Below are 72,089 nucleotides of genomic sequence, written 5' to 3' on the forward strand. Positions count from 1 at the left end.
CAAAAGCGGGTTGAACCCTCACACAGACTTGACTCATTAACGTGTACAGACAACCATAGCAAGCAAATACAGTGCAGACCAAAAGCCACAGAAAAGGGTGGAATAGAAACAGAGCTACCCGGAGGATAGGCGGTCGAATCCCCTGCAAGGCCACGGAACCAGTTACCTGCAACCACCGTGACATATATTGTTAGGGTCGCGGATGTAATTAAACTCATGCAACAGCAAATAGCTCAATGAAAGACGAATAGAAAGAACAGAGGGAGGAAAGACCCGTATAGAGCCACGGTGTGGAACCTTACCAGTTGTAACCAGGCCCATAAGTCGCAGAAGCTCAGTGACAACCTAACCACAGAGGAGCTGTGAAGGGTTAGGCGAAATTCGAGTTGAGGACAAGAGCATACAGCATGAAACGAAACCCTTACCTGAGCAAACGAAGTTGAATGAAGGGTTGAAACCAGAGACGGAGTTGCAACCTTGAGCTTCCCACCGAGACGGAGCCGAACCTCTGAACAAAACCCATAGACAGAGCCGAATACCAGAGCAGAACCACAGAGAGCGGAACGTTGCAGAGAGTAACAAAACCCATATACAGAGCCGAATACCAGAGCAGAGCCACAGAGAGCAAACATAACAGTGAAAATGACCAAATGAGCGCGAACTAGCCGGGAAAAGGGCCAAGTGAGAATTAGGGTTTTGCCAAATCCCGAGACGGACAGGTGGAGCGTGGAGAGGCGGAGAAGTACAGGCGGGTGATTAAATATCACCTAATTCATAAAAGCACAATCAAACAAATATCCAATTACGAAATAATCACACAAGTCCACGTAAGGTTTGGGAGTGAGGGACACGTGGGCTGGGTCCCCATCAATTGGTATCAGAGCAGTTTTCTTTAGTTAAGAGAAGATGGCAGAAGGACAAGTGCCAAGACGAGGACGTGGAAGAGGTGCACGTAGAGGAGCAGATGAAGGATTGCGAGAACAAATTAGAGTTCTTACAGCTCGCTTGGAAGCAGTAGAAGCGGGTAGACGAAGAGACCCAGAACTGGGAGACACCAGTGAAGAGGAGGTGATGACTGCTGCAGAAGGGGCTGATGAGGAAGCTCCAGAATTGAGGTTGCTGCGACAGGTTTTGATGGCCAGCAGCAAACCAAAAACAGAAATCTCAAATTATGATGGCAGTCTGTCTGCGGAAGTCCTGTTGGACTGGATAAGCGAACTGGATAAATATTTTGAAAATGAAGAAGTCAGTGAGGATAAGAGGGTTAAGTTCGCTGCCACTAAGTTGAAGGGACACGCACTATTATGGTGGGACAGTGTCCAAGCAGACAGAAAGAAAATGAACAAGTCGCCGATACGACTATGGTCCAGAATGATAGCGAAGTTGAAGGGCAGATTTCTGCCGAAAGATTACCAGGTGGAATTATATCGGCGAGTGCAGAGCCTAAGACAAAAAGGGATGACAGTTAGGGAGTATACAGAAGAATTTTACAGGGTAAATTTACGTGCTGGTTATACTGATGATAACCCAGAAAAGACAGCAAGGTACGTAAATGGATTGAGGATGGAGATACTAGATGAAATTAGTATTCTTTCTCCCCGGAATATTGAAGAAGCCTTTCAGAGCGCTGTTAAGGCTGAGGAAAAGATTAACAGAAAACAGAACAGCAGAAGAGGGAGAGGAAGTAGCAGAGGACGAGGACAGTCCTACGGAAGAGGTAAGAGTGCTGCAAACAGCGAAGAAAGCAGCAGTCCAAAAGCTTCAGGGACAGCCGAAAAAGGAGATAGCACCAGAGGAGGTCGGTCATACCAGAGAGGACGAGGGAATGGCCGCAGAAGAGGGGCGAATGTCCAGTGCTACAGGTGCCACAAATGGGGGCACAGAGCCTTTGAGTGTCCAGAAGCTGAACAAGCTGGTCAAAGGGGAACGCTGATGGCACAGCCTGAAGAAGCTGAAGCACAACCCCGGGAAGTGGAAGACATGGCAGAAACGGGGGAAGCTTTAATTTTGAATAAAGTACTGATAAAGCCAACCAAGGAAGTGGCTGAAACAACCCAGAGGAAAGCACTATTCCGGACAGTCTGTAAATCACATGGAAAGTGCTGTAAGGTAATTATCGACAGCGGGAGTACTGACAACTTGGTAGCCACGGAGATGGTGGAAAAGTTGGGGTTGAAGCGGCTGAAGCACCCCACACCTTACAAGGTGTCGTGGCTGCAGAAAGGCCACTAGTTGTTGGTCGATGAACAATGTGAGGTGGAGTTCCGCATTGGCAAGTACCACGATACAGTGGTCTATGATGTCATGCCAATGGACGTGTGTCACATACTGCTCGGAAGGCCATGGCAGTATGACAGGAAGGTGACACACGATGGCAAAACAAATTGTTATAAATTTACGAAGGATGGGGTCAAACATACACTTGTACCCATCAAGGAGGAAGATACAGCTGAATCCAGCGGGACAAAAGCATTATTACTTGGAGGAAAGCAGTATATAAAACAGATTGAAGAAAATGAGATTAATTTTGCAGTGGTAAGGAGGATGAAGCCAGTATTACTGAGCGTGGAAAGGTCAGAATTGCCCAAGGAGATCCAGGAGCTGTTAGAAGAATTCCAGGATATTGCGGCTGAGGAGTTACCTGATAAGTTACCTCCCAAGAGGAGCATCAGCCACCATATTGACTTTATACCCGGATCAAGTTTACCGAACAAGGCAGCGTACAGAATGAGCCCCAAGGACAACGAGGAGGTACGCAAACAAGTGCAGGAATTGTTAGACAAGGGACTGATCAGAGAGAGTTTAAGCCCCTGTGCGGTACCTACAGTCCTTGCACCCAAGAAGGGGGGAGAATGGCGAATGTGCACAGATTCGCGGGCCATAAACAAGATCACCATTCGATACAGGTTTCCCTTGCCTAGAATGGATGATATGATGGACTGTCTTAGTGGGGCAGCGTATTTTACTAAGATAGATCTGAAAAGTGGGTACCATCAGATCAGGATTAGAGAGGGAGATGAGTGGAAGACAGCCTTCAAGACCAACGAAGGACTGTACGAATGGCTGGTCATGCCATTTGGATTGAGTAATGCTCCAAGCACTTTTATGAGATTAATGAATGAGATGTTAAAAGAGTTTATAGGAAAATTTGTAATAGTCTATCTGGATGATATTTTGATTTTCAGCAGGACGAAAAGAGAACACCTTCAGCATATCCGAAGGGTGTTCGAAAAGCTGCAGCAAAACAAACTGCTGGTAAATTTAAAAAAATGCACTTTCTTGCAGAAGGAGTTGATTTATCTGGGATTCGTGGTAGCAGAGAATGAGTTGAAGATGGACCCAGAGAAGATTGAAGCGATCATGAGTTGGCCGTCACCCAAAAGTTTATTCGAGGTACGTAGTTTTCACGGTTTAGCAAGTTTTTACCGGAAGTTTATCAGGAATTTTAGTGAAATCTGCGCACCCATGTTGGACACCATCAAGAAGGCCAGCCAACCTTTTTGCTGGACTAAGGCGGCAGAAAACAGTTTCCAACTCCTGAAGCGTAAGATAACAGAGAGGCCAATCTTGAGACTGCCCGATTTCAGCAAACCTTTTCAGGTTCGATGTGATGCCAGCGGGACAGCTATTGGCGCTGTACTCAGTCAAGAGGACAGACCAGTGGCATTCTTTAGTGAGAAGCTGAATGAGAGTCGGCAGAAGTATTCGTCATATGATAAGGAATTTTATGCAGTGGTTCAAGCCTTGAAACATTGGAGGCACTACTTACTGGGAAATGAGTTCGTTTTGTTCTCTGATAATTCTGCTTTGCAGTACATAACTCAGCAGCACAAACTGAACCATAAACATGCCAAGTGGGTGGAGTACCTACAAAGTTTCACCTTTGTGTTGAAACACATAAGTGGGCAAGCCAACAAAGTGGCGGACGCTTTGAGTAGAAGAGCCCTGCTCTTACAGGAAAGTGGCATACAGGTGATGGGATTTGAATACTTGAAAGATTTATACCAGATGGACGCGGATTTCAAGGAAGCTTTTGAAGCATGCCAGAATCCCGTATTGAGGAATACAAGCCCATGGCTAGATTACAATCTACAGGAAGGATTGTTGTTTCGAGGGGGACAGCTGTGTGTTCCAGATTGTTCGATGAGGGAAAATCTGGTGAGAGAGAAACACAGTGGCGGACTAGCGGGACATTTTGGCGTCAATAAGACAGTGGAGCAGCTCGCGCATTTTTATTACTGGCCAAGGATGAATCGAGACGTGCAGCGGTATATAACCAGGTGTAAAATCTGCCAACTAGCGAAGGGACACAGCCAGAACACGGGGCTGTATACACCCCTACCTGTTCCAAGCAGGCCGTGGGATTCAGTCAGCATTGATTTTGTCCTAGGATTGCCTAGAACACAGAGGGGGTATGATTCAGTGATGGTGGTGGTGGATAGGTTTTCAAAGATGGCTCATTTCATTCCTTGCCGGAAGACAAGCGACGCCACGAACGTGGCACATCTTTTTTTTACGGAAGTAGTTCGACTACATGGCTTACCAAAAACTATTGTTTCAGACAGGGATGTGAAATTTACAGGACATTTTTGGCGCACCCTGTGGAAAAAGCTGGGCACACAATTAAACTTCAGCTCTGCGTATCACCCGCAGACTGATGGACAGACAGAGGTGGTAAACAGGAGTTTGGGCAACTTATTACGCAGCTTGACGGGGGAGAACTCACGATTGTGGGACCGAGCTCTTGCCCAGGCAGAATTCGCTTATAACGATTCGCCAAATAGGAGCACCGGTCTTAGCCCATTTCAAATCTTGTATGGTATGCATCCGCGAGGAGTACATGAATTACGAGATTTGGGACAGCTAGAAAGAAGGAGTGCAGACGGGGAAGATTTTGCAGAAGCAATGAGTGAGCTGCATGAAAAGGTCAAGACGAGACTACAGGACAGCACGCAGAAATATAAGCAACATGCAGACACAAGGCGGCGAGAGGTAAACTTTGAAATTGGGGACGAAGTCCTTGCACATTTGCGCCGAGAGCGGTTTCCTAAGGGTACGTATAACAAACTGAAGTTCAAAAAATCGGCCCATGCAAAATTCTGCGAAAATTCTCAGCGAATGCATATGAAATTCAGCTGCCACCTGATATAGGCATATCACCCATATTTAATGTGGCAGACCTGTTTCCATATCATGCCTAGGCAGAGGAAGAACGAGTGGTACAGCCACAACGGGACACCCAGTTCGAGGACAATCTTTGGAAGAAACAGTTACCATCGGTCAAGACCCATGAGATAGAAGGAATCATCAGCACGCAGGTGGCCAAAAAGACACGCAGAAAGGAATATCTGCGTTATCTCGTTAAATGGAAGGACCGTCCAATGGAGGACAGTTCTTGGCTTGACGAGATGCAGATCCGAAAGGCAGGTTACTCGGTGGAAGAACTCATGGAACGGAGCCATGAGAACTCTCTTTTACCCCGGCAGCCTGATGCAGGAGCATCTGGTCGACAGGGCACAGACCGAGAAGAGGCAGACCAGGTTTCTGAAGAAGATTGGGAGAAGTGAATATTTCAACAGTTGGACAGCAAGACTGTCATAGTTTTTGTTTTTATATTATCATTTTGTTCTTTAAGGATTAAACTACAGCATTTAGTTTATTAGCTTAAGTGTCTTATTAACTTGTTTCTGTTGCAATTGTAATAACAGGTCCTAACTAAAATTGTTAAGGGCTTGTAGTTATAGGCTTTGAATTAAGATTATTAGAGAATTAGACAAAAAGACCATAAATCATTGTAAAGCATCAAACCTTTACGAGACAGAAGGAACAGACAAACTAACAATAGCCAAGTCACGTAACTGGAGTAACTGTCAAGTAAACTGTAATCTGGAACTAACTAACAGTTACCTAACTACTGAACTATTGTATAAGAAGACAGGAAAAATACATGTAAAAGGTTCTGGAGTGTGACATTGAAAAAAAGAGAAATAGCAGAATACAATTCTTTTCCTTCATATATTGTTCAGTGCATCCTAAATAAATTTACAGATTGTGATTTTATGTCCTCGAAGATATATCTTGCATATACAGTGAATTCTTTTCATTACATCTAATACAAATACAACCGTGACAGAGTTTCACACAGCGTCCACGCACATTCATCTATTTTCATTTACTGTTTATATTCACACATTGCAAAGTAGTATTGTAACCAAGTATCATTACTCCGAGAGGTAAACGCACACATACATCAAGTTCTGTTCATGAAAATACATTGCAGGTCGACACAGTAACAGGGTATTCCAATTACAAGCGTCTCACGACCAGCCGAAGCCGAGGTCAAGTGAAGAACGAAAAGAGTCGGGCTATCAAGCAAGAAAACCACGGTCCTCAAACCACAGGTAAGCAACGACACTGAAACCCCAAAATTATTACATTCGCTGTGTATAAATCTTGCCGGTCATAAAATTGCCAACGGCCAAGCAAGCGAGAACTCATAAGACTACCTAGCACTGCTATAGAATGACCGAGTGACGAGAGAGCCAAGGACCGGAGCATTAACCGAAAATTAGCACAGAAACCCTCTGAATCACAAAAGCGGGTTGAACCCTCACACAGACTTGACTCATTAACGTGTACAGACAACCATAGCAAGCAAATACAGTGCAGACCAAAAGCCACAGAAAAGGGTGGAATAGAAACAGAGCTGCCCGGAGGATAGGCGGTCGAATCCCCTGCAAGGCCACGGAACCAGTTACCTGCAACCACCGTGACATATATTGTTAGGGTCGCAGATGTAATTAAACTCATGCAACAGCAAATAGCTCAGTGAAAGACGAATAGAAAGAACAGAGGGAGGAAAGACCCGTATAGAGCCACGGTGTGGAACCTTACCAGTTGTAACCAGGCCCATAAGTCGCAGAAGCTCAGTGACAACCTAACCACAGAGGAGCTGTGAAGGGTTAGGCGAAATTCGAGTTGAGGACAAGAGCATACAGCATGAAACGAAACCCTTACCTGAGCAGACGAAGTTGAATGAAGGGTTGAAACCAGAGACGGAGTTGCAACCTTGAGCTTCCCACCGAGACGGAGCCGAACCTCTGAACAAAACCCATAGACAAAGCCGAATACCAGAGCAGAACCACAGAGAGCGGAACGTTGCAGAGAGTAACAAAACCCATATACAGAGCCGAATACCAGAGCAGAGCCACAGAGAGCAAACATAACAGTGAAAATGACCAAATGAGCGCGAACTAGCCGGGGAAAAGGGCCAAGTGAGAATTAGGGTTTTGCCAAATCCCGAGACGGACAGGTGGAGCGTGGAGAGGCGGAGAAGTACAGGCGGGTGATTAAATATCACCTAATTCATAAAAGCACAATCAAACAAATATCCAATTACGAAATAATCACACAAGTCCACGTAAGGTTTGGGAGTGAGGGACACGTGGGCTGGGTCCCCATCACATTTTCCTTTTGTCTTTGATGATGGGTGGTGAGTCCACTTGAAATGTTGGACAATCCAAAATTTATTGAACCAAGGCTCATTCCACAACCCAGTATGAACTGATGTGTAAGTTTGTTTCTATGTCCATCCATCAAGTTGACACGTGCCCCTTTTATGTCGATATCATATATCTATATATAGAAAAAAATTGTTAAAATAAATATCTTAATGTTGTATATAAAAAAATATTCAATGTAAAATGTCTAGATGCACATGTTATGTAAATTATTTTAACGTCAATTATGTATATGTTATATATCAATTTTAAAATGTATATATTATGAAAAAATAAGTTTTTATGTCTAAAACATTTATTTGGTCATATATATATTCCATATAGCATTCAAAAATACAATTTAAACAATGAAAAATAACACATCGTATTTTGCACTCTTAAAAAATTTGCACCTGAAAAATTTTGATTCCTCTCAACACATATTAGATCTATACTTAAAATAAATCTATATTATTATTTTTAAATTAAAAATATATCATATTTTGAAAGGTCCCACATTTCAAATTTACCCTCTACCTATTCATCATCACTACTTCATCATAACAAATTGAATGAGAGGGAAACTCTTTACGAAATCTACCCTATCAAAAACTTTGATCAGCAAAATTTGATTAAATCTAATAAAAAAATGGAACAAAGGATAAAGGTTTCTGTGACAAACCAGTCCTTTAAGGTCCAAAATGGTTAGGGATTGATTAATGGTCCTTCCAGCTTTCATGGAACACGGAGAACTTCCCATCAGTAAGAATTTCCCATTCTTTGACATGATATTGACACATACGATCCAATGTTGTACCCTTCAGCAGCTCCTCTAAATGCAGCTGACCCAGCCTTTCTATATACACAGGGCGACCAAACTTGTCTGTTTTGTGATGAAAGTGAGGATAAAGCTCCTTTACTCTCTCCCTTGGGATTTGAAGGTCTGCAAGAAACTAAAACTATTTTTGGATCCCAAAATCATTAAAACCATCCAAACAGAGAAAATACATATTTTAAAACACCAACCAGAACAAATCTCCCTAAAATGTAATCAGATGCGAACCTCTTTGATAGTTCGAACTTCCACATGAGCAGCAGAAGCTCCACCCATACCGTTCTCTTTCTCACTGTTTTCCTCAGGCTTCACGCTGCTGTCACCCCAGGAACCGAAGTGTGCAAAGTTGAAATGAATTGGTCATATTGAACAACAAAGTTTGCCATATAAGCATAATTTTCCAAGAAAACTACATGTTAATGGTTGTAATTATAAAACTGAATCATGAAGTTGTTAGAAACACGATTGCTGTTACACCAAAACCCGCAGATGTTAGTAAACAGACACATCACTAGATTTAAACACATGCCACAAGACACAAAACACATGGGGAGCATTGACATTCTACACCACCATTAACCAAGAGCAAACAAAAATTACCCTCTATCCTTCCCATCACATGATAGTTGTGTCATTCATGCTACTCTAAGCCAGCCATCTGCTTCATAATTGTGTCATTCATGCTACCCTCAGCCAGCCATCTGCTTCATGTCCACATCATTTTTTAGTCAACCTGGTTGTAACTTTCATTAAATCACAGTAAAATATTGATTCTTAGTTTTTAATATGCGAATTCAACTTTTATTTGATTTATGACTCTGTCGTACACATCATTTTCTAAGTCAGCCTTACTGTACCTTCCTTAGATCTTATCTTCATGAAATGTTGATCCTTAGTTTTTAATAGCGAATTCAACTTCTATTTGATTTATGAGTATGTTGTATATTGCACGAGAAACTTAGTGTATACCTCCTCTTTTTCACATAATCCACATGACATTCCCTCCCATGGATCCTTGTGCTGTTTTCATCTTTATGTTCCCCATCTAACCATCTGTGTGATAATTATTAATTGTATTATTACTTATTTTCACAACATTAGATGTTAAATGTTTCAAGAAATGTGCATCTTGACCTTTCATATCTATTGAAGTTGTTTATGTAGTATTGTTGTTTTTTTAGAGTGGTTCGAATTTTATAAACCACTTTTCACGCTAGCTAAGTTGCATTGTCAATTTAATGTTCAGATTTTCAAACTACTTTCCACACCATCTATGTTTTTTGCATTGTCAATTCAATGTTTTCTTCCTCATTTTTAGGACTTATACTCTAAGAGAAAGTGTTGTTTAGTTTCTACCTCACTTCCACATTTCAATGTCATTTTATTTGTTGGATGTGTTTACTCTTATATGTTTGAATTTATAAAAAAGTAGTATTTAAGTGCTACTTTTTGGAAAAATTTCTGGTTTATTTTTTGATTTAATTTGTCTAGAATCCTTGGGGGATTCATTGAAATCACAATTTTGACAGATGAACTATTCACAATAAAATTGCTCCAACGATTTTTAAGGGTGTTGAATCCATATATATAGTAAAAAACGAGCTTAAACAACACAAATCAAGATTTAACCACAAATTTAGAATCATCCAAAAATCCTCATGAAACTCTAGCATTTAAAGACTACTCCATTTATAAACCACTTTCCACACCATCTATATTTTTTGAGTTGTCAATTTAATGTTTTCTTCCTCATTTTTAAAACTTGCTCTAACAGAAATTGTTTAGTTTCTACCCCACTTCCATATAATCAACATAATTTTTCCTCTAGTAAATCATTGTATTGTTCCCATATTTCACCTTGTGTGGGTTAGCTCTTAGTTTTATTACTACTCATTTTTTCACATCATAGAATATTAAATTTCCAATAGTTTTAATTTTATCTACTTAAATTTATTTTAAAGTTGTTGGTATTATTTTTATTTGTTTTCATTTTCTTTTCTTATATGAATTTTTCAAATTATTGATTTTAATATTTTATTTTTCTTTTTTAACTTATCTGTGATTAATGTAAATAAAATTATATTAATATCTATAATAATAAATATTTATGTTAACTCATTGTCTTACTTTTTTTAATATATTTATTTTAATTAAAAATATTCATAATTAATAATGTTTTTTTTTAATTATTATTATTAAATATATTTTATAAATTTATAATTTAATTTGAATATACTTAACTTCTAAATTTAAAATTATATATTTTGTTGGAACTACTACACACCTACATGCAGACTCTTAGTTAGAGCATGGGACTGCATGCAAGATTCCTTTTGCATGTTGGAACTACTACACACCTACATGCGGACTCTTAGTTAGAGCATGGGATTGCATGCAAGATTCCTTTTGCATGATTTACTCCTTGATTTGCTCCTTCTTTAACTCCGCAACTGACTAGTTATCTCTGGAACTTGTTGTAGGTGTTGAGTCTTCTCATTGATCACCACTATAGTGTATTACCTTGGGATCTTCACCCAGTGATGCTATATCATGAGCATTGTAACATATTTTCAAATGAATCATTCTTTTCTTCTTTCGATTTTATTTTAGTGTTTTTGCTCTACAAAGCTGTGTTCAACCTTTACTAGCTAGATTCATCTGTGCAGGTTTTCTAACACATTTACATGGTATCAGAGCCCACAGGTTGCTAGATAAAAGGCGCACCAGTACTTTATTTTGCAAGTATTACAGCTTGGAAATCGAAGATTGACAGAAAAATGGAGTTTCCCAAAGCATCGATCCTAACACCGTACAACTATCATGAATGGAAGGACCAAATGGCTCGATACCTTCGTCATAAAGGGTTGTACAGGATTACCATGGCTACAGAAGTGGAACCCACTTCAGCCATAGAGAAATCCAAGTACCTCAACCGTATGGATGAGGCCCACGGATCCATATGCATGTGCATCTCTCCAGAGTTGCAGTTTCATCTATCTGCCTGCAATACTCTCAATGAGATTTGGAAAAAGGTTGAAGAGCTCTACAGGAAACAGGATGAGATGAAAGGACATCTGCTCGAAGTGGAGCTGCTATCATTGGATCCACGGAACTATGACAGAATTCAAGACTTCTTCACCAAATATAATGATCTATTGCTGCAACTCAAGGGTTGTGGAATTGACAAATCCAAGGAGGAGAGTCGCCAAGTTCTCTCTATTATGTCAAAGCTCGGACCAGAATACTCCGTCTTTGTGTCTACATTTCATTCAGTAAGGCTCGCAACAGGTAAATCCTACACTATGCCTTCTCTCAAAGAATTTATGGACTCCCTTATTTTTGAGCAAGATAAACTCATTGGCATGGGGAAAATCAAACCTCCAAAAGCACATGCACTTGCTGTGCATGATGGCAGCCACAATAAAAATCACAGATCTGATTCAAATCAGAAAAATCAGCAGCAAAAAGACAAAGGAAAAGCACATTCCCATCCAAAGAAGGAAGGGTGCACCAAGCCCTTCAATGACTCCTCTGGCTCGAGAAATGAGAAAGGGAAGAAAGGAAACAGATGCACCTACTGTCAAAGAGGATTCCATCCAGAATCCTCTTGCATGAAGAAACAAATTGACCAAATGGCAGAAATTCTTCAGAAGCACAACCTTGGGGACCACATCCCTCAGGGCGCCAAGAAGAAAACTGAGGATCCGCCACACGGGAAAGGTAACAATTTTCATGCTTTAGTTGCAATTAATTCTTCTCCCGATGCATGGATTATAGATTCTGGTGCATCACATCATATGGCTGCTGCAAAGGAAGTCTATTTCTCTTTGGATGCATGCAAAGGACCTCCCATCCTCATGGGAGATGACTCACCTATTGAGGTCACCGGAAAAGGTAGAGTGGAACTTTTACACGGAACAAATCTGAAGTTTTTGAGCACTTTGAAGATTTCAAAGCACTAGTTAAGACACAGTCAGAAGAAAGATCAAAGCCCTCCGTATAGACAATGGGGGGAATATGTTAACACAGCACTTCGGAACCTTTGCCTTCAGTCCGGCATACAGTTGTAGTACACAGTTCCATACACTCCGCAGCAGAACGGAGTTGCTGAGAGAAAGAACCGATCTCTCAAAGAGATGGCTTCCTGCATGTTGCATGCCAAGTCACTGCCTCATAAGCTTTGGGCCGAAGCACTTAATTGTGCTAACTACATCCAGAACAGATCTCCTCATAGGTCTGTCAAGGATCAGACCCCCTTTGAGGCTTGGAGCGGCACTAAACCAGAGGTCACTCACCTCCGTGTTTTCGGCTCTCGAGCATGGGCCCGGATCCCCTCTGAAAAGAGGAAAGCTCTTGATCCACAGAGCATTGAGTGCATCTTTGTTGGATACCCTGATGGTGTGAAGGGATATCAACTCCTGATTCCCTCTACGGACAAGCTCATCATTGAGCGAAGTGTCAAATTTGAGGAAAGTCTCTCGCATGCACCTCAAGCGCCGCATGCAGACACTTTTTATCTACCTCATGTCCGAGATGATGACTCAGTGCATTCAGATGCAGATACAGATCATGCAGATGCCGAGGAAGAGCATGCAGATGCAAAGACAGAGTCTTCAGATACAAATCTAGTGCATGCAAATGATGATCCACATCCAAGCCCAGATCGGGCTTCCAACAGTGAATCATATTCCCCTGTCATAAATCAGAGAACAAGGAGCTTATGAGAGATATATGCACAAGACCAACCAGCTGCTAGAAATGGTCTTGTGGGGGATAATTCTGATCTGCAGAGGATTAGCTCAGAGTTTATTGAGCCTCCACTTGTCCTCACTACCACTGAACCATCGCCCTCCTGGCATTGGCATTTAGTTCAGTCTTCTGATCCACAGTCTTATGCTAAGGCTGCTGGGGATCCATCTTGGGAGTCCGCCGTGGAGGACGAGTATAACTCCCTCCTCGAGAACCAGACTTGGGATCTGGTCCCCCTTCCTTCAGGAAGGAAACTTGTTCGATGCAAATGGGTCTACAGGACCAAGAGTGCTGCAGATGGGCAAATCACCAGACGGAAAGCAAGGCTAGTAGCCAAAGGCTTCCAACAAGTGCATGGCATTGATTATGACGAGACCTTTGCTCCAGTAGCAAAGATGGATTCCATACGCCTTACACTTGCCATTGCGGCTGCCTAGCGGTGGGAAGTACATCAGATGGATGTGAAGAATGCCTTTCTTCACAGAGACCTATCTGAGGAGATCTACATGGAGCAGCCACATGGTTTCATTCAGGATTCATCTTTGGTCTGCAGACTGAAGAAATCTCTCTACGGCCTTAAGCAGGCCCCGAGAGCTTGGTACGCGAAGATGGATTCTTTTCTCTTATCACAAAACTTTGAAAGATGTAAGTCTGATCCGAATGTTTACATGCTTAGGACACATGATTCTCTTCTTATCTTAGTTTTGTATGTAGATGATCTCCTAATCACTGGCAGCTCAGCTTCAGCCATTGCTATAGTCAAGAGGGCCTTGCATGATAGGTTCTTGATGACAGACATGGGTCCATTACACTTCTTTCTTGGTCTTGAGATCAGCCAGAATGCCACAGGCATCAAACTCTCTCAGGCTAAGTATGCACGGGATCTCCTCGAGAGATTTCGCATGACTGACTGCAAGCCAGCACCGACTCCTTTTCTGTCTGGGGTCCGCCTTGAGGATGGAGGTGACACTCCATTAGTTGACAGCACTCTCTACCGACAGCTAGTGGGGAGCTTATTGTACCTCACCCACTCCAGACCAGATCTCTCATATGCAGTAGGGGCAGTTTCTAGATACATGCAGGAGCCGCATGAGCTACACTGGAATGCTGCCAAGCGCATCCTCCGATATGTGCAGGGCACCATCACCTTCGGGATTCACTATGCAGCAGGCACTGCATTGAATCTCCTTGGCTTCACAGATTCTGATTGGGCGGGAGACAGCATTGATCGCAAGTCCACCTCCGGATATTCACTCAGTCTAGGATCTGGCCCTATCTGTTGGTCGAGCAAGAAGCAGGCTGCTATTGCTCTCTCTTCAGCTGAGGCTGAGTACCGAGGAGTAGTCAACATCACCATTCAGGCTCTGTGGCTACAACACTTCCTCACTGAGTTGGCCGTCCAGTTCCACCAGCCCATTGTCATCTGGTGTGACAACCAGAGCACTCTCAAATTTTGCAGGGATCCAGTACAGCGGCAGCGGACGAAGCACATAGAGATCCATATGCACTACATCAGAGACTTAGTACATGATCGGGTCATTGATTTGCAGTTCTGTCCTTCAGCAGAACAGACTGCAGACATCTTCACCAAGACATTCACTGAGCAGAAGTTTCGCTCTTTGCGTGATCGTCTTGGAGTGAAGGACATGATTGCTTAGCAACTGTATTTTTCTTCCTCTTTTCTTTTGATTACATTGTATTTTGAGGGGGGGGTTTTCCCACGAGGTTTTCCCTCTTTCCTCAATTTTAGTACAAGTTGCACTGTATTTTGGGTGACCTTTGGCCTTAGTTGCCAGGGCCCATTTTCTATTTTTCCCATAGTGGTGTTCAGGGGGGGTGTTGGAACTACTACACACCTACATGCAGACTCTTAGTTAGAGCATGGGACTGCATGCAAGATTCTTTTTGCATGTTGGAACTACTACACACCTACATGCGGACTCTTAGTTAGAGCATGGGATTGCATGCAAGATTCCTTTTGCATGATTTACTCCTTGATTTGCTCCTTCTTTAACTCTGCAACTGACTAGTTATCTCCGGAACTTGTTGTAGGTGTTGAGTCTTTTCATTGATCACCACTATAATGTATTACCTTGGGATCTTCACATAGTGATGCTATATCATAAGCATTGTAACATATTTTCGAATGAATCATTTTTTTCTTCTTTCGATTTTCTTTTAGTGTTTTTGCTCTGCAAAGCTGTGTGTTCAACCTTTACTAACTAGATTCATCTGTGCAAGTTTTCTAACACATTTATATATTTAACCAGCAATAAAAAAAATTATAAAAAGAGAAAGGCTTTTACATTTCACGCGTCTTTGTTAATTCACCATGAAGTAATCACTTTTTGCAAATCCAATAAAGGGGAGGCATTGAATGGAATGGTGGTATCAATCACAAGTCCACCCCGTAAAGACAACGGCCCACGAAACACATTGCGCGTTAAGATAATATGCACGCGTATTTGTAGCTGGGGAAGTCCAGCTGTCCATCAATTTTTTTATTATTTAATGGGTTGCCACGTATTTTAAATGGAAAATTAAATCCTCGCGTAATAGTGTATATATATATATATGATGTTGCTGCCTATTATATATATTTATTGATAATCAATAGTGTGTATATATATATACGATGATGATGCCTATTATATATATTTATTGATATCAAATTTAATTTATTAGATTATAATAAAAATAATGATTTAATTAGTTTGTTTTGAAATTGGGTTTAAATTGGAATTTATTTAAATAAATAATAATAATGGTATGTTTATTGATATGAAATTTGACTTATTAAATTACAATAAAAGTAATGGTTTAATTAGTTTGTTTTAGAATTTTATTTATGTAATTAGAAAATTATATATATATATATATATATATATATATTAAAATTATTATAAATTTTTTATAATAAAAAGTTAAAAGATTAGTATTATAATTAATTTTTTGAAATTATAATATAATGTGCGTGTGTAGGATATTGTAAAACAAAGTTATTTTTATTTCAATCTTTAATAAATTTGAATTTATATAAAACATTTTATGGCATATTATATTTTTGATAGATTTTAAGAGAATTTAAGTCATATTATAGCTGTGATAGATTTTAAAATAATTCTTTTAAGATTGTGTTTAAATTTAAATTTATTTACCTAAATAATGATGATGGTATGTTTATTGATATTAAATTTGATTTATTATTAGATTATAATAAAAGTAATGATTTAAATAGTTTGTTTTAAGATTGAGTTTAAATTTGAATTTATTTAAATAAAAAATGATGATGGTATGTTTATTGATATCAAATTTGATTTATTAGATTATAATAAAATTAACGATTTAATTAGTTTGTTTTAGAATTTTATTTGTGTAATTAGAAAGTTATATATATATATATATATATATATATATATATATAGCTAAAAGGTTAAGAGATTAGTATTATAATTAAATTTTTGAAATTATAATTTAATGTGAGTGTGTAGGATATTGTAAGAGAAAGTTATTTTTATTTCAATCTTCTTAGTGTAATAAATTTAAATTTATATAAAATATTTTATGGCATTTTATATTTTTGATGGATTTTAAGAGAATTTAAGTCATTATTATAACTGTGATAGATTTTTAAATTATTTTTTTAAGATTGTGTTTAAATTTGAATTCATTTAAATAAATAATGATGATGGCATGTTTATTGATATCAAATTTGATTTATTAGATTATAATAAAAGTAATGATTTAATTAGTTTGTTTTAAGATTGGGTTTAAATTTGAATTTATTTAAATAAATAATGATGATGGTATGTTTATTGATATCAAATTTGATTTATTAGATTATAATAAAATTAATGATTTAATTAGTTCGTTTTAGAATTTTATTTGTGTAGTTGGAAAGTTATAAAAAAAACATGTTTTTAAATTATTATATTTTTTATAAGTTAAAAGGTTAAGAGATTAGTATTATAATTAATTTTTTGAAATTATAATTTAATGTGAGTGTGTAGGATATTGTAAGAGAAAGTTATTTTTATTTCAATCTTCTTAGTGTGATAGATTTGACTAGTTCTTTTAATCATGAAGCTTTAGGAATTATTTAATGCACTGTTTTAATATGGAGTTTGTGAAAACTCATTTTTATTTTAGTAATATTATAAAATTTATGTTGGTCACCTCTTTATAATATCTTAATTTTCTTTTTATTCTAATTCTTGTTATGGAAATCACAAATTCTGTTTAAATTTAGATGAAATAGTATTTTTAATATTATCATTATTTTGTAAAGTGATCTCTTCCTTTATTCCCCAATGATTTAGTTAAGACTTTGCATCTTGAGTTGTAAGTGGTTTTGAATAGAGTTTGAAGCAATGTTAGGAAGCATCGTGTGCTCTGTGTTGTTTATATTGTTCTTGTATATTAATTACCTAGTCATTGTCATGCTATCAATGGGAGAAATACTTGCTTCAATGATGAGAATAGGATAGGGTGTATTACCTTTGACATTAAGATTATAAGTTATAAAACCTTTTTTTATGTGCCCTATCTTTCTCCACGATTCTCTAAGTACGCTACAGCCCCAAACTTCACAACCATATAAGATAACAATAAGAATAAGAGTCTCAATGAGAAGTTTATTCTTATTCCATAGCTAATAATCCACTAAGTACACTACGGCCCCAAACTTCACAACCATATAAGATAACAATAAGAATAAGAGTCTCAATGAGAAGTTTATTCTTATTCCATAGCTAATAATCCACTGGGATAAACTACTTCAAGTCCATAATAAACTTCCAACCCTTCATTTATCTTTTTGTCAATACTATAATTCCAATTAAACTTGTAATGAAAATTGGTTTCTAAATATTTCTATAAAATCACTCCCTCCAAATTATTGTCCTACTCAAAAAATTAATCTTAAACATTATGTTAAAAGTTTTTTCTAAAATAAATAATATAACACATGATATTAGTTTTATTATTGCTATACTCCCTTAAAATGATCTTGAGGCTAACAAGATTGTTTACGCTTAAAAATAACTCCTAAATATAATTTTGTCTTTAATTCTTTTTCCATAACTTTCTCATCATAATTCTTAACTAGCATTTGCACCTGATGTTGCAAAGGAAACGTCGTAAGGCATAGAGTGTGGAAGAATAGCGACATGTGAATGGGCATTGTTGAAAGCAAGGGTGGATGATAATGAGTTGCAATTGAAATTGTTAGTTATGTGTATGCTGAATATGGATATTTTGTAAATAATAGTGTGTAGAAGAATAGTGACATGTGAATGGACATTGTTGAAAGCAAGCGTGGATGATATTGAGTTACACTTGAAACTATTAGTTATGTGTGTTTTGAATAGGGATATTTTGTAAGTAATAGTAGTTTGTGGAAGAATAGCAACATGTGAATGGACATTCTTGAAAGCATGGGTGGATGATAATGAGTTATAGTTAATGCCAGGTAGAGGTTATCCATTATCCATGTAGTAATTGTTGTTTATGTGAACGTGTTTTTGTACATTATTTTAAGCTTTTTCAAATGGGCATCTTTGAAATTTTGGAAAAGAAATTGAATTGTTTGGCAAGTTTTGGCCTACTACTCATAAACATCAATCCGAAAAAGGGGTATGTGTTGTAGTATTTGTAAATGAGTAAACATTTAAAATTTGGTTTTATATGAAAAAAAGATTTAGTATGCATAATGAAACATTAAATCAAAACAATAATAATAAAACAATTTTGCATACCGTCATCTACAGATATTGTAAAGCAACTCTAGCCACATTTTGAATATTGCTATAGGGGCTTACGCTGTAAAGACTCCACATTCAAAACAAAATGGAAAGGTAGGATGAGAAACATATTGGATCATAAAGCAATAGAGAGTATAGTGGAAGCATGGGATCCTTATAATTATCGCTGGTCCTCCTTAAGCCTTACTAGGATTGGTGCCTTTTGGTGGCTTAGGCAAGAAGAGTGATTTTCTAGGTATCATTTTCATTTTGTTGCTCCTATGGGGCTTCTTAGATTCAGAATTTGAAGGGACCCAACATCGTAAAAGTGTTGTTTGGTGGCTTGGGCTTGTAACACATGAACTGGTACTTAGCCCCAAACAACTCGAGAGTGTACAAATTTCCGAGGACAAAGGATAAAAAGGAGTTACTATTAAAATTTAAAATTCCCGCTTAACAAACTCTACCTGGGATTCCTTGAAAATTTTAATTTACCAGCCTCCACATTTCATCAAAAGATAAGAGCCTTACTGTAAAATAAGGATTGAAACTGAAAAGTAATGAGCTGTTATCATTTTTTTCCATTCCACCAGTCACAAAACATTAAACATGTATGTACCAGTTCACTCTACATGATTCATGATTTATTGCAGAAATGGTAAAAAAACTCAATGCTTATTTCTTCTGATCTCAACAGAAATTTGCATTTTGAAATCTTATAAATCTATTAAAATAGTAACAATAGTACAAAATTATATCTTATTTTTGAGTGATCGGGAACTTTACGGCCCTAAAAGTTTTATTATGAGTAAAAGCTTATAATTTCATTGTCTTCTAACAGTTTTGTGTGAACGAACTCTAAATTTCTTGCACCATTCTGACTTGAAGTAAATGCACAGGTGGTATATTGTAGGGAGACAGAGTCAACCTGCAATTGTTTTGGAGAAACCTATAGAGCTTGTCAATCAGTAATCCTTCAAAAGGCCTAGCACTCTTATTAGTCTTCAATGTGATTTTTCCTAGAAGATACACAAACCTTGTATTCTTTGCCAATTCAATCTACTACAATTCCTCATCTAAGAGTAGTTACTTTCTTCCATTGTATTTCTGCTTGCATAACTTCTGTCATGTGAGGAGGAATGAGTTCCTCTAAGCTTGAGATAGTCTTTTATGCTTTCAAAAACCTGGTTGATAAATTCAGAGCCTTCAATGTTTGGGGCATCTTTGTAACCATATTGGGCTACACATTTATATTACACTGTACAAAACAATTATTCAAGTGACACCTTCCATTAATTCCATTTCAGCAAACAACAATCTCAGTTGTATACCATGAACCATGTCGTCAAAATTTTGAGGTTCAGGGTAAATAACCGAGATTGCTTTTGTTGAAACAGAACTGATGGGATGTGTCGCTCGAATAATTGTTTTGTACAGTTTAATTTCTTGATGTACATTTGGATTACGTGGTTCATGGTATGTAACTGAGATTGTCGTTGCTCAGATGGAATTGATAGCAGATGTCTCTTGAATACTTGTATTGTACAGTGTAATTTCTCGATGTACATTGGCCTCAAATATAGAAAAGAAAGTATAGACACTAAGTGCTCACTCCTAGATGAGGATCTAAATTGGTGAAAGTTAGTCTTGGCTATTTAGTATTGTTTTTATATTACAGTACCATTTCCTATTAACAGACGATAGAAGATAAGATAAGACTAGTTTTATTAATGGCAGTGGGTGACCAAAAGAGAGGTCAACAGGGCTCAAAAGTACACCAGTTACAACATACTGTGGAAGTGCCCATTACTTGTCATTAGGTATAGATGTAAAAAGTAGAGGAGGGAGAAGAAGCATCCACATCTATATCAATCACTCTGTAGCTACCGATGTGCTGCTTGATAATGTCACCTAGGGAGTGCCTGGGTAGTACCAATCTATAGTCTACATATTTAAATTAGTGCTGGAAAGGGGTTTAGCAAATTTCAGTCCTTTCATTAGTTGAGTAGGGTTTGATTCCCAACTTAAATCATAATCTAGAATGAGATTCTTGATTTTTCCCACAAAGAAACTCTCTAAATTAGCTAATTTGTAAGTCTATTTCAATTGTTACCAACCTATATCCTTTCTGAGCTGGATGATAGGTATCACGCCTCGTTACCAAATGCATATATTTTTTATTATCTTATTTTTGAGCCCTGGGGTTGGCTTGATTGGCCTTGGAGTTAGACATTAAACTTCTCAGAAATGGGATGCCACAAGTTCAACTCTTACGATTCCTTTGGGGTTATGCACTGTAATCAACGCTGATGGTCTACCTGGTTTACCATCTATGAATCATGGGGAATACTTGTAATCAATGCTGATGGTCTACTTGATTTACCATCTATGAATCATGGGGAATACTTGTAATCAATGCTGATGATCTACCTGGTTTAGCATCTATGAATCATAGGGAATACTTGGAAGGTCTCTGTGAATTTAACAACATCTATTTAAATTTTATAGTTGAGTGTATTATGACATGTATTGTTTTGCTATCACTAGTCAATCAAAATTTAAAATTATACATTAAATTGGAGTAGGTTCAAAGTTTCTTTCCATTTTCCAAATTGCATATGTTTATCTCAATTGCCTAACTTGATTGTAACTTGTGAAACAATTTCGTTTTCTCCTCTATTGGTTCTATTATGATGTTTCTACTTGCATTGACTTCATGGGTTAATTTCCTGTGTTTTATCTTTGGCATATGATATATATTGTTAATTGTAACAATGATTTGCATCTATGAACAAGATTTTTCTAGTTGTGATATATCGCCATGTCCATTTCTCAAACCTCAAAGGCGAAGATTCTCCAACATTTTACTTCTCACATATAATGAATTTCTTTTTTTTCCCCATCATATTTCTAGTTGAATATGTTTCATGCGTAAATCCACTATTTTTCAAATAGCTTAAACTGTTCATATATTTCCTATACTTATATGTTCTTGTGTCTCTTGCACCTATCCAAAGAAAAAGCGTCCAGTAGTAGCATCACGTCATGGCATAAAGCAATAGTGCTTCCTTATTGCAAAAATTGCATTTGCGACAAATCGTTATCATTTTTGATAATTTCCTTCATTTATATAAATATGATGGTTCTCAAATGACTCTTTAGAAAAAAAATTGTATATCAGATGAGATTTCTGACTCTGATGCACATCCAGTAAAATGCTTTTACAGTTGATCTGCCATTTGTTGTATTGGTTGTCACTTGCTATTTTCAAAGTTTCGTATGGTGTAAAATGCTAATTAAGTATTTTAATGCTGACAAGTATCTCTGATAATAATGGAGCCGAAGTTCTGGACAGACCCAGAAAGTGCCATCAAGAATGCATACAACCGGACTGATGGGAAAATTTTAGCAAAGGCAGCTGATTTAGGGCCCGGTGGCTCCACAGCAGTCACTGCTATTTTAGTTGATGGGAAAAAACTCTTTGTAGCAAATACAGGAGATTCTAGGGCTGTTATATGTAAAAACGGCACTGCTATTCAGCGGACTGTTGATCATGAGCCAAGTATTGAACACTAAAACATCGAGAAGGGTGGATTTGTGACACTCCTGACAGGTACCACTACAAATGCTGTGCAGAGATTAATTTTAATGAGAACATACTTAAATAATTTCTAGCTCAAGAGTAACATTTGAATGGTCACAGGGAGAAACTGTATAATTAATGGCGTTCTTTTTTGATATATTAGGAGATGTACCTCGAGTTAATGGTCAGCTTGCTATAGCTCATGTGTTTGGTGACGGGAGTCTGAAGCAACATTTAAGTTCAGAACCAGATGTGAGAGACACAGAATTTCTCATTTTGGCTAGTGATGGATTGTGGAAGGCAAGGCATTTTTTCCAATCATTGACTTATTTGCATAGTTACTGTTAGATGCATATTTTTTTTGGCAAACTCATCTCATGGGAGAAAGCATCTAGGAAATTTTTTGATTACTGTATTGTCATTAATTTTACTCGAATACTTCATCTGAAACGCCGTAAGGCATAAATTGAAGAACACAAATGTTGTTGTGGTTATTCAGTTTTACAAACTAAATATACTTAACAAAACTATTGTAACGAAGTCTAATTCATATATGTTCCCACAGATGAGGAGGTTGTATTGTAAGCCTGAATGCAATTACTCTGTTCCCACAGATGAGGAGGTTGTATTGTAAGCCTGAATGCAATTACTCTGCTGAAGAATAAAACTTAATTGTCTTGCCCCTGGATATTTTCTTGACATGTTGTCAGGGTTTTACCACATAAATCCTGTGTATTAATCTATATAATTTTGTGTGTGACTTTATTGTGAATAATCTAATTTGCAGACTCTGAACAACATACCTGAGCTATTCACAACTCCTGGGGTTATGAGGTGAAACAATTCATATCTTTTATAATTACGTGACCTCCTTGCCCCACAACATACAGCATTTAACAATCAATAATTGTATTTCTCCCACAAATTGAACTGATTTACTTCCTCTGTAGCAAGCGACTGAACAACACGTCTAGAAATGGTCATTGTCAAGGTCATTATCACCGATAGAGATATTTTGACAACGGAAATTTGACACTGCACGCAATCTACAATCACAAACAAATAAGAGATGGATTAAAAATAAAATTCCTATTTCCCACAGCCAAAGTGATGATCAAAGATTTTAGTCGATATTTTCAATACAGCATAACAACACTAAACATTGATAAATCATAAACAAAAAGAGGCATACCTTCATTGCAAGTTCCTGATCGATGTTGCAACGATATCTAGCAGCACCTTCTAGGGGACAGTTTGTTCCTTTATACAAAAGATTGATATTGCAAAGAGTTGAGAGCTGCATAAGAGCATCAACCATAGGCCCCAAACCATTTTCATCAGCTGCAGAGATATTGTCAGATTGTAGATTTTCCAATTCTTCATCTGCCACTACTGTGATGCATTGGAAGATTGCAAGCAGCCTCTCCAGAGGGAAACTCCTTGGACCTTTAAGGAACTTTTCTTGCTCCTCATGTTCCTTTCTCTCTGTGGATTTTACACTCCTATTCACAAACCAACAAAAGAGAGTATACAATAATTACTCCAAAGTGATGCTTGGGATTGCATAATTATATGGAGGAAACGTTAACTTCTTGCTGCCATGAAATGGGAAAGAGGGCATAGTATTCAGATGAGCTGGAACTTCTAGATAAAAGAAATCAGATCCTTCCTTATGTGAAATCAACTAAATTTATTTTTAAGAATCAGATGAAAAGAAAAACAAAAAAGGAGAAAAGCAAAGGATCAAAGGAACTAAAGTTCTTACTTTTTCCTTCGCTTACGATTATCTAATCCCCCAGACGAATCAAACAACGTGGCATCAAGAGTCGCAGGGTTCCTTGATGCAATGAAGGCAGAGATGAGCAAGTACTTGCCACAAACAGAAAGATGAAAATCTAGATCTTCATGTATTTCATCAAAACCTTGTCTTCTTGTCATGATTTTCCTTCTAACCTTGTCTCCAGAAGTAGGGACATTGAATATTTGGTTCAAGGCCGGTGCAATGTGTGGCTCAAGATAAGAAAACAGCCTCCGCTTTCCGTTTTCATCGGGAACCACAGCTTCTTTGCTAATTGGTTCACAGTATTTTTGAAACAAAGGTTCCAATGCTGTAGAGAGTTCTGTAACTCGCCTGCAAGCTCTACTGAAGGGCTTCAAAATAGCATTGTTCAATATCAGAAACAAAAAGAAAACAAGTTTAAATCAAGCAGCCACATATTTCATTGAAACTTTTAAAAACTTCGAAAGCCCCTTAACTTGAACAGCAAAGAGAACCATGGCACGGTTTGGACACCTGAGATCAGAGAAGCCCAACTTTCTTGCTGCTGGGTGGATCTTCCCATACAAAATAAGCAAGTGTATAGTGTGCAGAAGAGACAGAAATTTCAGCAAACCAAACTAATAACTTCATTGATAGGAGCCAATCAACAAGATTTACACATTGCGACATAATCCTATGGATGCAGAGAAATAGTAGAGACATGAACCCAAATTTGCCTCGTGTTTTTCTAATAAGATTTGAGCATTATTGTTTCATTAACAGAAATCTATAAGCATATTTGAAGAAAAAGGTAGGCACAGGTACTTACTTGAGAAATGAGGCATACAGCTCAGTATTAGGCTGCCCTTTGAAAAGGATTTGATACGACTCATCATCAGTATAGTCCCGAAAGTAGACTGTCAATGGCTCCAAAGCACCAGTATGGGAATAGAAGGAATCTGGAGTGATATTGCTGATAAAAATCAAACCCAAATTGGGCATTCTTGTCAAATCAGATAGCTTGAACAATGCCGACATTAGGTTGAAACCATTGTTCCACACATCCAGAAGTTCAATATTGTCAAATATCAAGTCCACCACCTCTGGAAAATCCAATCTCTTGACTTCTTTACTAAAAGAATCATTGTCCCTCTTCCCTTTGTCTTTCTGCGAAGGATCATCGCAACCAGAAGCCTGAAGCCCCCTTCCTATATTTTTTTTGGAGGAATCCTTAAGCCCCTTTTATGGACCTTTTTTGGGTATTCTTGCGAGGGGAGCCCTTAAACCCTGATTCCTGAAACTCTTTCTCTGGACTTATTTGGGTATCCTCGTGGGGAGATCCCTTAAACACTGATTCCTTCAGCCCTTTATCTGGGATTTTTTGGGAATCCCTGGGAGGAGAGCCCGTAAACCCTGGTTCCCCATCTTTCCAAGATTCTATAGACCCACCTACCAATTTCTTTTCATATTTTTTCTCAATGGCCTGAATACAGGCTTCTTTCAAATACACAACAAAATCTGCAATTTTCTCGTAGCGCTTCGCACTGCTATAGTTATTAGCTTTCATTCTTCTGTGGGATATCAGCTGGTTCATAATGGATTCAAACAGCAGACGAGGGCTAAAACAAGATCTACAGCTCGCATAAGCAAAAGGGCGGTTCAAACGCTTAAATATATCTAAAACTACACTGGTTTTGCCAGTGGAAGGGCCAGTGCCAAGGTTCGATCCCCCTCGCACTCATTTCCTCCGCAGAGATTTTTCAGTAGCAGAAATGGGAATTCACATTTGAATGCTTATAGGAATTCCAGAGACATGCTACTATCGGGACTGGGACTGGGCATCGGGCTGGCATTCGCAGTATCTCCCCCAAGTTTGGCCGAGTCTCCAGAACCGAAGCTGAAGATGCAGGAGGACCAGAAGTCGCGAGATCCAGTCTCACCACAGCCTCGAGCAGGCATTATGGGAGGACCTGTTATTACCAAGAGTGGAAAAGTGCTTCCAAAGCTCAAGATCTTTGTGGGTTACGATCCCCGTGAGGATCTTGCCTACGAGGTCTGCAGGCATTCGATACTGAAACATGCCACATTTCCAGTTGAAGTAATCCCCATCAAACAAGCGGATCTCCGCAAGGCTGGGCTTTACTGGTGCACAAGGGATCCCACTGAGAGCACCCAGTTATCCTTTTCCAGGTTCTTGACTCCTTTCCTAGCTGGGTTCAAGGGTTGGGCTATGTTCGTAGACTGTGATTTTCTCTATACTGTTGACGTTAGGGAATTAGCTGAGCTCATTGATGATAAGTATGTTATAATGTGTGTCAAACACGATTACAAGCCCAATAGTGCTACAAAAATGGATGGGGTTGTTCAGACTACTTACCCTATAAAGAACTGGTCATCTATGGTTTTGTATAATTGCGGGCACCCCAAGAACAGAGTTTTGACACCCTCTGTTGTGAATTCCCAATCTGGGGCATTTTTGCATAGATTCACTTGGCTTGATGACAATGATATTGGACCCATTCCCTACACCTGGAATTTCCTTGTTGGTCACAATGAGATTGATGACAAGGATCTTCCCAAAGCTATACATTATACAATGGGAGGCCCTTGGTTCGAGGCCTGGAAAGATTGCTAATTCGCAGATCTATGGCTTCAGGAAGTGGATGAGTATAAGAGGTCCCAAATGATACAGAAGGTGATTCAAGATGAGCTCATAAGGCTGTTGGATACAAGAATGAATGAAAGAGCAGGAGAGCTTGAAACCAGAGTAGGTGAGTTGGAAGGCAAGGTTAGAGAGATCTCTGCTCTGCAGAAATTTCTATTGTTTTATCTGCAAGAGAGGTTTCTAACAGAGGGAGGGAATGGTGTGAAAGAACCTCCTTTTGATGCCTAGTTGAACAAGGGATTGCGGAGCAGAAAGGAATTGCTTTGGAATACCCTGCCAGATCTTGTGAGAGTGCAAAATAGGAATATGTTTTGGAGGTACTAGTGCAGGATATAGCCTAATTATTTTTATTCGATCCTATTTTTATCTCTAAATATTAGAGAGAAATTGTAGTTTTCTGCATAAATTTTGAACTGGAAATTAACTTATTTCTTAATATACTATTCGCCCATGGTATAGTCAAATCACCTTTACTTTATAGCAGCTAAGAAATAGCTACATTCTTCATTCTCATCCTTTTTCCTGAAAGAATGGAATGAAGGGTTTGTACCCTATCTGGACAATAATGTCATTGTGCAAAAAAATTTCTCCAATGTAGTTATCTCAGACATTGGAATTTCATGGAATATACTTCATCATATCAATTGGTGTAGTTGTATATGGATGGTTATTTTAGGTTATTCACCTATGGTATGGTCAAATATGCCTTTAATTTAGCTACATTCTTCAATATTATCCTTTTTCCTGAAAGAATTGTGTGAAGGGTTTGTACTCTATCTAGACAAAAATATTATTGTGGCATTTTTTTTCTATCTTAAATGCAGTTATCTCAAACATTGCGATTTCATGGAATATACTTCATCACATCGATTGGTATAATTGTATTAATTCTAATTATTAGCTATCTTGATTGCAATGTATGGATGGTTGTTTTTGGCCAGGCTCAAACATCTCTGTGTTGATGGTCTACCTGGTTTAGCATCTATGAATCATAGGGAATACTTGGAAGGTCTCTGTGAATTTAACAACATCTATTTAAATTCAACATCTATTTAAATTTTATAGTTGATTGTATTGTGACATGTATTTTTTTGCTATCGCTAGTCAATCAAAAATTAAAATTATACATTAAATTGGAGCAGGTTCAAAGTTTCTTTCTATTTTCCAAATTGCATATGTTTATCTCAATTGCCTAACTTGATTGTAACTTGTGAAACAATTTCATTTTCTCCTCTATTGGTTCTATTATAATGTTTCTACTTGCATTGACTTCATGGGTTAATTTCTTGTGTTTTATCCTTGGCATATGATATATATTGTTAATTGTAACAATGATCTTTGGCATATGATATATATTGTTAATTGTAACAATGATCTGCATCTATGAACAAGATTTTTCTAGTTGTGATATATCGCCATGTCCATTTCTCAAACCTCAAAGGCGAAGATTCTCCAACATTTTACTTCTCACATATAATGAATTTCTTGTTTTTCCCCATCATATTTCTAGTTGAATATGTTTCATGCGTAAATCCACTATTTTTCAAATAGCTTAAACTGTTCATATATTTCCTATACTTATATGTTCATGTGTCTCTTGCACCTATCCAAAGAAAAAACATCCAGTAGTAGCATCACGTCATGGCATAAAGCAATAGTGCTTCCTTACTGCAAAAATTGCATTTGCGACAAATCGTTATCATTTTTGATAATTTCCTTCATTTATATAAATATGATGGTTCTCAAATGACTCTTCAGAAAAAAATTGTATATCAGATGAGATTTCTGACTCTGATGCACATCCAATAAAATGCTTTTACAGCTGATCTGCCATTTGTTGTATTGGTTGTCACTTGTTATTTTCAAAGTTTTGTATGGTGTAAAATGCTAATTAAGTATTTTAATGCTGACAAGTATCTCTGATAATAATGGAGCCGAAGTTCTGGACAGACCCAAAAAGTGCCATCAAGAATGCATACAACCGGACTGATGGGAAAATTTTAGCAAAGGTAGCTGATTTAGGGCCCGGTGGCTCCACAGCAGTCACTGCTATTTTAGTTGATGGGAAAAAACTCTTTGTAGCAAATACAGGAGATTCCAGGGCTGTTATATGTAAAAACGGCACTGCTATTCAGCTGACTGTTGATCATGAGCCAAGTATTGAACACCAAAACATCGAGAAGGGTGGATTTGTGACACTCCTGCCAGGTACCACTACAAATGCTGTGCAGAGATTAATTTTAATGAGAACATACTTAAATAATTTCTAGCTCAAGAGTAACATTTGAATGGTCACAGGGAGAAACTGTATACTTAATGGCGTTCTTTTTTGATATATTAGGAGATGTACCTCGAGTTAATGGTCAGCTTGTTGTAGCTCGTGCGTTTGGTGACAGGAGTCTGAAGCAACATTTAAGTTCAGAACCAGATGTGAGAGACACAGAATTTCTCATTTTGGCTAGTGATGGATTGTGGAAGGCAAGGCATTTTTTCCAATCATTGACTTATTTGCATAGTTACTGTTAGATGCATATTTTTTTTGGCAAACTCATCTTATGGGAGAAAGCATCTAGGAAATTTTTTGATTACTGTATTGTCATTAATTTTACTCGAATACTTCATCTGAAACGCCGTAAGGCATAAATTGAAGAACACAAATGTTGTTGTGGTTATTCAGTTTTACAAACTAAATATACTTAACAAAACTATTGTAACGGAGTCTAATTCATATATGTTCCCACAGATGAGGAGGTTGTATTGTAAGCCTGAATGCAATTACTCTGCTGAAGAATAAAACTTAATTGTCTTGCCCCTGAATATTTCCTTGACATGTTGTCAGGGTTTTACCACATAAATCCCGTGTATTAATCTATATAATTTTGTGTGCGACTTTATTGTGAATAATCTAATTTGCAGACTCTGAACAACATACCTGAGCTATTCACAACTCCTGGGGTTATGAGGTGAAACAGTTCATATCTTTTATAATTACGTGACCTCCTTGCCCCACAACATACAACATTTAACAATCAATAAATTGTCTTTCTCCCACAAATTGAACTGATTTACTTCCTCTGTAGTAGGCGACTGAACAACACGTCTAGAAATGGTCCTTGTCAAGGTCATTATCACCGATAGAGATATTTTGACAAAGGAAATTTGACATTGCACGCAATCTACAATCACAAAAAAATAAGAGATGGATTAAAAATAAAATTCCTATTTCCCACAGCCAAAGTGATGATCAAAGATTTTAGTCGATATTTTCAATACAGCATAACAACACTAAACATTGATAAATCATAAACAAAAAGAGGCATACCTTCATTGCAAGTTCCTGATCGATGTTGCAACGATATCTAGCAGCACCTTCTAGGGGACAGTTTGTTCCTTTATACAAAAGATTGATATTACAAAGAGTTGAGAGTTGCATAAGAGCATCAGCCATAGGCCCCAAACCATTTTCATCAGCTGCAGATATATTGTCAGATTGTAGATTTTCCAATTCTTCATCTGCCACTGCTGTGATGCATTGGAAGATTGCAAGCAGCCTCTCCAGAGGGAAACTCCCTGGACCTTTAAGGAACTTTTCTTGCTCCTCATGTTCCTTTCTCTCTGTGGATTTTACACTCCTATTCACAAACCAACAAAAGAGAGTATACAATAATTACTCCAAAGTGATGCTTGGGATTGCATAATTATATGGAGGAAACGTTAACTTCTTGCTGCCATGAAATGGGAAAGAGGGCATAGTATTCAGATGAGCTGGAACTTCTAGATAAAAGAAATCAGATCCTTCCTTATGTGAAATCAACTAAATTTATTTTTAAGAATCAGATGAAAAGAAAAACAAAAAAGGAGAAAAGCAAAGGATCAAAGGAACTAAAGTTCTTACTTTTTCCTTCGCTTACGATTATCTAATCCCCCAGACGAATAAAACAACGTGGCATCAAGAGTCGCAGGGTTCCTTGATGCAATGAAGGCAGAGATGAGCAAGTACTTGCCACAAACAGAAAGATGAAAATCTAGATCTTCATGTATTTCATCAAAACCTTGTCTCCTTGTCATGATTTTCCTTCTAACCTTGTCTCCAGTAGTAGGGACATTGAATATTTGGTTCAAGTCCGGTGCAATGTGTGGCTCAAGATAAGAAAACAGCCTCCGCTTTCCGTTTTCATCGGGAACCCCAACTTCTTTGCTAATTGGTTCACAAAATTTTTGAAACAAAGGTTCCAATGCTGTAGAGAGTTCTGTAACTCGCCTGCAAGCTCTACTGAAGGGCTTCAAAATAGCATTGTTCAATATCAGAAACAAAAAGAAAACAAGTTCAAATCAAGCAGACACATATTTCATTGAAACTTTTAAAAACTTCGAAAGCCCCTTAACTTGAACAACAAAGAGAACCGTGGCACGGTTTGGACACCTAAGATCAGAGAAGCCCAACTTTCTTGCTGCTGGGTGGATCTTCCCATACAAAATAAGCAAGTGTATAGTGTGCAGAAGAGACAGAACTTTCAGCAAACCAAACTAATAACCTCATTGACAGGAGCCAGTCAACAAGATTTACACATTACGACATACTCTTATGGACGCAGAGAAATAGTAGACACATGAACCCAAATTTGCCTCGTGTTTTTCTAATAAGATTTGAGCATTATTGTTTCATTGACAGAAATCTATAATCATATTTGAAGAAAAAGGTAGGCACAAGTACTTACTTGAGAAATGAGGCATACAACTCAGTATTAGGCTGCCTTTTGATAAGGATTTGATACAACTCATCATCGGTATAGTCCCGAAAGTAGACTGTCAGTGGCTCCAGAGCACTAGTATGGGAATAGAAGGAATCTAGAGTGATATTGCTAATAAAAATCAAACCCAAATTGGGCATTCTTGTCAAATCAGATAGCTTGAACAATGCTGAGATGAGGTTGAAACCATTGTTCCACTCATGCAGAAGTTCAATATTGTCAAATATCAAGTACACCACCTCTGGAAAATCCAATCTCCTTACTTCTTTACTAAAAGAATCATTGTCCCTCTTCCCTTTGTCTTTCTGTGAAGGATCATCGCAACCAGAAGCCTGAAGCCCCCTTCCTGTATTTTTTTTGGAGGAACCCTTAAGCCCCTTTTCTGGACTTTTTTGGGTATTCTTGCGAGGGGAGCCCTTAAACCCTGATTCCTGAAACCCTTTCTCTGGACTTATTTGGGTATCCTCGTGGGGAGATCCCTTAAACACTGATTCCTTCAGCCCTTTATCTGGGATTTTTTGGGAATCCCTGGGAGGAGAGCCCGTAAACCCTGGTTCCCCATCTTTCCGAGATTCTATAGACCCACCTACCAATTTCTTTTCATATTTTTTCTCAATGGCCTGAATACAGGCTTCTTTCAAATACACAACAAAATCTGCAATTTTCTCGCAGCGCTTCGCACTGCTATAGTTATTAGCTTTCGTTCTTCTGTGGGATATCAGCTGGTTCAGAATGGATTCAAACAGCAGACGAGGGCTAAAACAAGATCTACAGCTCGCATAGGCAAAAGGGCGGTTCAAACGCTTAAATATATCTAAAACTACACTGGTTTTGCCAGTGGAAGGGCCCCCATAAACAAGCAATGGCGTCATAAAATCCCTTGGACCCCCAACGAGCGATATGAGCTCTTTAATCTGTGTTTGTCGCCCAGGAAATCCATCGCAGAGGCATTGTTGGCTGTTGTGCGCCTGGTGATCCGCCTTTTATTGCATGTAAAGTGAAACGTTTTTTTAAGGTTTTTTAATGTTTTAAAACATTTTTTAAGACGGTTGATTTTTGTTTAATCGTCTAACAAAAAAATCTAACGGCTACGATTAGGACAGAAAGGCAATCGGGGAAGTTTATTTCAGAGGCAAACGCCTTACGGCGTAATTAAGGAAAAAATATTTTTTACTTTTATTATTAAATTTAAACTACTTAATTTGCCCCATCATACCAACGACGTTGGCATATGCGCTCTTTCTCACATTAATAAATAAACATCAATGCTAATATATGCAACCTAGTACAGCACATATCCCTTTAAAAATACCATTCCACAACTTCCTATTAAGGTAAACAATGTTTTATCCTCACAAAATCCTCATACCATTATTTCCACACACAAATATAAAAGTGAAATGGGAAATGTATGTTAATTAATTTATGTTCATATAAAAGTGAATTGGAAACGTTAATTAATTAATTAATTTTTATATAAAATTATTTAATGTGTTTTCTTATAAAAGGTTACGGGTTTAAATTTAAAAGGGAAAAGTATATATATTTTTCTGAATATTAATTATATTATTAAGTTGAGAAAAATAATTTATTTTATAAACCAGAGTCTTGTACATAAATTTAATATTTTACTTCACAATAACTTTAAAATTAGATTATTAATATTATTATAAATTAGATTATTAATATTATTATAAAGTATATAATTTTTTTAAACTAGAATGAGTATATAGATTATATTGAAAATCTACCATTGGATGCGGCAAGTACAATAGGAGTTACATTGATTTTGTCTCACAAAATTTTAAAAAAGCTAAAAACCAACCTCCTCCCAATAAGAATAGGGCAAACAAAGATCCAAAACTAAATCTTCAAATGTTTATTCCTACTGCTTCATCGGAGCAAGAGTAATTTCTAACAAATTGCTTGCAAAAGAAAATGCAAAAACAAAACATTTTTATAAATTGTTGGAAGACGGTTCATCATTGGACCCATAGGATACAAGATTGAGCTCAGGACTAGAGTTCTTTCTATTATGGTATTTCATGCTTCTTATTGCTAGTGGCGAAGAGCATTGTTTTTTAAGCACATCTAAATAGGAAGCAGAAGAAGAGGAGGGTTTGAACTTCTTCTCAACCACCTTACTAGTTTCTTCATCATTCAATGCAAGAGGAACCTTTGGATAAAACTTCCCACCACAGAAGTTTTCTTTGGAGAGTTGTGATTTGGACCTTCTTCATCTTCAGGAGGGACCTTTCAAATAGGAGTATTCTTTGAAGAGACCTAATCTAGTATTGACTGATTCACTTGGACCTCAAGATTCTCACCTTTTATCTCAGGGACATTTAAGACTTCAAAACTATTGTTATAAAGGGGTTGATGTGGAGCTTCAACCTTACATGTTTGTTGCTTCTTATTTCCATGCTTCTTATGTTTCCTTTTAACTAGAATGAATCCTTGCTTATTTTCTCCTTGCTCTTCTTTAGGAGGAGATGATGGATTTGGAGAACTTCGAGAAACTAAAGCTTTTGGACAACTTTTCGCAAAGTTTCCATACTCATGACACATATTACATTTGAAAGGAACCTATTCATAATCTAGAGCCTGGAGGTGAGACCAACCATCCAGATTTAACTAAATTTCCTTGAAAAGACCTATTGAGAAACGAGTAATATCATTTTTATATATAAACAAATTTAATTTTCTTTAAAATTTATAATGAAATAATTATAATTAAAAAATTATTACAAATATATAAATAAAATACTTAAAATAATTTTCATTAGAAAATTAAAAATAATATAAGTAAAATTGATATGCAATTATAATATAATTTTACTAAAAAATTTAGTTGTGTAAAACACCATCATTAAATATGAATTGTTAAAAAAAAATCTAGATTTTGTCAATTTAAAAGCTACATTATATGATATGAAATAATTAAAAACATTCGCTCCTTGGATCCAAGTGCTTGACAAGAGATTGACATGACCCCTCAGACAAAACGGAGGTGCTTCCCACCTAGCACAGGCCTCCCTCCAAGTGGCATCAATGCATCTTAAATACATCACCGAGCGAATTATGGCCTTGTATCCATGTCCGATTTTCTTTCCTATTAACCCTATGTGTATAATTCTCCGCGCTATGGTCTCCCGACGATTTATTCCTCTTGTTATCCTGCTCAGGGCCTCCTCTGCTTCCCCAAATTCTCGCTCTGCATCTGTTGACCTCCACCGCCTTGCCATGAATCACAACAGAGGTCGTGGTTGTCGACCCGACAGGGGAAGGGGCCATGGTCGTTACTCCACCACCTTCGATGAGTCCTTCGTTGCAACTTTATTTGATTACAGAATCCTAGCCCACATTAGGCATTAGGTCCTGAATTTGGAGGTGGAAGAAATGAGCTAAGGCCGACCAATGCTCTGGGCTCTTCGAGACATTCTTGGTCACCAACTCAAAGAGAGGGAGCAAGGGAAATCGAGAGTTGTTGGGTGGATTGTTGAGCTCTCTTCTTTCCACAGTCGCTCCACCTCCTCCCTCAAGCATCTAGCCAGAGATTTGAAATTTATATGTGGATGATCTATTTTTGACTGGGTCACTAGGGCTCATAAGGGACTGCAAGAAGGACTTAGCAACAGAGTTTGAGATGGACTTGGGATTAATGCACTATTTTATAGGACTCTAGGTGTGGCAGACAGATGGGGAGATCTTCCTTGGTGAATGAAGATATGTTATGGAGATCTAGAAGAAATTCAGGATGTTGGGCTGTATACCCATAACTACACCTATGATAACCAACTGGAAAAAGATTTTTGCATTGAAGCAGGAGGTAATGGACCCCACCTTTTATAGGTAGCTTATTTTCTCTCTCATGTATATAGTTAACATGAGGCCATATATTTGCTTTGCATTCAACACTCTTAATTATTTCATGGTGGAACCAAAGAGGGTGTATTAGACAACAACAAAACATGTGTTGCAAAATATATGAGGTACAATTGAGTATGGATTGAGATATGCTCTAGGAGATGGTGTCAAGTTGATGGGATATACTGATGCAGACTGTGTAGGTTATGCAATGGACAAGAAACGCACTTCAGGGTGTTGCTTCAGCATTGGATCAGGGGATGTCTCTTTGTATGACAAGAAGCAGAAGTTGGTTGCGTTAAGCTTTGCAAAAGTAAAGTACATGGAAACAAGCATGGCTACATGTGAGGCCATATGGCTTCGAAAGCTACTAGTGGCACTATTTGGTCTGAGGATGGAGTTGACCTTTATCCACTATGATCATCAGAGTTGCATGAAGTTGTCTGAGAATCTAGTATTTCATGATCAGTCAAAGCATATCGACATTACATACCATTTCATCATGGACTGTGTATAGTGTAGATAAGTTCAACTACAGTATGTGCCTACAGAATTGCAGGTGGCAGACATTCTGATAATGGCCTTGAATAAATGAAAGTTTGTTTTCTTTAGGGATAAGTTGGGTGTTGCGAAGAACACCTTCCTCGCTAAGAGGGGGTGTTAAATATTATAGCTTGGATAGGTGTTCTAACCTTAAGAGGTATCATTGAAGCTAAGAACATAAAGAATTTAATTATCTCCAAGCCCCTGTAATTTTTCCGAAGTTTCACATAGGGAAGATATTACAAAAAAATCACAAAATCAAGTGAAGTTTTAAGCATGGTAATTCATTTGTGAATGAGAGATTATAAAGGGAATTGGAGGGAATATTTGGAGACATGTCGAGTGGGTGATTTTTAATGAGACACCAGAAGGGTTTCAACAACAGTGATTGGGAGAAGGTTTTCCAAATATTTTTGCTATTAGTATTTTATGCAGCAAGCCGAGTTTTTCCAGTGAGGTTGTGGGCTTTGTTGAGAAATGGAAACAAGAAATTCTAGTTTAATTTGTCCTTGAATTAAACTAGGAATTAAAATCGAACTCTATTCTCATAGCAACTTCTAAATAGTTAATTAAGTTTAATTAACTTAATTAGCTAGGAATTTCAAGTTAGAAGTCTTTCTGAAGTCATGTATATGTTCTCCCTATATTATAGGGGTCCAAGATGAGTTAAATATGAGTTGTAATTAGTTAACTCAGTTTACTGAGTTAAGTCCAATTAAATTAGTTTCAAATTGTTTGAGGAACTAATAGTGAGTTAATAGTCAGTTGGTGCACTAATGCATTAACTAGTGCTACTCCATTTAACTGATGATTCCCTCATCAGAAACTCATGCATGTCGATTCTGAGAAAGGTCCAGTCGAGACTAGAGTGCAGGGACAGTGTACTATCAGTTGTATGATTTACTGAGTTGTATAAATCATGCATGGAATCAGGAATTGAACCTTGAAGGGATTGCGCAGTTTTGGATGTACTAGCCTCCCATTAATATAAGCTAATCATCCATAAGAATTGCACAAAGGAAATAGCGACTTGGAGAGCTACAAAATTGGCTAAGTGTCAGCCAAGAGTTTGCTTGTGAGTTGGAGATTGATTTTATTGAGTGCTGGGATTGTTCTTGAGAAAACAAGCATTGTATTATCATCTTGGATTTATTATAGATGCAATATAGATAGTGGGGTTTTAAGTTGTGGCTTTCCCCGGATACTTATTGTGTTATGTGTATTTGATTATCTTCCTCTTGTCGATTATTGTTTTCATCGATCTATTTACTTCCACTGGTTGATAGTAGAAGTAGTTTCTTGTCTCTTGCTTTAGTACATTGCATGAGCTTCTGAATCTACAAGATTTTCTACAGGCTTCAGAAGGAGGCCAAGTTTCTTAGTAAATTCACAACAGTAGAGACTAAGTTTATTTCCGGAAGGTAGTGCGAGTCTTCTAGAGGCCAATGTGAGTTTTCCAGAGGAGGTGTGAACTTCCAAGAGGGAAGATCAAGTTTTCTAGGAGTAGATCGATTTTCTAGAGGGCAATGCAAGTTTACCGGGAGACAATGCAAGTTGTCAGGAAGAGTTAGTGTAAGTTGTTAAACTCTTAGTGCAAGTTGTTGGAGTCAGTGTGGATTGTAGAAAGGGAATCCATGGAGTTTTCCAAGTTGATTTGATTAGCAAAAGTGAAGATAAAATATTATCGGAGCTTTTCTAGTGTCATGCAAGAAGTTGTAATATCTCAATAGCGGTTTTGTTGAAGATAATAATATAAACCCTCATAGCTAAAAATTGGTTTTCCCCACTCTTGGGTTTTTCCAAAGACGTTTGTCCAAAAACGCTTGTGTGAAGTGTATGATTGGTTTCTCGTATATTTTACTGCAATTTTTTTGTAAATGGTGTTGTTCATGTTATTATTCATTACTTCCAACAGAAGAATTAATTTCCCATAAACAAGTAATAAGAAATAATTAACTGAGTTAATAGCACCTTTTGTGTTGCCATAAATTTCACACCCCACACCCTATGTTGACGCGACATTATCATGTGGCCCTAACGGGGACTATGTGGAAACATAGTAATGATGTGGACTTACATTATGCTAATGTGGGAGTATCAAGAGTATTGGAGAAACTAAATATTGAATCCCTAAGTATTATAAATTTGTTTTCCTATTTCAAAAAATATTATAAATTCAACCTTTTCAAGTAACCATGAAATCGACTTAAATAAAAGCTATTGTCGGACATATTGAAAGTGGACAGAGCCCTGATTGTCGGAGGATTGAGCGACGAGGGTTTTGAATAGGGGGCGATAGAAGCGAGCTGGTAACTATGGAGGGGCATGGAGGAGGGAGCTCCACTCCCTCCTACAGTAATGTGGTTTCAAACAGAAGCAAAGAGACGAGTCTGAACAATTTCCGAAAACCAACGGAGGCAGAGACAAAGACAACCGGTACTCAAAAGCCGGAAAGCAGCAAATCCCTTGAAAAGGAAGGGACCCACAAGGAGGCTAGGAGGGAAACGAAATCTAGAGATAGTAGTCAGAGAATGGAGAATATATCTACAACGGGACCCTGCAAGCCCAAGTCTAACATCAAACCCCGGGTGGTCTTAAATGATCCTGCACTACAGGTGCACAGAGATCACATGGCAACTTATGCGGTCATATGCAAGTTTATGGGTATATGGCCCACGGAGAAAGCGTTGTACACATGGATAAGAAACAACTGGAAACCGAAGGGAGAAATAAATCTACATCTTGGGTCCAAGGGTTTTTTCACAGTGGTTTTCACTAACCTGGAGGACAAAGACAGAGTTTTCGAAGGAGGACCCTACTTCTATGCTGCTGCTGGCCTTTACATGCGACCTTGGATGATGAACTTTGTTCCGGAGCGAGAAACGTTCACATCGGTCCCGGTATGGATTAGATTATACTCCTTACCTTTAGATTATTGGCTGCCGGAATCCTTAAAAGCTATAGGTAATAAATTAGGGCATTTTATAAAGATATCAGAGGCGACTCTACGAGGTAAATATACCTCCTTCGCCCGCATATGTGTAGAAATGGACTTATCGGGAGCACTCCCGGATGAAGTCATCCTAGAAGTATATGATGAGGAATGGGTACAGGCGGTCAACTATGAACACATCCCATTCAGATGCCGTAAATGTCATGAACATGGGCACCTCTTCAGAGACTGCCCACTCAACAAAAGGGAGGACAACCTAAAAACCAACACAAGAAAAGACCCTGAAGGTTTCACCAAAGTGGGAGGCAGAGGGAAAGGAGGGGGGAAAATGTACCAAAAGAAACCTAGCGAGAACAAGCTACCAAGTCATAATAGTTTCGAGATTTTAGAAGAAGAGGGGGGGAAAATGGAACGAATAAGGAACCAGAGGACATTCATATAGAGAAAGAAAAAGAGGATAGCATGGAAATCATACAGGAATACAATGAACAAAAGGAGGACCCACCAAGCACTATGGAACTTGGCAGGGACCATGAGATGACCCCAAGCGAAGGAGGTACGGAGGACCAAGACCTACAAGAGATTCTTGAGAGGGAGAACCTTGAACTAGAAAAGTTTCTAGAGCAGGGAACCAACAAAGGGATTGACTCTCTACCACAAGAGGAGTTTGATAGAGTACAACAGCTATTCCTCTGAAGGTCTCAAACAAAGGCTGCAGGAGTCAAAAGGAACTACGACAGCCAGGAGAATATAGGGGTTAAATCAATGGAGATTACATCAGGACACTCCACCAAAAACCCAGGCAAGAAAAGAGGAAGAAAGAGACAGAATGAACTTCTGTCAGAGTGTGGGAAACTCATGATTAATTCAGGTAAGATGAAAGATCTCACCAGTTACTCTTTCACAAACCCATCATTATGAAGCTTACAACCTGGAACATTAGAGGACTAGGAAGTAAAAGAAAACAAAGAAATCTCAGTAACAAAATAAAAGAAGAAAAACCAGACATGGTGTTTATACAGGAAACAAAATGCTCAGTAGACAAGATCAGAGAAATACATAGCAAATGGCTTATCAAATATGAGTACCTAGAAGTCAAAGAAAATAACATAGCGGGGGGAATTCTTACTCTATGGAATCCTTAGAAATTTGAGATCCTGGATGCTGAGGCATCCAGAAACCACCTTTCAATGGTTATACAACCTTTGGGGGACAAGGATTGTTACATGATCACAAATGTCTATGGTCCTCAACTTCTTGAAGACAAACTCAGGCTCCTCACCTCTCTGGAGGAGCTGAGAGAGAGACACCCAGTAATCCCCTGGATTCTGGGAGGGGATTTTAACATGATCAGATCGCTCATAGAGAAAAAAGGAGGGACCAGAACGCTTGGACGAGACTCAATTGCCTTCCAGAACTTCTTAAACAACATGAGACTAGTGGATATGGACACAATAAATGGTACCTTCACATGGAATAACAAGAGAGGAGGAACTTCCCAAGTTTCCTTGAAATTAGACAGATTCATAATCTCGGAGGATCTCCTTCTCTTTGGTCGTATCATGACAACTTTTATCCTTCCTTTCGGAGGCTCGGACCACTGGCCCATCCAATTGGAAGCTTCATTTATTGGCACCCCGAGGAACAGACCTTTCAGGTTTGAAAATGTCTGGCTCACTCACACTGACTTCATCACTAATATTGGAAAATTGTGGGCGGAAGACATGCCCACCCATGACACAAAAATGTTCCTCCTACAACAGAGACTCAAACACATCAAGCTAAGGCTCAAAGAATGGAACAAAAATGAGTTTGGGAATATTTTTGAAGCCAAAAGAGAAGTAGAGAAAAAATTACAAGAAACTAATCAAATTCTCATCACAGAAGACTTCACAAAGGAAAGGAAAATGCAAGCAAACTATCTTCAACAAGAATGGGACAATAGATGCCAGCAGGAGGAAATCTTCTGGAGACAGAAATCAAGAGTACAATGGATTAAATAAGGGGAGAGAAATACTAGGTTCTTTCACAAGTCTACCATGAAACACAGGGCAAATAATCGGATCACAAAACTCATAGATCCTCAAGGGAAAGAGCTAAATACTCACAAGGAAATGGAATCTGTTCTGGTACAACATTTTCAAAACATAGCAGAGGAGACCATTGCAGACAGATCTCAATTCACTAAGAGCTTCACTCAGCATATTCCAAAATTGGTAACCAGGGAAGATAATTATAATCTCAACAAGCTAGTAAAGAAGAAGAGGTCAAGGAAGTAATCAAAGAGATGCACAACGGGAAAGCTCCAGGCCCGGATGGTTTCAATGTAGACTTCTTCAAAACATGCTGGGAAACTATCAAACAAGACATTCTTGATGTGGTGGAGGACTCGAGAAAATCAAGAACAGTTCTGAGAGTGCTTAATGAATCCTTCATAGCATTAATCCCTAAACAGGAAAAATCCATGACACCAGATAGATTCAGACCCATAGCTTTATGCAATGTGGTGTACAAAATCATTTCCAAAGTTATTGCTAACAGACTCAAACCTCTTCTTCCAACGCTCGTGTCAGAGGAGCAGACTGGATATGTGGAAGGTAGACAAATTCTCAATAATATCATTCAAGCTCACGAAGTGGTTCATTCCCTCAAGACCAATAAGCAAGCAGGTATGATAATACAGCTGGACATAGTGAAAGCTTATGATAAGCTAAGCTGGTCTTACATCAGGGAAGTTCTTAAAGCTTATGGCTTTGACCACAACTGGATAAAGTGGGTCATGGCCCTAGTTACCACAGCTAGTTGTTCAATCCTTCTTAATGGCTCTCCATCCAGAACCTTCAGGCCATCGAGAGGCCTCAGGAAAGGAGATCCTCTCTCCCCATTCCTCTTCATTCTCATGATGGAAGGATTTATTTGATTTATGAGTATGTTGTATATTGCACGAGAAACTTAGTGTATACCTACTCTTTTTCACATAATCCACATGACATACCCTCCCATGGATCCTTGTGTTGTGTTCATCTTCATGTTCCTCATCTAACCATCTGTGTGATAATTATTAATTGTATTATTACTTATTTTTCACAACATGAGATGTTAAAAGTTTCAAGAAAGGGTGCATGTTGAATTTTCATATCTATTGAAGTTGTTTATGTAGTATTCTTGTTTTTTAGAGTGGTTCGAATTTATAAACTATTTTTCACACTAGCTAAGTTGCATTGTCAATTTAATGTTCAAATTTTCAAACCACTTTCCACACAATCTATGTTTTTGCATTGTCAATTCAATGTTTTCTTCCTCATTTTTAGGACTTCTACTCTAAGAGAAAGTGTTGTTTAGTTTCTACCTCACTTCCACATTTCAATGTCATTTTATTTGTTGGATGTGTTTACTCTTATATGTTTGAATTTATAAAAAAGTAGTATTTAAGTGCTACTTTTTGGAAAATTTTCTGGTTTATTTTTTGATTTAATTTGTCTAGAATCCTGGGGGGATTCATTGAAATCACAATTTTGAAAAATGAACTCTTCACAATAGAAGTGCTCCAAGGGTTTTTAAGGGTGTTGAATCCATGTATATAGTAAAAAAAGAGTTTAAACAACACAAATCAAGATTTAACCACAAATTTAGAATCATCCAAAAATCCTCATGAAACTCTAGCATTTAAAGACTACTCCATTTATAAACCACTTTACACACTAGGTAAGTTGCATTGTCAATTTAAAGTTCAGATTTTCAAACCACTATTTTTGTTTTTTTGTTTTTTGCATTGTCAATTTAATGTTTTCTTCTTCATTTTTAAAACATACTCTAATAGAAATTGTTTAGTTTCTACCCCACTTCCACATAATCAACATAATTTTTCCTCTAGTAAATCATTGTATTGTTCCCATCTTTCACCTTGTGTGGGTTAGCTCTTAGTTTTATTACTGCTCATTTTTTCACATCATAGAATATTAAATTTCCAATAGTCTCAATTTGATCCACTTAAATTTATTTTAAATTTGTCTATATAGTATTATTTTTATTTGTTTTCATTTTCTTTTCTTATATCAATTTTTCAAATTATTGATTTTAATATTTTATTTTTCTTTTTTAACTTATCTGTGATTAATTTAAATAAAATTATATTAATATCTATAATAATAAATATTTATACTAACTCATTGTCTTTCCTTTTTTTTTATAACTAAAACGGTTATGATTTTATTTATTTGAAAAACCTTGGGTCTTTGCCCAAGCGGCTCCAATTACATTACAGATTTCTATCTGTTGCTGGTTTAGATCTGCTTGATTTTCAGGGCATTTGTACAGTGCTTTCACTGTTTACAATTAGCAGTCCTTTCATCAGAGAGCTGCCTTTGTTTGCCAGCTGGTCTGCTTCACCGTTTGACTTTCTGAGAATATGATAAAACTTACATGTGTCAAAGTCTAGAAGAAGTCTCTTCAATCTGTCCAGTATTTTGTTGAGGCTGGCATTGCTAAATAGATTTCCCAGCTTTAGGCTCTTTATTATTAGATCTGAATCTCCAAAAACTTGGAGGTCTTTGGCACCTTTGTCTCTTGCAATGTGGCAGGCTTTGAGAAGCCCAAGAATCTCTGCTTGATTGTTAGATTTCTGGCCTAATCCCCAGCTGAAACAATCTTTTGAAGTCCCGTCAGTAGAGTATATGACCCCCCTGCACCTGCATCTCCGAGATTACCTTTAAATGCTCCATCGAAGAAAATTGTAGTTAAGTTTTGTGACTGCCACCATAGTTGGAATTTGTCATCTTCATCTCTTATGCGCCATTCCTGATTTGCCTTCTGTGGGGAGAGGCGCTGCGTGTGCGGACAGGGCTCTAGCGGGCCAAGCCATATTTTTTCTTCAGGCAATAACAATGGATCTTCTTTAAAATACTGCTATTGGGTTGCTTCCAGTAGAAAAGATTTAGCTTTTCTGCGACTTGTAGTGGAGTGTGCCTCATCTTTCTGAAGATCTGCTGATTTCGAGCTAGCCAAAGCTGCCAGCAAACATACTTTGGGATAGCTGTCCATATTTTATTCCAGAATGATTTGGAGGGGATGCACTGAGGATAGAAAATATTCCAAGTGGCGTATAGATCTGCAATAGAGATTTGTGAAGGCAGAATAATCTGAAAATCATGTAAAATAATACTCCATACCTCTTTTGCAAAATTGCACTCCAAGAAAAGGTGCTGGGCTGTTTCGAAGTTGTTGTTGCATAGTACACATCTGTGCGGCCCTGCTATATTCCTTTTTTCCAGATTGTCGCCAGTTAAGAGTTTGTTATGAGCCAGGGTCCAGAAAAAGAAATTCACTTTTGGAAGGGCTAGAGGTTCCCAGACATTCTTCCAAAAAGCCGGGGTTTGACTGCTATTTCTTGAAGCCTGCAATGCTCTATATCCTGCTGCTGTCGTGTAGACTCCGGACTGACCCCATCCCCATTTGTCTTTCATGGTTCTGTTGATAGGCACTGCTTCCTCCAACAAATCTTCAAGCAGAATTTGTTGGTGAGTTAACCGCTCTGGGACTCCATGGAAATCCCATCCTGCCCAATCTCCACGATGATCCCACTTTGACAATTCGAATATGGTGTTAACTCCTGCTTGCTTCAGCCAGTCCCTGAGATTAGCTATGTCCTCATTATCCTTCAGGGGTTCTTTCCCCATAATTCTGTCAAGCCACAGATGGGTGCACTTGCTGTTGCCCGGAATCCTGTAGGCCTATTTGTTAAAGAACTTACTGCTCCTGCAGCATAGTTTCCACACCTGCGTGCTGTTGACTACATTTGCATTCTGAAGATTGCTAAGGGATTTGTTGGGTTTGTACTTAGAGCTCAGCACTACACTAACCGACTTGGTGGGTTCATGGGTCAGCTTCCATAAGATCTTTCCTCCCAACGCTAAATTTACAAGAGCTGGATCTCTGATTTGCAGCGCTCCATCTGCCTTTATTTTTTTAACCACGTCCGAGTTCACCGGATGCATTTTATTTTCGTTTCCCTTTCCTCCCTACCACAAGAAGTCTCTGAGCAGTTTGGATATTTGCTCCGCCACATTTCTTGGTGCTAAGAGAAACGTTGCCTGGTAGATTGGTAGCGCCGACAGCATTGCTTTGATTAAAATTACTTTGCCTCCCTTCGTCAACCAATAGCCTCCCCACGCTGCAATTTTAGTTTTGATTTTCGAGATTATTTCACTCCAGAGCGATCTTTTATTTGCTCCTGATATAATGGGAAGGCCCAGATACTTGAATCTATCCCAGTTTGCTTGTCCTTTGAAACCGAGGAGAGTGGTTATGTCAGAGAGCTCCCTCTGATCTATGTTCCAGCTATAAACTTCGCTTTTGTTCTCATTTATTAATGCCCCAGAGGCTCTGCAATAATTATTGAGGACTGCGTTTATGGCTCTGGAAATTCTAATGGAGGCTCCGCCTAGAAGAAGTGAATCATCAGCGAATAACGCGTGATTCTGGGCTTCAACTCCGTGGAAAGGCTTAAGACCCAGGATGTTGCCTTTTATTTTTTCAGCAGTAAGTTTTCGGCTGAGAGATTCCGCCATTATGATGTACAGGAATGGGGAGAGGGGACATCCCTGTCTGATGCCCCTCTGACTTTGGAAGAAATTCGTGGGGCGGCCATTGACTAAAGGGGCGATCCATGGTTTTTCTATGCAGGCTTTGATGAGGTTGACGAATTGATATGAAAAGCCAAATGAGAGCAGGACCTTGCAGAGGAATGAGCGATCCACTCTGTCGAAGGCATTTTCCATATCTAACTTGACCAGCATGCCTTTTTCATTCTGTTGCTTGCTAGAATGGATGATCTCTTGTACCTAGATTACGTTGTCTAGAATATGCCTGCCTTCAACGAAACCGCCTTGTGGGGGAGAGATCAGTTTTTTTAACAGTGGCTTAATCCTCTTTGCTATCAGTTTTGCCAGTATTTTGTATGAAGCATTGCACAACGATATCGCCTTGAACCTTGCGAATGTCTTCGGATCGATGTCTTTGGGAATTAGAGCGAGATAAGTGGAGTTTGTTCCTCTGCCTACCTTGGCTTTTCCCATGAACCAGCGTATCATTTTGCAGAGATCAGCTTTAATGATGTGCCAACAAGACTTGTAGAAATGGATTGTAAATCCATCAGGCCCGGGGGCCTTATCTGCGTCCATGGACCAGATGACTTTTATAATTTCCTCCTCCGTGGTTGGCCTGCAGAGGGCTACGTTTTCTTCAGGGCTAATAAGAGTGGGGATATTGGCAATGAAATCAGCGACTTCCTCATCATTGCTGTGGGTTTCTTCTCTATAGAGATTCCTAAAGTGGGTTTCTGCAGCTGCTTTGACCTGATTAAAACCTTTGCAAATGATACCCTCTGATGTTTTGATTTTTGCTATGTGATTCCTAGTCAATCTCGCTCTGTATTGTCGGTGGAAGAAGGAGGTGTTTCGGTCTCCAGCCTTCAACCACAAACTCCTAGATTTTAGTCGCTAGTATTCTTCCTCCTTTCTGAAAGTTTGGTGTGCAAAACGTTGGGCTTTTGTTTCTTTTTCCAGCAGCTCTGTTGTGATGTCTTTGTTTTCCATCTCTGTTTGCAAAGTCTGCAATGCATGAACTGACTCCTTTCTTTGCTCAATAGGAGTGGGTCCTGGTTTCTTTATCCAGTTCTTCAGTGCCTGCTTAGTTGCTTTTAGCTTTTGCTCCTAGACATAGCTTGGGGATTCCGTGAATGTTTTGTCCCAAGCTGCCTTTACTGTCTCTATGTAGCCTTCCTTCTCGATCCATAGGGGGCTAAATCGGAATGGAATGGGCCCTAGATCTTCTTCATCTTCCAGGAGAAGTTGAATAGGTTTATGATCCGAAGCTAGTTTGGGCAGAATTTTAGTGATGATTATCTTTTTATTCATCATTTGGAGCTTTGTACCATGAATTTGTCTAATCGTGTTGAGATATGATCAGTTCCCACTCTATTATTGGTCCAGGTGTAAATGCCTCTGATAGGATTGAAGTCCAGCAAGTCCCAGCGCTGAAAGAGTTCCTCCACCTCGTCTAGCATGGGGTCTCTGTTACTTGTCCCTCCCCTCTTTTCTTTTGCTTTCATAATGATGTTGAGGTCCCCTGCTATGATAATATTGCTGGGGGATGTCTGCTCTAGAAATGCTGAGAGGGAGTTCCAGCATTCTCTCTTTTCATAATAAGAAACAGGGACATAAAGATTGAAAAGGGAAATAGACAACTTACTTGCTTTATGCATCAATTCCGTGTGGATCTAGTGCTGTGTTTCCTTGTGGTTTTTCAGCTGAAAAAGGTCATCGTTCCAGAGTGTTGCCAGTCCTCCAGAAGTACCCCTTGAGCTGACAGCTTTGCCTGTTCTTTTATTCCACTTTGATTTGCTGATCTCTAGAAGGGAACGGCCTTCTATTTTGGTCTCTTAGAGCATGAGGATATCTGAGGGCTCCGCTTTCATAAGATCCTTGACTGCTTCTACTTTAGAGGGGTTCCCCAGTCCTCTACAGTTCCAAGAGACGAGATTCATTATTTACTTGAGGGGGTATTGAGCCCTCCCTTGGAGGGCCTTGGTCTGATGTTTCGCCCAATAGTCATTTCTATGGTAGCTTGGCTTCCTTGTGTTTTGAGTCTTTCTGCCTCCTCCTCCCTTTTTTCTTTGCGGGATTTCCTTCCAGCTTTTTTCGTTTGTCGCTCATAGGTTTCATCCTCCGAGGAACCAGAGCTTTCAACTGGTTTTTTTCTTGCTATCTCTGCATATGAGGGATTGGAGGGGCTGCCCTGGTTGGCCTCGATCTGGATTGCTTCCCCTACCTCCTTGTTTAAAGGTGGAATGTCCGCCTGTTCTTCATTCTCCTAGGATGGGATGGCTTGATTATTCTGAGCCCTTTCTGTCCCTTTTGGATTTACTTCTGTTTCCTGGTTGGCTTTGCTGCTGCTAGGGCCTCCGTTCGTGTTACCTTTGCCAGTTCCTTTTTTTTTATGTGTTCTTCTGGACTAGGGTCCATTGTTCCCCATTCTGTTTGTCTGCTTGCTCCTCTGCTCTCTTTTTACAATTCTTTGCAAAGTGGCCATGACCATGGCAATGTCTGCATTTAAAGGGTAACTGTTCGTAGTCCAACTCCTGGACATGCGTCCACCCAGCTACAGTGAGTTTGATGGCTTCTGGTAACCCCTCCTCTAGGTCCACTTCTACGCAGATACGGGCGCATGAATACTGGTCTTTTCTCATTGCCTGATCTATATATTTTCCCAGAGCGTTACCTATGATCTATAGAGATTTTTGGTTCCAGCAGTGCAGAGGAAAATGTGGGAGCCTAACCCAGACCGGAACAGCAGAAGGGATGTCCTGGGTGGGATCGAAATCTGGGGACCATTTGTTCAGATAAAGGCCCTGGGGCCCCATGAAATACGGTCCATTTCTAAAGATTAAACCTCTATCATCTGGGTTTTCAAAGACAAACACAAAGAAACCCTTACCTACGAAATAGCTTTTAACTCCTTCTTTGATCAGGGGCTTCCAGTTCCTTTGGGTCCATTCATCCACCGACTTGGGAGATGGCCAGAGGCCTGTGAACTGGCCTATAAGGCCTCTCTCCGCAAGGTTCAACGCAGCTTTGCAAGTTTCTTCTTCTGGTAGGGCTACCGATGGAATCGTATCCATCTTTTTAACAAACTTCTGCTGTGAAGCTGATGGGGGGGGCGCTTTGGACCTGCTGCAATCATTGAATGGAAGGTTGTCACCTCCGGAGGTGGTGTTGGTGGGGGATTAGGGTCCCCGCTGCCCTCCATTGGAGCGGCAGAGCGGACTGAGGGGCGCAGGGAGCTAGGGCGAGGTGCAGCAGTCGGGGAGCAGCGCAAGCGCGCGCGTCAAGTTATGCAGATTATGAGCTTGAGGTTACAGATAGTGGGGTTTTTAGCTGAGGCTTTCCCCTAAGTATTTTCTATGTTTCATATCATTGTCTTTCCTTTTTTGAATATATTTATTTTAATTAAAAATATTCATAATTAATAATGTTTTTTTTAATTATTATTATTAAATATATTTTATAAATTTATAATTTAATTTGAACATACTTAACTTCTAAATTTAAAATTATATATTTAACCAGCGATAAAAAAAAAAACTATAAAAAGAGAGAGGCTTTTACACTTCACGCGTCTTTGTTAATTCACCATGAAGTAATCACTTTTTGCAATTCCAATAAACGGGAGGCATTGAATGGAATGGTGGTATCAATCACAAGTCCACCCCGTAAAGACAACGGCCCACGAAACGCATTGCGCGTTAAGATAATATGCACGCGTATTTGTAGCTGGGGAAGTCCAGCTGTCCATCAAATTTTTTATTATTTAATGGGTTGCCACGTATTTTAAATGGAAAATTAAATCCTCGCGTAATAGTGTATATATATATATATGATGTTGCTGCCTATTATATATATTTATTGATAATCAATAGTGTGTATATATATATACGATGATGATGCCTATTATATATTTATTGATATCAAATTTAATTTATTAGATTATAATAAAAATAATGATTTAATTAGTTTGTTTTGAAATTGGGTTTAAATTGGAATTTATTTAAATAAATAATAATAATGGTATGTTTTTTTTTTTTTTTTTTTTTTTTTTTTTTTTTTTTTTTTTCAGAAAGAAAAGCACTATATTATATTGAGGCAATATATACAAAATTGTTTTGATGGATCTGTTAAAAGATCGCATGTGAGAAAGACTGATGGGTCAGTGTGCAAAAGCATCAAAAGATAAGCATAATACCAAAAGAGATTGCCTTCAGAAACAACATGATCATAGAGACAAAATTAAAACCCAGAGGGCCTGCTTCAGCGGATAGGAGAATAGAGAGCAGAGAAAAGAAATAGAACATAATTGGAGGAGATATTTGAATCCTCGAAAATTTTTAAGTTCCTCCACTTCCAAAGGCACCATATAGTGATGGGAAGGATTGGACGAAGAGCAGCTTCTTGTCTTCCCCACCAGGCAAAAGCTGCATCAACAGAGATGAAGTTAAGATGCGGAAAGGAGAAAAACAGTGCTAATTCGTACCAGATTTGTTGGGAGACCGAGCATTTGAAAAACAAATGGAAGTTTGTTTCCTCCTCCAATTTGCAAAAGACGCATCTGTTGGGGCCATGCCAAGACCGCTTCCTTAAGGAGTCCCAAGTCAAATTTTTGTTGAAAAACACCAGCCAAGAGAATAAAGTCACTTTGAGGGGGCAGCCAAGTTTCCACCAGAATGCTGGAAAACACTGTCTGTTCAATCTGTTTGATTTTGATATGAGGTCCAGATAAATGTCCTTGACATTTGCTTGAGTGGAAGAGAGAGATAAGGACCAAACCAAATGGTCTTCATTAACAGAGCGCACTAACCCACCCAGATGGAGAGAGTTTTTGAGATTATCCCAAAGAAAGGACAAGGCCTGCGGAATGCCGATGTCGCGATTGTCCATAAGCGAGAGAGAGGGGCCTCTCCATTCCTTGATAATTCTATCCCATGAGAAAATACCAAATCTGTGGAGGTGAAAAAGGATAGGAGTTGGAACCTGTAGATTACCCTTGAAGCCAACAAAAGAGTCGATGCCAATGAGAATCTTCCGGCCAGAGAATATTTTCCATTTGAGATTACTGAGAAAATAACGCTGGATCCGCCTGAAACTGAGCCAAATAGCAGACCCTTGCTGCGTGCCAATGGAATCAAACCTGAACCAGAATTCTATGCCTCTACCTTTTTGATATTTTTGGCGAATAATTTCACTCCAGGGATTTGAGCCAAAGATGCCCCTCCATAGGGATTTACAGAGAAGAGCAATCCCAAAGAGCCTTATGTCCAGCAGGCCCCATCCACCAAGCTTTTTTGGCAGAGATAAGAAATTCAGCTTCGCGAGATGGATTTTTCTCCTATCAGCTTTTGCCCCCCATATAAAATTGGCTGTAATCCTGTTGATGGCTTGAATGATACGAGCCGGGAGAAGAAAAAGGTGGCCCCAGTATACCGATAGCTGTGACAAGACCGATTTGACAAGCACAACCCTGCCGCCCAGAGAAAGAGATCTAAATTCCCACAGCGAGATCTTGCTGAAGAAGCGTTCAATAAGCCATCGCCAGTCCGCCTTCCTGTAGGCCTTTGCTTTTAGGCGGAATCCAAGGTACTTGATTCCATCAGACAGAAGTCTGGATTCAATTCCAAGAAGCTGAGATATCCAAGAAATCAGAGTCTCATCGGAACCATTGTGATACAGGATCGATTTGGCTTTATTGATGGCAAGGCCGGAGGCTTTTTGAAAACGATCCAAAATAGATTTTATGCACAGCCATGTTACCTTGGATAGCATAGCGAATAAGAGGATATCGTCAACGAACAGGTTATGTGAAATATAGATATGCTTACAGATCCTGACCGGAGAGTATTCTTTTAACTCCACTGCACGGTTGATGTGAAGGCTCAAAGCATCGATGGCCAAGATGAAAAGGAGAGGCGACAGTGGGCATCCCTGCCGAAGGCCTCTTTCCGCCTGAAAGAAAGGAGAAGGGCAGCCATTAATCAAAATAGCATAGTTGACATTTTCTATACAACCCATAATCCAACGAATGGCACCAGGATTCATCCCAATTTTGGCGAGGAGACATTGTAGATATCCCCAGTCTAAAACATCAAAAGCCTTCTGCAGGTCAATTTTCAGAATGGCTGCCTTGGAGTTGTGCACAGACATGGAGTGAAGACATTCTTGCGCACTGGCCACCGCATCGTGGATATTTCGACCCTTTAAAAAGGCATGTTGATTGGGAGAGAGACATAATGCCAGAGTGCTTTTAATCCTTACTGCAATAATCTTTGTGATAATCTTGAAGGTAATGTTGCAGAGGGAAATAGGGCGGAAATCCAGGAAGGATTCAGGCTCGTCCTTATAATGGTTTAATTAGTTTGTTTTAGAATTTTATTTATGTAATTAGAAAATTATATATATATATAAATTAAAATTATTATAAATTTTTTATAATAAAAAGTTAACAGATTAGTATTATAATTAATTTTTTGAAATTATAATTTAATGTGCGTGTGTAGGATATTGTAAGACAAAGTTATTTTTATTTCAATCTTCGATAAATTTGAATTTATATAAAACATTTTATGGCATATTATACTTTTGATAGATTTTAAGAGAATTTAAGTCATATTATAGTTGTGATAGATTTTAAAATAATTCTTTTAAGATTGTGTTTAAATTTAAATTTATTTACCTAAATAATGATGATGGTATGTTTATTGATATTAAATTTGATTTATTATTAGATTATAATAAAAGTAATGATTTAAATAGTTTGTTTTAAGATTGAGTTTAAATTTGAATTTATTTAAATAAATAATGATGATGGTATGTTTATTGATATCAAATTTGATTGATTAGATTATAATAAAATTAACGATTTAATTAGTTTGTTTTAGAATTTTATTTCTGTAATTAGAAAGTTATATATATATATATATATATATATATATATATATATATATATATAAGCTAAAAGGTTAAGAGATTAGTATTATAATTAAATTTTTGAAATTATAATTTAATGTGAGTGTGTAGGATATTGTAAGAGAAAGTTATTTTTATTTCAATCTTCTTAGTGTGATAAATTTAAATTTATATAAAATATTTTATGGCATTTTATATTTTTGATGGATTTTAAGAGAATTTAAGTCATTATTATAAATGTGATAGATTTTTAAATTATTTTTTTAAGATTGTGTTTAAATTTGAATTCATTTAAATAAATAATGATGATGGCATGTTTATTGATATCAAATTTGATTTATTAGATTATAATAAAAGTAATGATTTAATTAGTTTGTTTTAAGATTGGGTTTAAATTTGAATTTATTTAAATAAATAATGATGATGGTATGTTTATTGATATCAAATTTGATTTATTAGATTATAATAAAATTAATGATTTAATTAGTTCGATTTAGAATTTTATTTGTGTAGTTGGAAAGTTATAAAAAAAACATGTTTTTAAATTATTATATTTTTTATAAGTTAAAAGGTTAAGAGATTAGTATTATAATTAATTTTTCGAAATTATAATTTAATGTGAGTGTGTAGGATATTGTAAGAGAAAGTTATTTTTATTTCAATTTTCTTAGTGTGATAGATTTGACTAGTTCTTTCAATCATGAAGCTTTAGGAATTATTTAATGCATTGTTTTAATATGGAGTTTGTGAAAACTCATTTTTATTTTAGTAATATTATAAAATTTATGTTGATCACCTCTTTATAATATCTTAATTTTCTTTTTATTCTAATTCTTGTTATGGAAATCACAAATTCTGTTTAAATTTAGATGAAATAGTATTTTTAATATTATCATTATTTTGTAAAGTGATCTCTTCCTTTATTCCCCAATGATTTAGTTAAGACTTTGCACCTTAAGTTGTAAGTGGTTTTGAATAGAGTTTGAAGCAATGTTAGGAAGCATCGTGTGCTCTGTGTTGTTTATATTGTTCTTGTATATTAATTACCTAGTCATTGTCATGCTATCAATGGGAGAAATACTTGCTTCAATGATGAGAATAGGATAGGGTGTATTACCTTTGACTTTAAGATTATAAGTTATAAAACCTTTTTTTATGTGCTCTATCTTTCTCCACGATTCTCTAAGTACGCTACGGCCCCAAACTTCACAACCATATAAGATAACAATAAGAATAAGAGTCTCAATGAGAAGTTTATTCTTATTCCATAGCTAATAATCCACTGAGATAAACTACTTCAAGTCCATAATAAACTTCCAACCCTTCATTTATCTTTTTCTCAATACTATAATTCCAATTAAACTTGTAATACAAATTGGTTTCTAAATATTTCTATAAAATCACTCCCTCCAAATTATTGTCCTATTCAAAAAATTAATCTTAAACATTATGTTAAAAGTTTTTCTAAAATAAATAATATAACACATAATATTAGTTTTATTATTGTTATACTCCCTTAAAATGATCCTGTGCCTAACAAAATTGTTTAGGGTTAAAAATAACTCCTAAATATTATTTTGTCTTTAATAATTTTTCCATAACTTTCTCATCATAATTCTTAATTAATAAAAAATATTTTTTACTTATATTATTAAATTTTAACTACTTAATTTGCCCCATCATACCGACGACGTTGGCATATGCGCTCTTTCTCACATTAATAAATAAACATCAATGCTAATATATGCAACCTAGTACAGCACATATCCCTTTAAAAATACCATTCCACAACTTCCTATTAAGGTCAACAATGTTTTATCCTCACAAAATCCTCATACCATTATTTCCACACACAAATATAAAAGTGAAATGGGAAATGTATGTTAATTAATTTATGTTCATATAAAAGTGAATTGGAAATGTTAATTAATTAATTAATTTTTATATAAAATTATTTAATGTGTTTTCTTATAAAAGGTTACGGGTTTAAATTTAAAAGGGAAAAGTATATATATTTTTCAGAATATTAATTATATTATTAAGTTGAGAAAAATAATTTATTTTATAAACCAGAGTTTTGTACATCAATTTAATATTTTACTTCACAATAATTTTAAAATTAGATTATTAATATTATTATAAATTAGATTATTAATATTATTATAAAGTATATAATTTTTTTAAACTAGAATCAGTATATAGATTATATTGAAAATCTACCATTGGATGCGGCAAGTACAATAGGAGTTACATTGATTTTGTCTCACAAAATTCTAAAAAAGCTAAAAACCAACCTCCTCCCAATAAGAATAGGGCAAACAAAGATCCAAAACTAAATCTTCAAATGTTTATTCCTACTGCTTCATCGGAGCAAGAGTAATTTCTAACAAATTGCTTGCAAAAGAAAATGCAAAAACAAAACATTTTTATAAATTGTTGGAAGACGGTTCATCATTGGACCCATAGGATACAAGATTGAGCTCAGGATTAGAGTTCTTTCTATTATGGTATTTCATGCTTCTTATTGCTAGTGGCGAAGAGCATTGTTTTTTAAGCACATCTAAATAGGAAGCAGAAGAAGAGGAGGGTTTGAACTTCTTCTCAACCACCTTACTAGTTTCTTCATCATTCAATGCAAGAGGAACCTTTGGATAAAACTTCCCACCACAGAAGTTTTCTTTGGAGAGTTGTGATTTGGACCTTCTTCATCTTCAAGAGGGACCTTTCAAATAGGAGTATTCTTTGAAGAGACCTAATCTAGTATTGACTGATTCACTTGGACCTCAAGATTCTCACCTTTTATCTCAGGGAAATTTATGGCTTCAAAGCTATTGTTATAAAGGGGTTGATGTGGAGCTTCAACCTTACATGTGTGTTGCTTCTTATTTCCATGCTTTTTATGTTTCCTTTTAACTAGAATAAATCCTTGTCTATTTTATCCTTGCTCTTCTTTAGGAGAAGACGATGGATTTGGAGAACTTCGAGAAACTGAAGCTTTTGGAAAACTTTTCGCAAAGTTTCCATACTCAAGACACATATTACATTTGAATGGAACCTATTCATAATCTAGAGCCTGGAGGTGAGACCAACCATCCAGATTTAACTAAATTTCCTTGAAAAGACCTATTGAGAAACGAGTAATATCATTTTTATATATAAACAAATTTAATTTTCTTTAAAATTTATAATGAAATAGTTATAATTAAAAAATTATTAAAAATATATAAATAAAATACTTAAAATAATTTTCATTAGAAAATTAAAAATAATATAAGTAAAATTGATATGCAATTATAATATAATTTTACTAAAAAATTTAGTTGTGTAAAACACCGTCATTAAATATGAATTGTTAAAAAAAATCTAGATTTTGTCAATTTAAAAGCTACATTATATGATATGAAATAATTAAAAACATTCGCTCCTTGGATCCAAGTTCTTGACAAGAGATTGACATGACCCCTCAGATAAAACGGCGGTGCTTCCCACCTAGCACAGGCCTCCCTCCAAGTGGCATCAATGCATCTTAAATACATCACCGAGCGAATTATGGCCTTGTATCCATGTCCGATTTTCTTTCCTGTTAACCCTATGTGTATAATTCTTTGCGCTATGGTCTCCCGACGATTTATTCCTCTTGTTATCTTGCTCAAGGCCTCCTCTGCTTCCCCAAATTCTCGCTCTGCATCCGTTGACCTCCACCGCCTTGCCATGAATCACAAAAGAGGTTGTGGTCGTTGACCCGACAGGGGAAGGGGCCATGGTCGTTACTCCACCACCTTCGATGAGTCCTTCGTTGCAACTTTATTTGATTACAGAATCCTAGCCCACATTAGGCGTTAGGTGCTGAATTTGGAGGTGGATGAAACGAGCTGAGGCCGACCAATGCTCTGGGCTCTCCGAAACATTCTTGGTCGCTAACTCAAAGAGAGGGAGCAAGGGAAATCGAGAGTTGTTGGGTGGATTGTTGAGCTCTCTTCCTTCCACAGTCGCTCCACCTCCTCCCTCAAGCATCTAGCCAGAGATTTGAAATTTATATGTGGATGATCTATTTTTGACTGGGTCACTAGGGCTCATAAGGGACTGCAAGAAGGACTTAGCAACGGAGTTTGAGATGGACTTGGGATTAATGCATTATTTTATAGGACTCGAGGTGTGGCAGATAGATGGGGAGATCTTCCTTGGTGAACGAAGATATGTTATGGAGATCTAGAAGAAATTCAGGATGTTGGACTGTATACCCATAACTACACCTATGATAACCAACTGGAAAAAGATTGTTGCATTGAAGCAGGAGGTAATAAACCCCAGCTTTTATAGGTAGCTTATTTTCTCTCTCATGTATATAGTTAACACAAGGCCATATATTTGCTTTGCATTCAACACTCTTAATTATTTCATGGTGGAACCAAAGAGGGTGTATTAGACAACAACAAAACATGTGTTGCAAAATATATGAGGTACAATTGAGTATGGATTGAGATATACTCTAGGAGATGGTGTCAAGTTGATGGGATATACTGATGCAGACTGTGTAGGTTATGCAATGGACAAGAAACACACTTCAGGGTGTTTCTTCAGCATTAGATCAAGGGATGTCTCTTTGTATGACAAGAAGCAGAAGTTGGTTGCGTTAAGCTTTGCAAAAGTAAAGTACATGGAAACAAGCATGGCTACTCTTTTAGGTAAGATGAAAGATCTCACCAGTTACTCTTTCACAAACCCATCATTATGAAGCTTACAACTTGGAACATTAGAGGACTAGGAAGTAAAAGAAAACAAAGAAATCTCAGTAACAGAATAAAAGAAGAAAAACCAGACATGGTGTTTATACAGGAAACAAAATGCTCAGTAGACAAGATCAGAGAAATACATAGCAAATGGCTTATCAAATATGAGTACCTAGAAGTCAAAGAAAATAACACAGCGGGGGGAATTCTTACTCTATGGAATCCTCAGAAATTTGAGATCCTGGATGCTGAGGCATCCAGAAACCACCTTTCAATGGTTATACAACCTTTGGGGGACAAGGATTGTTACATGATCACAAATGTCTATGGTCCTCAACTTCTTGAAGACAAACTCAGGCTCCTCACCTCTCTGGAGGAGCTGAGAGAGAGACACCCAGTAATCCCCTGGATTCTGGGAGGGGATTTTAACATGATCAGATCGCTCACAGAGAAAAAAGGAGGGACCAGAACGCTTGGACGAGACTCAATTGCCTTCCAGAACTTCTTAAACAACATGAGACTGGTGGATATGGACACAATAAATGGTACCTTCACATGGAATAAAAAGAGAGGAGGAACTTCTCAAGTTTCCTTAAAATTAGACAAATTCATAATCTCGGAGGATCTCCTTCTCTTCGGTCGTAACATGACAGCTTTTATCCTTCCTTTCGGAGGCTCGGACCACTGGCCCATCCAATTGGAAGCTTCATTTATTGGCACCCCGAGGAACAGACCTTTCAGGTTTGAAAATGTCTGGCTCACTCACCCTGACTTCATCACTAATATTGGAAAATGGTGGGCGGAAGACATGCCCACCCAAGGCACAAAAATGTTCCTCCTACAACAGAGACTCAAACACATCAAGCTAAGGCTCAAAGAATGGAACAAAAATGAGTTTGGCAATATTTTTGAAGCCAAAAGAGAAGTAGAGAAAAAATTACAGGAAACTAATCAAATTCTCATCACAGAATGATCCGGATTTAAACAGGGACGCAATAAAATACAGAGATAACCATAAAGACAGATATGCAGTGGAAATAATACCTCAATTCATTACTGTAAAATACTAAAATATGCTTACAAACAGAAATGGAAATAAACCAGCTAGGGCGATGGTAGCTTATCTCTGAGAAGAGATGTGGTGGCTACTTGCCTCTTAACTGTCTTACAATGAGGCTCGAAGGCATATTTATTGTTGAGAAACAATGGAAAACCCTTCACATTCCAAAACCTAACCCTAGAAGATGAAACGCCAAATTGTGGGCCCCGTTTTTGGGTAAGTTGGTACATCAACTTCCCGGGGTCGCGAATTGGTCGTACTATCTCCGTTTGACATGCATGATAGCCCGTTAGAAAGATCTCTCCGAGGACTACGACAGAAAAGACGATTTTTATAAGGATTTCCCAAAAAACGTCGTTTAGGGCCTCAAAACGGCTCCGGAAGTTTAGGACCCGAAAAACTGCTAAAAATAGTAAATTGTGCTATAATTAAGGAAACTGAAAAAAACTGTAAGAAGCATTAGAGGGGATCCAAGTGGAATTAGCGGGTGGCCACCAATATCCACCTGGATCATTCCTCCCCCCTTAGGAAGCAATGGTCCCCATTGCGTTGAGTTCCTCCATGAGATGAGGGAACTTCTGCTGCACTTGGTCCTTGGTGAGCCACTTGCCCTGGTGAAGGAGTTGTCCTGCTTTGACAACTCGATATAGTTGGATATTCTGCTGGCGAGTGTGCTTGATCTGTGTGTCCATGATCCGATCAGTTGCAGCTTGTTCCATGCAAGCTGGATTTAACTCTGTGGGTGTGAGTTGTTCTGCAATGTCGGACGTGTCTAGTAATGGTGGAAAGTATGGCCGAAGGCGGTCGACATTGAACATAGGGTGCAGGCCAAGGAATGGGGGAATGCTGAGCTCAAATGCATTCTCTCCCACAGCCTTGGTAATGGTGTAAGGGCCATATCGGAGTGGTCTGAGTTTCCGATAGGCTCCGGTAAGGCGTTCCTTTTGCAAATGCAACCAGACTTTGTCGCCCACTCGAAACTTGTGTAGCACCCGATGTTGATCATGTCGCTGCTTGTACTTGGCATTTGATTTCTCCAGAATGTCATGGACCTGCTGGCGAATATGTTGGATGTGCTCAATGAAGCTGTTTGCCTTATCTGTTTCAGACTGGACATGAGCAGAATCTACGTGAGTAGCTGCAAATGGCATGGCCAAATCGATGGGACATAGTGGCTGGAATCCCAATCCCACCTGAAAAGGGCTATGGCCAGTCGAGCTGTGGAGATCCCGGTTGTAGCTATGCTGAACATAGGGGAGGCTCTCGTCCCATGTGCGTGGATGCTTTGAGTTGTACATGCGTAGAATGTGTACGATCATCCTGTTGACGACCTCATTCTGGCCATCAGTTTGAGGATGGAAGGCTGTGGACTTAGTGAGTTTGGTGTCCAGCATCGACCAGAGGCTAGACCAAAATGTACTGAGGAACCTGTTGTCCCGATCCGAAATGATAGACTGTGGGATCCCAAAGTGCACCCATACTCGTTCAAAGAAGAGTTTAGCAGTGGCTTCTGCTGTGATATTCTTCTTGCAGGCCGCCATAATGGCCATCTTCGAGAACCTGTCGACGACCACAAAAACACAGTCATTTCCATGCCTAGTGGAAGGGAGGCCTGACATGTAATCCATGGAGATGGATTCCCAAGGTCGACTAGGGGTAGGCAGCGGGGTATAGAGGCCTTGCTTCTTGATGGTCGGTTTGGCAATGGCGCAAGCAGTGCATGATCTGATGTACTTCCCGACATCCTGTCGAAGATTCGGCCAATAGAAATATTTCTACAGCACAGCCACCGTTTTTTCAACCCCAAAATGCCCAACGGCCCGACTGTAGTGTGCTTCCCAGATCATCTTGGCACGCTCACTTGAAGGAACACAAAGGTGACCCAGGTGGCATAACAGGTCGTCCTGGAGGTGAAAATCTTGAACATGTTGACCCTCCAAGAGTGTCTGGTATGTGTGGCCGAATTCCGGGTCGCTTTTGTAGAGCAGTGGCCAATCAGAAGTCTCGTGCCCACAAGAGTTGAGCACGGTGGTTAATGCCATGATCGGTGGTCGACTGAGGCAATCTGCGACATTATTGGTGCTGCCCTTCTTATACTTGATATTCAAATGGAACTGTTGCAGGTATGTGGACCACTTCTGATGGCGATCATTTGCAATTTCCCTTGGGTCTGTATGAACTGTAGGGGTCGGTGGTCTGTGTGGATGACCGTTTCCTTCCCCAAAATGTAATGCTTCCATTGTCGACAGGCCTGCACAATGGAATACATCTCTTTGTCATAAATGGGATACTTCCGGACTGTGTCTGAAAGTGTCTCACTGTGATATGCCACTGGATGCCCGTGTTGAGTAAGAACTGCCCCAATAGCATAGTCAGAGGCATCTGTCTCGACCTCAAATGGTTGTTGCAAGTCTGGTAATGCAAGAACTGGTGCTGTGCAGAGTCGATCTTTCAACTCTGTGAATGCCTTCTGTTGAGATTCGGACCAAATTTTTTTTGCTTTCGCTCCTCCCTTGGTGACCTGACTCAAGGGCCAAGTGATATGAGAAAATCCCAACACGAACCTGCGGTAGAAGTTGGCAAGGCCTAGAAAGCTGCGAAGCTCTGTCAGAGTTGTTGGAGATGGCCAATCCCGAATGACTTGGATCTTGGCTGGATCCACATGCACCCCCCGTTCATCAATAATGTATCCCAGATACTGAACCTGGGTCATGCCAAAAGTGCATTTCTCCAAATTGGCACATAACTTGTGTTGTCGCAGTGTTTGGAGAACCTGTTGGATGTGGTGGAGGTGCTCTTCCCAAGTCTTGCTAAAGATCAAGATGTCATCCAAGTATACCACTACAAATGAGTTGGTGAATGGCCGCAATATGTCGTCCATTAGCCTCATGAAGGTTGCAGGAGCATTCGTCAATCCGAAAGGCATAACCAACCATTCGAAAAGGCCCTCCTTGGCTTTGAAGGCAGTCTTCCACACATCGGAGGGTTCGATTGGTACCTGGTGATATCCTGACTTCAAATCGATCTTGCTGAAATATTTTTCCCCCTTTAGTTGGTCCAGGAGGTCATCAATCCGTGGGATTGGGTACCTATTATGGACAGTGATCTTGTTCAGCGCCCGATAGTCAATACAGAGTCTCCAAGTCCCATCCTTCTTTTGTACCAGCACGATCGGGCTCCCACAGGGCGATGAACTCGGACGGATGTGACCTTTTTGCAGCAGCTCCTGAATCTGCCTCTTGATTTCATCGTTCTCCAGAACAGAGCGCCGATAGATTGGTCCATTGGGCAGCGGCGAACCTGGGGTTAGATCAATGGAGTGCTTGACCTGACAGTGCAGAGGAACCCCTGCGGGGGAGGTGAAGATGTCCTCATACTCCTCCACGACCTTGTCCATCTGTAGTTGTTGTGCAGAGGGGCCCTGTCTAGAGGTCGTGGCCACCGTCTTCTTCTTTTCTTGAGGGCGTATCATCAGGAAAACAAACTTCCTGGTTTTGGAAATGTGCTTACTGCATTGTTTTGCAGTAACCAAAGAGATGGCGGTAGGCGGTGCTACCTCTGGTATCCTATACAACTTATTTCCCAAAGTAACAATAACAGCACGGGGCCTTGACTCATACACAGCATGTCGCTTCCACAAGTATGGTTGTCCTAATAACACATCACAAACTTCAAGGGGTGCAATGTCACACAATACCTCATCCGTGAAGGGCTTGATGTTGTATGGAAGGCGACACTGTTGGCTCACGCGAAGATCCCGTCCTTGGTGCAGCCACCCAATGGTGTATGGTTGTGGATGCGCTGTGGTCGGTAAGCCCAACCGTTTCACGACCTCTGCCGAAATGAGGTTCTTTTGGCTCCCGCTGTTGACAATGAACTGTAGCGGGGAGCCCTTTACCCACATCTGGGAGTGGAAGAGACGCTCCTCCTCCTCTGGATCTTCGGGTTCCTCCTTCTGGATCTTCGTGGTGGCAACAGTGGCGTTGGGCTCCGCATCGATAATCTGCTTCCCTTTGTCATTCCCCTTATCGAGTTCTGACTCAGAGTCAGAACATGCATCTGATTCTGAAACCTTTAGCTCGGCCACCAGTGACTGCTTGGCCCGACACTCACTTGTGTTGTGAGTGGAGCTCTTATGGAACTCACACCACTTTCCGGTGTCCTTTTTCGGCTTCGCGGCGCTGTTCTTTGCTTGCAGCTTTGGCGGGTTGTCTTGGGCCGCCCCGCCTTGGCTTTGTCCTTTGTTCTGCGGTTTGGGGGCACCTTTCCCTTGTTTCGGATTCACAGACCCAAAGTCTCGCTTCTTCTGTTTAAACTTTTGCTCGACCTTGACGGCATATCGGTATGCCATGCCGAGCGAGGAGATGTTCAGAAATTCTATTTCTTCTTGGATGTACTTGTGCAGGCAGCCACGGTATTTTAGTACCAAATGCTGCTCCGTATCCTTGATACCCAACTTTGTGCGAAGGGTATGGAAAATATTGGTAAACTCTGGTACGTCTTGGTCCCTTCGCTGCCGTAGCGTGGTCCACTTTATGTATTGATCCTCATAGCTTCTGACAGGGTAGTACTGCTCCTTGATGGCATCTCGGAATGAATCCCAAGTCGGTGCGACTGAAAATAGTGAGCCTGTACTTTCATCTTTCTGTTCGCAGTAGGTTTCCCACCAATCCTTGATGTGGGGGGCTGCTTTGAGAAGAGCGAAAAAAATCTTTTCCCGACTGGAAAAATCATGAACATAAAAATAACCCTCTAGCACATTTAACCATTTATCGACGGCATCTGCGTCTATCTGACCCTCGAATATGGGGATTTCAAAATTAACTTGTACCTTAAATGGTGTGGCGTTTCCAGAGTTGCTGTTGGAAGCCGATGCGTCGCCCCTGGGTAGCCGCTGAAGGATTTGGGCAAAGTTGTCCATCATCGCGTTCCTTTGTCGCTCGAGGGCTTCTTCGAGCAAGATTTTGATAGGATCTCCTGCCCCCTCGTCTTTCTTTTCATCCGCCATGGGAGGCCGTCGGGATTTGCGAGGCTGGTCTTGCAAAGGTTCGACCAGTTCAAGCCCTAACTCCTTATATCCCGACCTCGTTGGGGACATGCAAAGAAAAACAGAGAAGAAAAGCAGACCGCTCTGATACCACTGATCCGGATTTAAACAGGGACGCAATAAAATACAGAGATAACCATAAAGACAGATATGCAGTGGAAATAATACCTCAATTCATTACTGTAAAATACTGAAATATGCTTACAAACAGAAATGGAAATAAACCAGCTAGGGCGATGGTAGCTTATCTCTGAGAAGAGATGTGGTGGCTACATGCCTCTGAACTGTCTTACAATGAGGCTCGAAGGCCTATTTATTGTTGAGAAACAATGGAAAACCCTTCACATTCCAAAACCTAACCCTAGAAGATGAAACGCCAAATTGTGGGCCCCGTTTTTGGGTAAGTTGGTACATCAACTTCCCGGGGTCGCGAATTGGTCGTACTATCTCCGTTTGACGTGCATGATAGCCCGTTGGAAAGATCTCTCCGAGGACTACGACGGAAAAGACGATTTTTATCAAAAAAATCGCTGCATTGGATTTCCCAAAAAACGTCGTTTAGGGCCTCAAAACGGCTCCGGAAGTTTAGGACCCGAAAAACTGCTAAAAATAGTAAACTGTGCTATAATTAAGGAAACTGAAAAAAACTGTAAGAAGCATTAGAGGGGATCCAAGTGGAATTAGCGGGTGGCCACCAATATCCACCTGGATCATTCCTCCCCCCTTAGGAAGCAATGGTCCCCATTGCGTTGAGTTCCTCCATGAGATGAGGGAACTTCTGCTGCACTTGGTCCTTGGTGAGCCACTTGCCCTGGTGAAGGAGTTGTCCTGCTTTGACAACTCGATACAGTTGGATATTCTGCTGGCGAGTGTGCTTGATCTGTGTGTCCATGATCCGATCAGTTGCAGCTTGTTCCATGCAAGCTGGATTTAACTCTGTGGGTGTGAGTTGTTCTGCAATGTCGGACGTGTCTAGTAATGGTGGAAAGTATGGCCGAAGGCGGTCGACATTGAACATAGGGTGCAGGCCAAGGAATGGGGGAATGCTGAGCTCAAATGCATTCTCTCCCACAGCCTTGGTAATGGTGTAAGGGCCATATCGGAGTGGTCTGAGTTTCCGATAGGCCCCGGTAAGGCGTTCCTTTTGCAAATGCAACCAGACTTTGTCGCCCACTCGAAACTTGTGTAGCACCCGATGTTGATCATGTCGCTGCTTGTACTTGGCATTTGATTTCTCCAGAATGTCATGGACCTGCTGGCGAATATGTTGGATGTGCTCAATGAAGCTGTTTGCCTTATCTGTTTCAGACTGGACATGAGCAGAATCTGCGTGAGTAGCTGCAAATGGCATGGCCACATCGATGGGACATAGTGGCTGGAATCCCAATCCCACCTGAAAAGGGCTATGGCCAGTCGAGCTGTGGAGAGCCCGGTTGTAGCTGTGCTGAACATAGGGGAGGCTCTCGTCCCATGTGCGTGGATGCTTTGAGTTGTACATGCGTAGAATGTGTACGATCATCCTGTTGACGACCTCAGTCTGGCCATCAGTTTGAGGATGGAAGGCTGTGGACTTAGTGAGTTTGGTGTCCAGCATCGACCAGAGGCTAGACCAAAATGTACTGAGGAACCTGCTGTCCCGATCCGAAATGATAGACTGTGGGATCCCAAAGTGTACCCATACTCGTTCAAAGAAGAGTTTAGCAGTGGCTTCTGCTGTGATATTCTTCTTGCAGGCCGCCATAATGGCCATCTTCGAGAACCTGTCGACGACCACAAAAACACAGTCATTTCCATGCCTAGTGGAAGGGAGGCCTGACATGTAATCCATGGAGATGGATTCCCAAGGTCGACTAGGGGTAGGCAGCGGGGTATAGAGGCCTTGCTTCTTGATGGTCGGTTTGGCAATGGCGCAAGCAGTGCATGATCTGATGTACTTCCCGACATCCTGTCGAAGATTCGGCCAATAGAAATATTTCTGCAGTACAGCCACCGTTTTTTCAACCCCAAAATGCCCAACGGCCCGACTGTAGTGTGCTTCCCAGATCATCTTGGCACGCTCGCTTGAAGGAACACAAAGGTGACCCAGGTGGCATAACAGGTCGTCCTGGAGGTGAAAATCTGGAACATGTTGACCCTCCAAGAGTGTCTGGTATGTGTGGCCGAATTCCGGGTCGCTTTTGTAGAGCAGTGGCCAATCAGAAGTCTCGTGCCCACAAGAGTTGAGCACGGTGGTTAATGCCATGATCGGTGGTCGACTGAGGCAATCTGCGACATTATTGGTGCTGCCCTTCTTATACTTGATATTCAAATGGAACTGTTGCAGGTATGTGGACCACTTCTGATGGCGATCATTCTGCAATTTCCCTTGGGTCTGTATGAACTGCAGGGGTCGGTGGTCTGTGTGGATGACCGTTTCCTTCCCCAAAATGTAATGCTTCCATTGTCGACAGGCCTGCACAATGGAATACATCTCTTTGTCATAAGTGGGATACTTCCGGACTGTGTCTGAAAGTGTCTCACTGTGATATGCCACTGGATGCCCGTGTTGAGTAAGGACTGCCCCAATAGCATAGTCAGAGGCATCTGTCTCGACCTCAAATGGTTGTTGCAAGTCTGGTAATGCAAGAACTGGTGCTGTGCAGAGTCGATCTTTCAACTCTGTGAATGCCTTCTGTTGAGATTCGGACCAAATTTTTTTTGCTTTCGCTCCTCCCTTGGTGACCTGACTCAAGGGCCAAGTGATATGAGAAAATCCCAACACGAACCTGCGGTAGAAGTTGGCAAGGCCTAGAAAGCTGCGAAGCTCTGTCAGAGTTGTTGGAGATGGCCAATCCCGAATGACTTGGATCTTGGCTGGATCCACATGCACCCCCCGTTCATCAATAATGTATCCCAGATACTGAACCTGGGTCATGCCAAAAGTGCATTTCTCCAAATTGGCACATAACTTGTGTTGTCGCAGTGTTTGGAGAACCTGTCGGATGTGGTGGAGGTGCTCTTCCCAAGTCTTGCTAAAGATCAAGATGTCATCCAAGTATACCACTACAAATGAGTTGGTGAATGGCCGCAATATGTCGTCCATTAGCCTCATGAAGGTTGCAGGAGCATTCGTCAATCCGAAAGGCATAACCAACCATTCGAAAAGGCCCTCCTTGGCTTTGAAGGCAGTCTTCCACACATCGGAGGGTTCGATTGGTACCTGGTGATATCCTGACTTCAAATCGATCTTGCTGAAATATTTTTCCCCCTTTAGTTGGTCCAGGAGGTCATCAATCCGTGGGATTGGGTACCTATTACGGACAGTGATCTTGTTCAGCGCCCGATAGTCAATACAGAGTCTCCAAGTCCCATCCTTCTTTTGTACCAGCACGATCGGGCTCCCACAGGGCGATGAACTCGGACGGATGTGACCTTTTTGCAGCAGCTCCTGAATCTGCCTCTTGATTTCATCGTTCTCCAGAACAGAGCGCCGATAGATTGGTCCATTGGGCAGCGGCGAACCTGGGGTTAGATCAATGGAGTGCTTGACCTGACAGTGCAGAGGAACCCCTGCGGGGGAGGTGAAGATGTCCTCATACTCCTCCACGACCTTGTCCATCTGTAGTTGTCGTGCAGAGGGGCCCTGTCTAGAGGTCGTGGCCACCGTCTTCTTCTTTTCTTGAGGGCGTATCATCAGGAAAACAAACTTCCTGGTTTTGGAAATGAGCTTACTGCATTGTTTTGCAGTAACCAAAGAGATGGCGGTAGGCGGTGCTACCTCTGGTATCCTGTACAACTTATTTCCCAAAGTAACAATAACAGCACGGGGCCTTGACTCATACACAGCATGTCGCTTCCACAAGTATGGTTGTCCTAATAACACATCACAAACTTCAAGGGGTGCAATGTCACACAATACCTCATCCGTGAAGGGCTTGATGTTGTATGGAAGGCGACACTGTTGGCTCACGCGAAGATCCCGTCCTTGGTGCAGCCACCCAATGGTGTATGGTTGTGGATGCGCTGTGGTCGGTAAGCCCAACCGTTTCACGACCTCTGCCGAAATGAGGTTCTTTTGGCTCCCGCTGTCGACAATGAACTGTAGCGGGGAGCCCTTTACCCACATCTGGGAGTGGAAGAGACGCTCCTCCTCCTCTGGATCTTCGGGTTCCTCCTTCTGGATCTTCGTGGTGGCAACAGTGGCGTTGGGCTCCGCATCGATAATCTGCTTCCCTTTGTCATTCCCCTTATCGAGTTCTGACTCAGAGTCAGAACATGCATCTGATTCTGAAACCTTTAGCTCGGCCACCAGTGACTGCTTGGCCCGACACTCACTTGTGTTGTGAGTGGAGCTCTTATGGAACTCACACCACTTTCCGGTGTCCTTTTTCGGCTTCGCGACGCTGTTCTTTGCTTGCAGCTTTGGCGGGTTGTCTTGGGCCGCCCCGCCTTGGCTTTGTCCTTTGTTCTGCGGTTTGGGGCACCTTTCCCTTGTTTCAGATTCGCAGACCCAAAGTCTCGCTTCTTCTGTTTAAACTTTTGCTCGACCTTGACGGCATATCGGTATGCCATGCCGAGCGAGGAGATGTTCAGAAATTCTATTTCTTCTTGGATGTACTTGTGCAGGCAGCCACGGTATTTTAGTACCAAATGCTGCTCCGTATCCTTGATACCCAACTTTGTGCGAAGGGTATGGAAAATATTGGTAAACTCTGGTACGTCTTGGTCCCTTCCCTGCCGTAGCGTGGTCCACTTTATGTATTGATCCTCATAGCTTCCGACAGGGTAGTACTGCTCCTTGATGGCATCTCGGAATGAATCCCAAGTCGGTGCGACTGAAAATAGTGAGCCTGTACTTTCATCTTTCTGTTCGCAGTAGGTTTCCCACCAATCCTTGACGTGGGGGGCTGCTTTGAGAAGAGCGAAAATAATCTTTTCCCGACTGGAAAAATCATGAACAGAAAAATAACCCTCTAGCACATTTAACCATTTATCGACGGCATCTGCGTCTATCTGACCCTCGAATATGGGGATTTCAAAATTAACTTGTACCTTAAATGGTGTGGCGTTTCCAGAGTTGCTGTTGGAAGCCGATGCGTCGCCCCTGGGTAGCCGCTGAAGGATTTGGGCAAAGTTGTCCATCATCGCGTTCCTTTGTCGCTCGAGGGCTTCTTCGAGCAAGATTTTGATAGGATCTCCTGCCCCCTCGTCTTTCTTTTCATCCGCCATGGGAGGCCGTCGGGATTTGCGAGGCTGGTCTTGCAAAGGTTCGACCAGTTCAAGCCCTAACTCCTTATATCCCGACCTCGTTGGGGACATGCAAAGAAAAACAGAGAAGAAAAGCAGACCGCTCTGATACCACTGATCCGGATTTAAACAGGAACGCAATAAAATACAGAGATAACCATAAAGACAGATATGCAGCGGAAATAATACCTCAATTCATTACTGTAAAATACTGAAATATGCTTACAAACAGAAATGGAAATAAACCAGCTAGGGCGATGGTAGCTTATCTCTGAGAAGAGATGTGGTGGCTACATGCCTCTGAACTGTCTTACAATGAGGCTCGAAGGCCTATTTATTGTTGAGAAACAATGGAAAACCCTTCACATTCCAAAACCTAACCCTAGAAGATGAAACGCCAAATTGTGGGCCCCGTTTTTGGGTAAGTTGGTACATCAACTTCCCGGGGTCGCGAATTGGTCGTACTATCTCCGTTTGACGTGCATGATAGCCCGTTGGAAAGATCTCTCCGAGGACTACGACGGAAAAGACGATTTTTATCAAAAAAATCGCTGCGGTGGATTTCCCAAAAAACATCGTTTAGGGCCTCAAAACGGCTCCGGAAGTTTAGGACCCGAAAAACTGCTAAAAATAGTAAGTTGTGCTATAATTAAGGAAACTAAAAAAAACTGTAAGAAGCATTAGAGGGGATCCAAGTGGAATTAGCGGGTGGCCACAAATATCCACCTGGATCATTCCTCCCCCCTTAGGAAGCAATGGTCCCCATTGCGTTGAGTTCCTCCATGAGATGAGGGAACTTCTGCTGCACTTGGTCCTTGGTGAGCCACTTGCCCTGGTGAAGGAGTTGTCCTGCTTTGACAACTCGATACAGTTGGATATTCTGCTGGCGAGTGTGCTTGATCTGTGTGTCCATGATCCGATCAGTTGCAGCTTGTTCCATGCAAGCTGGATTTAACTCTGTGGGTGTGAGTTGTTCTGCAATGTCGGACGTGTCTAGTAATGGTGGAAAGTATGGCCGAAGGCGGTCGACATTGAACATAGGGTGCAGGCCAAGGAATGGGGGAATGCTGAGCTCAAATGCATTCTCTCCCACAGCCTTAGTAATGGTGTAAGGGCCATATCGGAGTGGTCTGAGTTTTCGATAGGCTCCGGTAAGGCGTTCCTTTTGCAAATGCAACCAGACTTTGTCGCCCACTCAAAACTTGTGTAGCACCCGATGTTGATCATGTCGCTGCTTGTACTTGGCATTTGATTTCTCCAGAATGTCATGGACCTGCTGGCGAATATGTTGGATGTGCTCAATGAAGCTGTTTGCCTTATCTGTTTCAGACTGGACATGAGCAGAATCTGCGTGAGTAGCTGCAAATGGCATGGCCACATCGATGGGACATAGTGGCTGGAATCCCAATCCCACCTGAAAAGGGCTATGGCCAGTCGAGCTGTGGAGAGCCCGGTTGTAGCTGTGCTGAACATAGGGGAGGCTCTCGTCCCATGTGCGTGGATGCTTTGAGTTGTACATGCGTAGAATGTGTACGATCATCCTGTTGACGACCTCAGTCTGGCCATCAGTTTGAGGATGGAAGGCTGTGGACTTAGTGAGTTTGGTGTCCAGCATCGACCAGAGGCTAGACCAAAATGTACTGAGGAACCTGCTGTCCTGATCCGAAATGATAGACTGTGGGATCCCAAAGTGTACCCATACTCGTTCAAAGAAGAGTTTAGCAGTGGCTTCTGCTGTGATATTCTTCTTGCAGGCCGCCATAATGGCCATCTTTGAGAACTTGTCGACGACCACAAAAACACAGTCATTTCCATGCCTAGTGGAAGGGAGGCCTGACATGTAATCCATGGAGATGGATTCCCAAGGTCGACTAGGGGTAGGCAGCGGGGTATAGAGGCCTTGCTTCTTGATGGTCGGTTTGGCAATGGCGCAAGCAGTGCATGATCTGATGTACTTCCCGACATCCTGTCGAAGATTCGGCCAATAGAAATATTTCTGCAGTACAACCACCGTTTTTTCAACCCCAAAATGCCCAACGGCCCGACTGTAGTGTGCTTCCCAGATCATCTTGGAACGCTCGCTTGAAGGAACACAAAGGTGACCCAGGTGGCATAACAGGTCGTCCTGGAGGTGAAAATCTTGAACATGTTGACCCTCCAAGAGTGTCTGGTATGTGTGGCCGAATTCCGGGTCGCTTTTGTAGAGCAGTGGCCAATCAGAAGTCTCGTGCCCACAAGAGTTGAGCACGGTGGTTAATGCCATGATCGGTGGTCGACTGAGGCAATCTGCGACATTATTGGTGCTGCCCTTCTTATACTTGATATTCAAATGGAACTGTTGCAGGTATGTGGACCACTTCTGATGGCGATCATTCTGCAATTTCCCTTGGGTCTGTATGAACTGCAGGGGTCGGTGGTCTGTGTGGATGACCGTTTCCTTCCCCAAAATGTAATGCTTCCATTGTCGACAGGCCTGCACAATGGAATACATCTCTTTGTCATAAGTGGGATACTTCTGGACTGTGTCTGAAAGTGTCTCACTGTGATATGCCACTGGATGCCCGTGTTGAGTAAGGACTGCCCCAATAGCATAGTCAGAGGCATCTGTCTCGACCTCAAATGGTTGTTGCAAGTCTGGTAATGCAAGAACTGGTGCTGTGCAGAGTCGATCTTTCAACTCTGTGAATGCCTTCTGTTGAGATTCGGACCAAATTTTTTTTGCTTTCGCTCCTCCCTTGGTGACCTGACTCAAGGGCCAAGTGATATGAGAAAATCCCAACACGAACCTGCGGTAGAAGTTGGCAAGGCCTAGAAAGCTGCGAAGCTCTGTCAGAGTTGTTGGAGATGGCCAATCCCGAATGACTTGGATCTTGGCTGGATCCACATGCACCCCCCGTTCATCAATAATGTATCCCAGATACTGAACCTGGGTCATGCCAAAAGTGCATTTCTCCAAATTGGCACATAACTTGTGTTGTCGCAGTGTTTGGAGAACCTGTCGGATGTGGTGGAGGTGCTCTTCCCAAGTCTTGCTAAAGATCAAGATGTCATCCAAGTATAACACTATAAATGAGTTGGTGAATGGCCGCAATATGTCGTCCATTAGCCTCATGAAGGTTGCAGGAGCATTCGTCAATCCGAAAGGCATAACCAACCATTCGAAAAGGCCCTCCTTGGCTTTGAAGGCAGTCTTCCACACATCGGAGGGTTCGATTGGTACCTGGTGATATCCTGACTTCAAATCGATCTTGCTGAAATATTTTGCCCCCTTTAGTTGGTCCAGGAGGTCATCAATCCGTGGGATTGGGTACCTATTACGGACAGTGATCTTGTTCAGCGCCCGATAGTCAATACAGAGTCTCCAAGTCCCATCCTTCTTTTGTACCAGCACGATCGGGCTCCCACAGGGCGATGAACTCGGACGAATGTGACCTTTTTGCAACAGCTCCTGAATCTGCCTCTTGATTTCATCGTTCTCCAGAACAAAGCGCCGATAGATTGGTCCATTGGGCAGCGGCGAACCTGGGGTTAGATCAATGGAGTGCTTGACCTGACAGTGCAGAGGAACCC

General features: G+C 39.8%; 4 protein-coding genes and 1 pseudogene across 4 annotated transcripts; 3 read left to right on the forward strand and 2 right to left on the reverse strand.

Annotated features, from left to right (window-relative positions):
- The first annotated feature begins 22,157 nt into the window (after window positions 1–22,157).
- Window positions 22,158–23,245, forward strand: LOC149153310 (putative protein phosphatase 2C 44). Its single transcript, XM_089443781.1, has 3 exons — window positions 22,158–22,386; window positions 22,571–22,707; window positions 23,195–23,245. The coding sequence occupies exons 1-3, from the start codon at window positions 22,158–22,160 to the stop codon at window positions 23,243–23,245; spliced, it is 417 nt and encodes a 138-aa protein (XP_089299907.1).
- A 160-nt stretch (window positions 23,246–23,405) lies between these two features.
- Window positions 23,406–25,871, reverse strand: LOC149153311 (origin of replication complex subunit 5-like; the record flags this gene model as incomplete). The annotated part of the gene is made up of 5 exons (XM_089439876.1): window positions 23,406–23,453; window positions 23,600–23,909; window positions 24,173–24,574; window positions 24,999–25,389; window positions 25,439–25,871. Coding segments are annotated over 5 exons (1,584 nt in total), but the record flags the coding sequence as incomplete, so codon positions are not given.
- Window positions 25,872–25,874: 3 nt separating this feature from the next.
- Window positions 25,875–27,059, forward strand: LOC149153312 (protein CDI pseudogene; annotated as a pseudogene).
- Window positions 27,060–27,746: 687 nt separating this feature from the next.
- LOC149153313 (putative protein phosphatase 2C 44) lies at window positions 27,747–29,357 on the forward strand. Its single transcript, XM_089443782.1, has 3 exons — window positions 27,747–27,840; window positions 28,746–29,039; window positions 29,173–29,357. The coding sequence occupies exons 1-3, from the start codon at window positions 27,747–27,749 to the stop codon at window positions 29,355–29,357; spliced, it is 573 nt and encodes a 190-aa protein (XP_089299908.1).
- Window positions 29,358–29,959: 602 nt separating this feature from the next.
- On the reverse strand, window positions 29,960–44,620 carry LOC149153314 (origin of replication complex subunit 5-like). The gene is made up of 5 exons (XM_089443783.1): window positions 44,114–44,620; window positions 31,553–32,562; window positions 30,727–31,128; window positions 30,154–30,463; window positions 29,960–30,007 (listed from the first exon to the last, which is right to left on the reverse strand). The coding sequence occupies exons 1-5, from the start codon at window positions 44,618–44,620 to the stop codon at window positions 29,960–29,962; spliced, it is 2,277 nt and encodes a 758-aa protein (XP_089299909.1).
- Between the last annotated feature and the right edge of the window lie 27,469 nt (window positions 44,621–72,089).

This window comes from Pinus tabuliformis, chromosome 9 (genome assembly GCF_031772625.1).
Source record: "Pinus tabuliformis cultivar Carrire ecotype Pingquan chromosome 9, CPIR1, whole genome shotgun sequence".
Classification (NCBI taxonomy): Eukaryota; Viridiplantae; Streptophyta; class Pinopsida; order Pinales; family Pinaceae; genus Pinus; species Pinus tabuliformis.

Coding starts and splice junctions, on each gene's coding strand:
- LOC149153310 (XM_089443781.1), top strand. CDS start 22,158: ATGGAGCCGAAGTTCTGGACAGACCCAGAAAGTGCCATCAAGAATGCA. Junction 22,387..22,570: donor GACTGTTGATCATGAGCCAA/GTATTGAACACT, acceptor TTGATATATTAG/GAGATGTACCTCGAGTTAAT. Junction 22,708..23,194: donor CTAGTGATGGATTGTGGAAG/GCAAGGCATTTT, acceptor TCTAATTTGCAG/ACTCTGAACAACATACCTGA.
- LOC149153313 (XM_089443782.1), top strand. CDS start 27,747: ATGTATGGATGGTTGTTTTTGGCCAGGCTCAAACATCTCTGTGTTGAT. Junction 27,841..28,745: donor TCATAGGGAATACTTGGAAG/GTCTCTGTGAAT, acceptor AATGCTGACAAG/TATCTCTGATAATAATGGAG. Junction 29,040..29,172: donor ATTTGTGACACTCCTGCCAG/GTACCACTACAA, acceptor TTGATATATTAG/GAGATGTACCTCGAGTTAAT.
- LOC149153314 (XM_089443783.1), bottom strand. CDS start 44,620: ATGGGGAAAGAACCCCTGAAGGATAATGAGGACATAGCTAATCTCAGG. Junction 31,129..31,552: donor GAGTTGTATGCCTCATTTCT/CAAGTAAGTACT, acceptor TCTGATATTGAA/CAATGCTATTTTGAAGCCCT. Junction 30,464..30,726: donor AATCGTAAGCGAAGGAAAAA/GTAAGAACTTTA, acceptor GTTTGTGAATAG/GAGTGTAAAATCCACAGAGA.